Below are 72,089 nucleotides of genomic sequence, written 5' to 3' on the forward strand. Positions count from 1 at the left end.
TACTTGGATATCAATTTACAAGATATCAAGTTCTCCTTATAACTTTTGCCCAAAAATGCTTCTCCAAACCAAAATTGGACAACATACTTCTCACATTTTTCATAATGGTGTGATTCATCCTTTCTATGACACCATTCTATTGAGGAGTACCATGCACGATCTTCTAATGCTTTATGCCAAACCTGTTACAATGTTCCTTGAATGCATTTGAGCAATATTCTCCACTATTATCTGTTCTCAAACACTTGAGAAATTTGTTAATCTCTCTTTCAACAATAACATGGAATTTTTGAAATATTTCAAATACTTCACTTTTACTTTTCATAGGGTAGACCCAAACCTTCCTGGATGCATTATCTATAAATGTTACAAAATATGATGCTTCTCCTTATGACTTGATGTTAATATGCCCAAACACATCTGAGTGTATCAGTTCTAACACATTTTTCCTTTTGTCATGGCCACCTCTAAGGAATGAAATCCTTCTTTTTATACCATATATACAATTCTCACAAAGATCCAGATTATAGGATTTCAAACCTCGTAATAAATTTTTACCAACAATGGTTTTTAAGCCTTTCTCGCTCACATGACTCAAGCGCTTATGCCACAAATCTGCGAAATTTTCTTCTTTTGTGACAACAGCCAAATCTGATTTCCCTAACATTGCATTCAATGTATATAATGTTCTTGTCTTGGGTCCTCTGGCCACGACCAATGCTCCTTTGCTAATTTTTCAGTCTCCTTTTCCAAATCTTTTGGAATAGACTTCATCTTCCAGCTATCCCATAGAGATTAAGCTCATGCACATTTATGGTACATGCCTAACCTGTTTCAACAATATATCCTAGTCATCCTTCACCTTGATCTAGACATCTCACACTCCAACAATACTGCAGAAGTGATAATTCCCCAAATGCACTCTACCATAATCACCAAGATTATATGCAACAAAATTATCTTTGCATGGGGTTACATGATGAGATGACCCAAAGTCAATGATCTAATAAAAGCTACTGCTAGATGTATATAAACATGCATCTTCTACTAAAACAATAAATAACACATCACCATCTGTGACTACAACAGTAGTCTCACATTCATTTGTGCTGGATGACTTGTGAATTGTATTGGCTGGTATCTGATCCTTTTGTCCTTTCTTCCAGATTCAACATTCTTTCTTCATGTGCCCGGGTTTTCCACAATGAAAGAAAATGAGTTTGCCCCTCCTTGATTTTGCTTGACCTCTTGATCTTGATCGCCCTTGTCAGCCCCAATCAATTCCCCTATCATGATCAACTAGAGCTATAGCTTCTCCTCCCTGGTTTTCCATAAGTGACTTGCGTCGCAGCTCCTCATTCATTAAATTGTTGCTCACATCATCAAACTTCAAGGTCCCTGTAGGTGTTGAAGTACTCATATCTATAATTAAATTTTCCAAGTTGTCTAGCATATAACACATTAACAAAATGGCTCTAATTTCATCATCTAGTATGATTTTAATAGAGGCAAGCTAACTAGTAATAATATTGAATTCATTCAAGTGCTCTGCAACTGAAGTACCCTCCTTCATCTTGAGATTGTAAAGATTCTTTATTAAGAACACTTTGTTTGATTTCATGTTCTTCTCATATAGATCATGGAGCTTCTTCCATAATCCTTTTGGTGTCTTTTCTCTGGACACATTAAAATACACATTCTTTGCTAGATATTGGTGGATTATTGCAATTTCCTTTCCATCTAGCTTATTCCATTACTCATCTGTAATTGATGAGGGTTTCTTTGTTACACCCTCAATCAGAAAATACTAATCTTTCAAAATCAGTATATCCTCTATCTATGATTTCTATAGGGAAAAATTAGCCTCTCTCACGTTCTCCATGTCAGTTATTGTTGTCTCCATTCTCAATAAAATTCACACCCACAAAAATCAAGTTACCCCTTACAAAATAAAACTTTTGATCTCCTTTAAAAATTATTATTTTTAACATATAATACATAAACCAATAATATCCTTCCTTTTTTTTTTTTTTATAATTAAAAAAAGGAAGGATATTATTGGTTTATGTATTATATATGTAAAATAATAATTTTGCAAGGAGATCAAAAGTTTTATTTTGTAAGCCGTAACTTGATTTTTGTGGGTGTGAATTTTATTGAGAATGGATACAGCAGTAACTGACATGGAGAAGCTTTATTTTTTGTTTTTTTTTTATAATTAAAAAAGGAAGGATATTATTGGTTTATGTATTATATATGTAAAATAATAATTTTGCAAGGAGATCAAAAGTTTTATTTTGTAAGCAGTAACTTGATTTTTGTGGGGGTGAATTTTATTTAGAATGGATACAGCAGTAACTGACATGGAGAAGTTGAGCAGGGCTAATTTTGCCCTATGGAAATCACAGATGGAGGATATATTAATTTTGAAGGATCAATGTTTGTCCATTGAGGGTGTTTCAAAGAAACCTTGCATATTTTAATGTGTTCGAAAATAAGCCAAAAAGAGCATAGACAACACAAGACAAGAGATTACAGATCACAAACCAAAATGAAAAACATAAAACAAAAGCTTTTCATCACTGTAAGGCCTTGCCTTGGCTTGAATTCTAAAGCTCACGCAAATACAAATTTATAAATGAGCACAGAGCTTATAAAAATTCGCTACATGCTAAATTCATGTGTGTTAGGTTCGGCTGCAGACGACATCATTGGTCGTGGACGGCGGCAGTCAGTGCTAGATGGTGTTGTCAGCAGTCCGCGCCGACGTCTTCATTGTGGCTTCATGTTTAACATGATAATTACAACTCTATGATTGTTGGAACCAGGAAATGGGTTATATGAGTCAAATAATTAAAGGCCTAGCTATTAATATTTTCATCCCCTCTTAAAAAGACTCGAATAATTAAAATTCCCAAATGAATAAGACAAGTACAATCAGTGTATCCTTCCGGAGGTAAAACAAAATGCCACTACAAAGTCTTCCTCTACCCATAGATGGGCCTCCTCTTCATAATCTATGAAAGACTCCACATAAACGGTTGAGCGTTGTCAGGCCAGGGTAACTCCACATTGAACGAGAGACAAAACTGATTGATATTATTCATTAGGTAACTCATGTTTATATACAAAAATAAAAACGGATCAGTTCATCTTCTAGATGACTGTCCAGTTCACCCATCCGTTTCGGATTAGGTGTCAACATTCCCCCCCTTAATCTGAAGGGATGTTGGTGAGTCCAAGCATCGTTCTGAATCTTTCAAGCTTTTCTCTTCCAAGCGCTTTGGTGAAGATGTCTGCAATTTGCTCGTTTGTGGAACAATGACGGAGATGGATTGTTTTGGCGGCAACATGATGTCGGATCAGATGATATTTAGTATTGATGTGCTTAGTACGATCATGGAACTTTGGATTCTTGGCCAACTTTATTGCAGATGTGTTATCAATCATGAGTGGAGTTGATTGTATTTGTTTTACCTGCAAATCTTCAAGAATTTTCCTGAGCCACACAATTTCTTTCGTTGCTTCAGCTGCTGCCACATATTCTGCTTCTGTTGTGGAATCTGCTGGTACTGATTGTTTGCGTGATCTCCAGGAGACAGCTCCTGATCCAAGACTCATAGCATATCCTGAAGTAGATACCCCAGTTTCTTTGTCTCCATCGAAGTCTGAATCAGAGTATCCAATCAAGTTGAAGTCGTCCACCTGTGTATACTTGATTCCAAGGTCTTGAGTTCCCTTCAAGTACCTTAGAACTCTTTTTGCAGCAGACCAATGTCCCTCACAAGGCTTTTGCATAAACCTGGAGAGGATTCCAACAGCAAATGAAATGTCTGGTCTGGTAGTAGTGAGGTAGATGAGACTTCCTACAAGCTGTCTATACTTTGTTGCATCCTCAAATTCCTTTCCTTCAATAGATGTGAGCTTCAAGTTTTGTTCCATTGGAGTAGAAAGGGGATTGCACTCTGTCATGCCAAATCTGTTTAACAAATCTCCAATGTATTTCTTTTGAGAAAGAAATATGGACTTTGGATGTTGGGTTACTTCAATGCCAAGATAGTAATGAACATAGCCCAAATCAGTCATTTCAAAATTTTTTCCTAATTCTTTCTTTATGGATGCAATATAGCTTTCATTGTTCCCTGTCATTAAAAGATCATCTACATATACCACAAGATATACAACTGTTTTGCCAACTTTCTTGACAAATAAAGTTGCATCATCAAGATCAAAATGTTTGAAGTTGAGTTTCAGAAGATGCTCAGTTAGTTTTTCATACTAGGCTCGTGGTGCTTGTTTGAGGCCATACAAGGACTTCACAAGTTTGCATACTTTGTGTTCATGTCCTTTCACAGCAAATCCTTCAGGCTGGGACATAAAAACATTCTCTTTTAGATCTCCATTCAAGAATGCAGTTTTTACATCCATTTGATGGACTTTCCAACCGTTCTGAGCAGCTAGTGCAAAGAGTGTCCGGATGGTGGCCCATTTTGCTATGGGAGCAAAAGTTTCCTCATAATCGACCCCTTCCTTCTGTGCAAAACCTTTTGCCACAAGCCTAGCTTTGTGCTTGTTAAGTGAGCCATCAGCTTTGTACTTGTTCTTGTAGACCCACTTGCAGCCAATTGGTTTGGTTCCAAATGGAGGATCAACCAGCTTCCAAGTGCCATTCTTTATGAGGGCATCATACTCCTTCTGCATCGCTTCTTTCCATTCATCATGAGAAGCAGCTTCTTTGAAGGAAGTTGGTTCAAAATTTGTAGACAAGTTCAATTCACAATCATAAGTAACATCCATATCAACAGGTGAATTAGAGTTATCTACATCACCTCCATCTTGTCGGTTTGTATTTCTGGTTCCTGTTTTTCCAATTTCATCAGGATGAACACTTTCAAGTGTCTTTGTCAGCCACTTTGGGGGACCTTTCTGAGATGGTCCAGGCTGTTCTGTTGATTGAGTTGGGTCTGAATCAAGATTGAGTCTCCCAATTCTATCAATTACATCACTTAAAGCATCATCCGTTGTTGGAGTGTCATGCAGGGGAGATTGTTCTTCAGAAGAAGATTCCACATGTTGATCTAGTATAGGAATCCCCCCTTCAAGATGTGGAATCTGATTATCAAACTCTTGGAATGATTTCGGTTTTGTGAATCTATCCAAGCGATCAAGTTGCCGCTCAACAACACTGTCAGATTTGGATGATTCAAGAAAAATGACATCTCTAGATAAAACAAACTTTTTATTTACTTCATCATAAAGGCAGTATGCTTTAGATGTGTTTGAATACCCCAGGAAGATACACTTATGACTTCTAGCACCAAGTTTGTTTCTATGTACCTTTGGTATTAAAGCATAACAGGTGGAACCAAATATCCTGAGATGTTTTACCGAAGGAACATGTCCATACCACAATTCATAAGGAGTCTTGTTTCTTATAGCACTAGATGGACATCTATTCTTTATATATGCAGCACATAGAACAGCATCAGCCCAAAACATTGTCTTTACATTTTTGAAGAAAAGCATGGATCGTACCATATTCAAAATTGTTCTGTTCATTCTTTCAGCTACACCATTCTGTTGAGGATTATAAGGCACAATTGTTTGATGTTTAATCCCATGTTGGCGAAGATAGTGTTCAAATTCATTTGATGTATATTCTTTTCCATTACCAGTGCGAATAGACCCAATATGAGATTGTGCATCATTTTCAATCCATTTATGAAAATTCTTGAATGTTTGAAAAGCATCAGATTTGTTCTTCAATAAGTAAACCCAACACATTCTGGTGTAATCATCAATAAATGTCATGATATACTTATTTCCATTTGCAGAAGGAACAGGCATTGGACCACATAAATCTGAATGAATAAGTTCAAGCTTCCTATGTGCTCTTGAATGTGAATCATGAAAAGACTGTTTGCTATGCTTTCCTAGAATGCAAGCATCACATTGTTTATGTTTTCTAGGAATTGTAGGCAAACCAACAACACCATTTTTCTTCAACAAGCGGAGACTATCATAGTTTAAATGTCCAAATCTAGCATGCCATAATAAACTTGATGGAAGTGTACCTTCATCATGATGAGAAATATATGAAAAATGTTGTGTATGAGCAGAGGTTCCTTGCAGTTTAAGAAGTCTTTCTTCTTCTATACCCCTCATGACAAGTGAATGGTCAGATGCCTTTCTTACCTCAAGCTTTCCATCAAACATATGAATGGAGTGACCTTGCTGGCGGATGTGGACCAGGGACAACAAGTTTCTCTTGAGCTGTGGGAGATATAGAACATGATCCAGAAGAAAGTCTGGAAGACCAGGCAGTTTAAGCCTGACTGTGCCAAGCCCTGATGGCTTGATTTTTGACTGATCTGCAAAGTATACTACTCCATCAACATTATCAGTGAAATCTTCAAAAAAATCTTTCCTATGAGTCATATGACAGGTTGCTCCTGAATCAAGCACCCAGTCATTTTTCGAAGAAGTAAGTGAAGCATTAAACAGATCTTCATTTACTCCAATGTTACATTGTGCCTCAATATAGTGAGTGGATTCAGGTGCTTGACCTTTGTCTGTGTCATCAATTTTACCTTTCTGCTGATTTCTTCTCTGCTCAATCTTTTCCCATGGTAGCTTGCATGTAGAAGCATCATGAGATCCATTTTGTTTGCAGCGAATGCAATGTAAGTCTGCCTTTTCTGCTTGAGAATGTCTGCCCCCCCTGCCTCTGAAATATCTTTCTCTTTCTTTTGAATGCATACTGTAACAAAAATTATTTCTGCTGATAGAAAAATAATTTTGCTGATAAAAAGAACTTCTGTTGATAAAAAAATCCTTACGCCACAGCCTTATGCATTTTATTTTCTTCTAATAGTTAATAGAAGCATCAGCATTTCTTATATCAGCATTTAGTATGTTTTGAGAAAAAAATACTCTCAAGGGATCACTTCAATATATATCAATATATCAAATATATATGTAATGCTGAAAACACCGCAATATTTTGAAGGCTTTGAATCATATAAACTGTGTAATATTATGAAGTCAACAAACTGCTCAAAAACTGCTATCATAAATATACAGTGAAGAACGGCTCAACACTCAACCAAGTCGATGGCCTGAGGTGTCCATTCTACGCATTCAACTTGGAAACCATTCAATATACTCTATGCATGCACAGCGTTAATACCCTCAGCGCTTTCCCGGGTCTGTTGCACCACGTTAATACTTAAACAGCGTGAATATTATTTACACCACCATTCAATAAATGTTGATAGTCGCATTCAAATATTAATTCAACAGCCTTTAAAAACGTTGTGTTTAAGAAATGGGACAGCGTTATTACCATATACGACAGCCACCGGAACTAAAATCTCCGTCAGGGTTTCAGAAAGAAGAGCGCCCCTCTGATACCATGTCCTTCAATAAAACGCAGTCATCATACCATTCAAACACAAGCAGTTTAAATGCACCAGGTCACGACCTTAAAAAGACATTCAACGCATAATTCATAACACAACACAATTCAAAACGCCCACAGTCACTGTTTTCCACTGTAATTGCTGAATTCAACGAACTTCAGGCCAGCGCTCCAATTGAAGGTTCCAAAAGCATTACATGATCTCCAAAAAAGGAGCTCAACGCACCACATAAGCCACCAACAACACATTACCCATTTACGGCCAACAACATTTGAACATGGCCATCGTAGATGGACTTCAATGCACCATTCAAAGATATGTATATAATGCAGGTTCCAACAGATTCAAAGATATGTATATAATGCAGGTTCTACCAGCATACGGCATTCAAAATTATTCAATGCACAAAGCCTTCACAGTATTCACAGCATATACAACCTTCAAAAAAACATAAACGGTCTTCAAAACACGTCTTGAATGAGCTGCAGAAGTTATGCATCACCAGTCATGATTTGCAGAGATTCCATTCAACAGTGGTTCAAAGCATGTTTCAATGACCAGCCTTTGATAACATAGCAATGACCCATTCAATGCAGCGACATTCCACACATAGAATGAACCATACGCTGCTCCTTTCAACGCATACAAATCAGAGAGAACATTCTATTGCTCCATAATAAAGCACCCATTTAGAAAAAAATGACCGTGATAAAAAAAAAAACAACGGCAACAAAAATTGCAACAAATTTCAAATGATGGCAACAACGCATTTCAGCCGAGCCTTCGAATAATCTTCAGTGGAGACGGGTTCTAAGCATCATTGGAGCATCACAACACTCTGGCTACTGCGGAAGCTTACGATGTGGAGGAAGACAGATAGCAAATATGACCTAAAATGGCGAAAACCCTGTGGGTGTTTACCTAGAGCGGAAATTCATGGTAATAAGTGGAAACAGTCATAATTTCTTGAAGCGTAGAGGGTTTTGATGAGGAGACGGGCATTTGGAACATGCTGAGTACAACGTTTCTGATGCACCGGATCTTTCAAAGGAAACCGACGCTCAGGTGTGGACAGAGGCAATCAGTGCGCAAAGAATCAGTGTCAGGCAGAGGCAGAGCAGCGCAGGACAGAGCAGCGCAGTGCTCAGGGCAGAGGCAGGAGTTACAACTAATTTGGGACCTGTGCTCTGATACCATGTCAGGCCAGGGTAACTCCACATTGAACGAGAGACAAAACTGATTGATATTATTCATTAGGTAACTCATGTTTATATACAAAAATAAAAACGGATCAGTTCATCTTCTAGATGACTGTCCAGTTCACCCATCCGTTTCGGATTAGGTGTCAACAAGTGTGTAATCCACCATTCCTGAAGAAATGGATTGATTCCGCATAAACAATTAAGCGAGTAATCCACCATTCCTGAATAATTGGATGGAATGCATCACTCAAAATTATAAAAGGTTTGTCCTCTCCATGTTCCTTTCCATGCCCTTAACAGTTTGGAATTCACCTCAATCAAGGATGGAGCACCTCACTATCTCATCTCTTATCTCTTGAATTCGAAACATTTTCTCTCTTGTACTCTTTCGTTGTGTTTACAACACCATTGTCAATATATGGAAGTGACTGATATTGATATTTTGTTACTGTGCAAGCAACAACATAAACAACTTCAAGACCATCAAATATTGAAATATTGGACCCACAACTCTTTTAGTGAACGAAGAGCGCCCATTGCAGAGAGCAATGAAAAATGTCAATTGAAGAGAGCATCCATAATCAAGAACCCGAAAGTAAAGTGTGGATGCTAAATAATAATATGACAACCTCATTAACTTGTGAGATGAATACAACATTGAGATTGCTGAAAATTGATAACGATTCATGGTGACTTCTAATTTTGAAACCATATAAACTTTTAATGTGTTTTAGAGAAAAGACTAATTATTGGAAGCTCGAGGGACTGACTTGAAATAAGAGCTCCATTTTTAAACTTGAAAAAATCTGTAGAGTATCAAAAATTGAGTAATACATACAGGGAATATATATAATCTTAAGAGGTCGAAAAAATTGTATAATACGTAGAAACTTCATAACATAAATCTTCACAAATTATATAATAGGTAGAAACTTCATAACATAGATCTTCACGCTTCTCAATGTAAGCTAAAGCCCAAATTGATATAGTTGAAAAGTGCGACTGGCATCACTTGTACTCAATCCAATTTTCATAAAATTTAAAATATCACATATAAAATTGAAATTCAATACAATATAGATTAATTAGTCAAACTCCAACATGGTCCGTGAAATCAATTCATTTGTTCTTAATTCATGGGTAAATCTTTATAGTAATTCTTCCACCTGTGACTCTAAACATAATGCAATTAATTTCTTGTCAGTTTTTGTTAAGCAAGCTTGATTAAACATAATGCAATTAATTTCTTGTCAGTTTTTGTCAAGCAAGCTTGATTCAGGGATCCCACCTCTGGATAATAAATTAAAACCAAACATAAATCTACAATCCACTCAATCCAGTGTTGAAAAAGGATCTAAATTTCATATTAATAGTATTCATAAAAGTAATAGTTATCACAAGAAGATAATAAATTAAACCAATCCTAAATCTACAATCGAAGCAATCAATTGTTGAAAAACCATCAAATATTCATATCAAGAGTATGAGTAATCACAAATAGATAATATATGCTAACCGAAATATGTTTAAAGATTTCAAAGTTGGAAAAAAAATCGGGTGAGTGTAATAAGGAGAACATTGAAAGTTAATTTAAAAAAAATCCATATCTTGAGCAATGTAACTCATAGACCCTTTCAAAGTAAGTATTGAAGTACGTGAATCACCAAAGTATGCAACGATCAATCTTGTAAGACCAAAATATGTCACATGGCCTATCATGTCTTCATCCAACAACACATTGCTAGGTTTTATATCACAATGCACTACTTCCACATGAGAATAATGATGTAGACATTCCATGGCATGGGTCACATGAATGACAATCTTTAGTCATGTTTTTGAGCCCAAGCCACACGCGTCCTCACTATGTTTTCATCTCTATCACGACAAAAATTCTTCTTTAGGCTTCTATTAGACATAAATTGGAATGCTCATCCTTTGAAATGGAGGTTGGAACATGAGGTTATGCTTCTCACCAAATTTCGATGTCAACACTACACTCTGCTTCGAAACTCTTCTCACCTTGGTTATTTTCCAATTGGAAAACTTTCATAGCAACAATTGTGCCATCACTGAAAATTCTTTTATAAACTAATCCAAAAATACTTGATCCCAACAAGTTGGTCTTGGCGAATCCCCTAATTTTTATGTGAAGTTGTTGAAATGAGATCCTTTTGTGCTCTAACTTTTGAAAAATAACTTTGCACATGTATATTTTGCCTCCAAAAAAACCCCAAAAATAAACAACATAATATAAAAACAATATCTCCACTCATTGGAAATAGCATTTTTTTCACACATGCAAAACGATTTATTGGAAAATCTTGGACAAGCACAATAACATGAATACTTGTGGTCCACAAAGGCTTGGATTTGTAATAAAGAACATGATAATTGTTTGATTTGCAAAAATTCATGTTCGTGTGGATGACAACCACAACACGTAACAACAATATAGTTGCAATGGGGGACTGTGGAACTCAATCAACACTAGTAAGTTTTGACTCATCGCCTTGACATCCTGCCAATCATTAATGTGCTACTCCTCTCCCTCTTGGGAATCTCTACTTATGTTGACATAACAACCAACTACTCTTGATGGATGTTTCCATTTCAGCATCATGCCATTTGACTCAAAAGGCCATAACCCATCACTATACAAGATTATATAATTTAGAGAAGGTGAATATGACAATATATGCATGTTATTTCTCACACCACTTATACCAATGCCAATTCTATGGATAGTGAACAAGGTGTAATCATTCATCCAATAATCTATATGAACATAAAAATCACTCAAAATTCAAACTCTATCTATTGAATTCAATTTATTTGCTTTAGCTAATTCCCTTTCCTCAATATATTACTTAAATAATGAATGATGACATAAAAATAACCAAATTTGGATATTATAAATTTTCATATAAGTTTTTAAATACGTAGCTTTCTCTTTAGTAGAAGTTTTCTAGAAAACCTTGTGAATCATTATGTGAGGATGGTAAATGAGGTAAATCAAGTGTTAAATTTTGAAGTATCTAATGTTTAGAAATTGGGGATGGTAAATGGGGTAAATCAAGTGTTTAAATTTAAAGCACCTAAAGTTGAAGGGATCAAGAAAGTTGAACTTGTGAACTCTTCAATTTAAAAAAAGAGATTTCATGTTTAACTCATAACCACTTAAACTAACTTTACATACTTACAAATGGTCAACTATTTAATATATAAATGTTAATAAAATATTAAATTAATTTTTTTATTAACTAACTATATATATATATATATATATATATATTCTACTTTTGAGTTATCTAATTTTACAAATCTAATATCATTTTACATCTAGTTGTTTCTTAGTTCTCTCACACATTTGTTTTAGTGTTAATAAAAAAAATGTTAATACAATATTAAATTTATTATCACATAGGTTAATCTCTGTCAATGTAATTATATTTACTAATTTTCCATATTTCTACTATTTTAATATCTTTTTGCATGTTGATAAAAAAAATCTACAAAAATTTGAATTACCTTGATATTTAATTCAACAAATAGTTTTTAATTTTAGGATTCATAAATATGATAATATTATTGTTAATTTAATATTTTAATGAGATATATACTATATCATGTTTTTTTAAAATAGTGAGAAATTTTATCATAGCTCAGTTGTAAAATCAATTGTGAAGACATCTATCTCTATTCAAGAAAATTATAATCACTATTTAAAAAACACTTCACAGATTGGTAAAGGGACACTCTTTCACTCTAGCCATATGTCTTTAATACTTATCTTTAGTTACATCTAAAAAAGAAAAAAACTCCTGACCAAACCAAATAAAATAAATAAATAAATAAATAAATAAATAAATAAATATATATCTATATATATCTATATATATCTATACATATATATATATATACATATATATATACATATATATATATACATATATATATACATACATATATATATATATATATATATATATATATATATATATATATATATATATATATATATATATATTATAAATAAAATTTATAATAATTTGTTTTTAAGTTTGTTAGAGTCATTTCCGTTTCGACTTTAACAATCATTCATAATTGTATCTCAAGCGTAGTTATGAGCGTAGTTATGAACTCACAACTAACTTCCAATTACCAAGATTCTAGGCATGAGAGTATAGTTTTTGATTGGATAAAAATAAAAAGAGATTACCTTAAGATATCGGATAAACACAGTAATTATGGAAAAGTTTCGTATGCAGAAATGAATCGTGGTAAGATAAGTTGAATAACTAACAAAGTAAGTCAATAACAATTAAGGGAAAGGTAACTTGAGATTACCTTAAGATATCGGATAAACACAATAATTATGGTAAAGTTTCGTATGCAGAAATGAATTGTGGTAAGATAAGTTGAATAATTAACAAAGTAAGTCAATAACAATTAAGGGAAAGGTAACTTTGTCGTTGTTGATATATTATCAAAAGAGGGGCTTCCAATGCTCTGAAAGAAAATTAGGATAAGCCATTGCATGGAGCTAATGGACAGACCATGTGGCCATTTAGGCCAAGAGAGTGGGCCTTTTTCCAAATGGGAATTGGACCTTGCCAATCAGTTATAGCTTGACCCCAAAAATAAATGCCCTGTCCATTTAGGTGAATTTTGATGTTCTCGGGGATGGAGCATTCCTCCCCAGCACCAAGGATTGGGTCAACAACAATGAGAATACAATTTCCATTTTGAAATTTCCATGTAAGTTGCTGAAAGAAATATTTTTCCATTTTTCGGAAGCTTTTCCAAATGGCAGATCCCTACTTGATGCCTATGGTGCCTTTTCTGTACCAATACCTGAAATCTTTATTTTTTAGGTATTTGTGCTCGATTATTTTGCTCCAGGGGCTGTTCTGAAATAAGCCTCTCCATAAGGATTTCATCAATAGTGTTCCGCCAAATTTGCAAAGGTCCATAATCCCCCATCCACCTAATTCGTTCGGGAGAGTGATGCTGGCAAGTTTGGTGAGATGGTATTTTTTCCTTTTGTGGCTCCCTCCCATATGAAGTTTGTTGTTAGGTAGTTTATATCCTTGACAATGGATGTAGGGATGTGGTATAGATTAGCCCAGTAAACCTCCAACTGTGCCAAAACTTCTTGGGTGAGGACAACTCTCCCACCCAGTGAAAGGCATCTAAACTCCCACCTAGATATCATTTTGAAAAAAGGGTCAATAATCCATTGCCAGTTAACAAATTTGTAACAACAAGGTTTTAAACGATATCTAAGATATTTTATTCCCTTTTGAATAAGCATTGCCTTGATACCAAATAGATCTTCAATAAATGTAATAATCTCCATGTCACAATTTCCGTGGTATATAACAGATTTTCCATTATTTATGTGCAATCCTATAGCATTTACAAATTTGTTAAAAATATTAAAGAGACATAACCAGGAAAAGCGATAGAGCATACCCAAGATCAAAATATCATCTACAAAAAGACTGTGTGAAATGCTGTTGTTGTTGCCTATCATCAGTGGGTGGAACTGTTCCACCATTACCGCTCTTTTTATGTGCAGACTTAGGTAATCCATTACCAGAATGAAGATTAGTGGGGAAAGTGAGCATCCATGCCACAAACCTCGAGCAACCTAAAAAAATTTAGTTGGATAACCATTTATTAAAACAACGTAATTTACATTGACTACACATGCCATTATCCAATTTATACATCTAGGAATTAGTCCAATTTTGATAAGAACGCATCTGAGGAAGCCCCAATCCAGGCAGTTGTATGCCTTCCTCAGGTCGATCTGGAGGATAACCACATTTAGCTTCTTGATGTGTATCGAATAAATACTCTCCTGCGTGTTTGCAACAACATCATGGATGAACCTGTTCTAGAGAAACCCATGTTGTTCAGGAGAGATGTATCGTGAAAGAGTATTTCACATTCTGCCGGCAATTGCCTTTGAAAGGATTTTGTAAATAATGTTGCACAGGGAGATCGGCCTGAATTCTGAGAAATTTTTTGCATTGCTATTCTTTGGAATGAGGGCAATAAATGTAGAAGTGATGTGTTGATGTATTTTTCCCATGGATCTGGATTCCTCAACCATGCTTAAAAGATCATTCTTAACAAGATCAAAAAAATGAGTAAAGAGTTCAATCGTCCATCAATCAGGACCTGGACATTTATCCCTCTTGAAGGATTTTAGTACATTCAGGAGTTCTTCCTCTGTGACTATCTTGTAGAACTCTTCATTTTGCTCATCTTCGTAGATAGTGGGATAAGGCTCTATTCCCCAAATTAGATCCTCCGCCATTATATTTTCATTTCTATCATATGCACTCTGAAATTAATGAACAACCACATTGCAGATACCTTCCCGTGTTTGGTGAATTTGGCCTTCCTCATCCATAATCTCCTAGATGGAATTTATGTTGCGGCGATGGTTAGAAAATCGGTGAAATTTTTTGTATTGCGGTCACCCTCCTTTATCCAAGTTGCCCTACTTTTTAATCTCCAGGTAGATTCCTCAAATGACAGTACGTTTTTCTTTATAATTTCAAGTGCGTGTATTTGGAGCCGGATCTTCATAGGAAGGAAATGGGAGGACATTTTGGGAAGAATCTGATCAAATTCTTTCTAAATGTCATCAAGTTCTTTCTTGTGGACCTTTTGCTTTTGTTTTTTCCAGATCTTAACTTTCCCACGAAGGGAGTCCAACTTGTCAAGGAGATTAATCATGGGGAAGGTACTAGGAAGAGTTTGTCGCTCCTTGGTCTCCTGAACAAGATTATTGAAATTTGGATCTTCCAACCAAGATCTGTTGAATTTAAAAGGAATGCCCATACGGATGTTAGTTTTCCTCCATTGCAACGAGATGGGCCTGTGGTCAGAAATGAAATTGTTGATGGTTTCCGCGTGAACATCCCCAAGTCGCTCTAACAACTGTTCATGGACGAAAAAGTGGTCCAGCCTTTTGGCCACATAAGCTGTTCCAAAGCGACCATTATCCTAAGTTGGAGCAATTTTGACACCACATACCTCCACAATGGTATGATATTGTCCACTTTGGGCCTAAGCCCTCATGGATTTGTTTTTGGGCTTTACCCCAAAAGGCCTCATACCAATGGAGATATTTGTCCATCCTTATATACCCATGATCCTACCCACTTCTAGTCAGTATAGGACTTTGGTCGTATACCCAACAATCCTCCCCTCGAACAAAGTACCATCAAGCCTCCCCCTCAAACGATTATCCATCCGTCTACTCTCTACCAACCAGGATTCTCCGCTCCAATGCATTGGAAGCACATGCCTTACATGGAGCACCACTTGTCTCGAGAGCTTGCTCTATCCCAGGTCAACTCCTCTTCACACGTCCATGAATAGGACCACACCGCCTGTTTAACCGAGCTCATCCACGGATCACATCGTGATATTACCGGGGCCCACCACCTTCGTTCTGCATTATGAGGATTCATCCACTTGGCTAACTTTGAACGTGGCTCTGATACCACTTGTAAGGACTCTGGACACCACATATCTCCACAATGGTATGATATTGTCCACTTTGGGCCTAAGCCCTCATGTATTTGTTTTTGGGCTTTACCCCAAAAGGCCTCATACCAATGGAGATATTTGTCCATCCTTATATACCCATGATCTTCCCCACTTCTAGTCAATGTGGGACTTTGTTTGTATACCCAACGATCCTCCCCTCGAACGAAGGACCATCGAGCCTCCCCTCGAATGATTATCCATCCGTCCACTCTCTACCAACCAGGATTCTCTGCTCCAATGCGTTGGAAGCACACGCCTTACATGGAACACCACCTGCCTCGAGAGCTTGCTCTAACCGAGCTCATCCACGGATCCCATCGTGATATTATGAGGGCTCACCACCTCCGTTTGGCGTTTCGAGGATTCATCCATTTGGCTAACTTCGAACCTTGGCTCTGAGGATTCATCCACTTGGCTAACTTCAAATCTGGCTCTGATACCACTTGTAAGGACTCTTGGACACCACATATCTCCACAATGGTATGATATTGTCCACTTTGGGCCTAAGCCCTCATGGATTTGTTTTTGGGCTTTACCCCAAAAGGCCTCATACCAATGGAGATATTTGTCCATCCTTATATACCCATGATCCTCCCCACTTCTAGTCAATGTGGGACTTTGGTCGTATACCCAACAATATGTCCACAAAGTTATGCAAGAGAATAGCATCTTGAATTAGACCGGCCAGAGGGTCTGTTTTCCTGCAACACCCCCATACTTCATCAAAAGTTATGGTGTAGTTCAGGTCCCCCACAATGATAAGGGACACTAGTTCCATCATTCCAGAGGAGAAAACTTGATCCCAGAAAATGAATCGGTCCTTGTAGGGGGCATATATATTGAGGATGTGAATGTTGCCAGGTATTCTGCGAAAACTAGCTTCCAGTAGAATACCTACAAAACACCGAAAAGCCTTAATAGAGACCCAATAAGGATCCCATAAGGCCACCAAACCCCTAGAGAGACCAGATGAAGTAGTTGCAGAAATGTACCAATTCGGAAACATTTTCCGAAAGTATAGAACAACCTCTGTAACATTATGCATAGATTCCTGTATGAGAATGATAAATGGGTGAAGAGAGTAGAGAAAGTTTTTGAGAGCTAAGAATTTTGGGCTAGCCCCCAGACCCCGAATGTTTAGGGATATGATGCGGGTCATGGGAGGAGATCATTGGGCTGCCATGCTCTAAGGGCCCCAGAGGAAGAAAAACCTGCGATTGGTACATCAACAAGGAAGCGATCCATTGGGGAGGCGTATGAGATATTTTTGTTTCTTCCTCGAAAATGTCAGCTACCTCGGTTTTTCTTTCGACAGATAATAATATTGCCAGCTGAGGTAGGGCTGATGTGTGGGGAGGCAAATGACCTAGGCTTATGGATGGTGAGGGAGTGTAGGTCTAGGGTCTTTCTTTGTAAAAGGAAGTCCAGGTCACTTCCGACAGAGTTCGTAGGAGATGCTGTAGGTGAGTTAGGAGGAGTGACACTGAGGCAGGGACCTTTGTCCTTGGATTGACGACGGGGTAGAATAGGAGTAGGGGAGGGTACATATGTGATATGCGAAGTGGATGGAATGTTGTGATAGGGATGTGTAGATGGAAAAGGAGCAGGTATTTCCTGACAGGGGGTAGGTTCCAAAGGTGGAGGATAATTAAAGTGAGCTGGACCTCCAGGTAATGGAAAAACCGACTTTTCAGATATATTTGGGGAGGATGGAACGGAAATTGGAGATGTTGCCAGAGAACTGAAAGTGAGAGGGTGGCGAGAATTTTTCTTTCGAGGCATACCTGGATGAGTCGTTTTCTGATACTGTGACGCAAGCCTTTGACCCTTTATGCTTGGATGATCCCTATTAGAATTGGACAATGTGGAGGCATTGTAACATTTCCGTCCATGTAGGCGACCTCCAGGACGAAGAGGACATTGTTCGCACAGGTGTCCTGTTCAGCGAAAGGGCACCCCCCAGTAATCCAGTCTCTGATGGAGATTAATATCCTCCCAATGTAGTGTGATGTGATCACGGAACCCGCCATGATATTCCTTCTCAATGAGGATCCAAGCTACTCTCTTGTCTTGTGGACCAAGGCATCTTAGGTCCACATAGACAGATTTTCCAATAGCATTTCCTATGTTCGTTAGATCCTGTTTAGTCCACAATTTAGTCGAAAAACCGAGCAATTTAACCCATATCAGTTTGTTGGTGGGCGTATTATGTAGAGGGTTATATCCAATGTATCAATTATGTAGGGCTAGAAAGCTTTTTTCCATGGACCCATGGAATGAATCTGATTTTCTCAAGATCCTCTTGACTAAGGAAGTGGAAATTGTACCAGCCTTTCGTTAGTCTAACTATCGTAGGAAGGTAACCAAGCATAGTTTTCCACTTCTTTCCTAACCAATTTCTCATCTCAGAGTCCTCCATTGCCGGGAAATACCATCGGCCAACAAGAGCACGCTTCTGCAGGCTTTTTATGCGATCAACCAGGGTGGCGCTGTCAAGAGCTATAAGCGGGGATGGTGGAATGGTTTTCATAGAACGATGTTTATGATGTCGTTCATGGAAGGCATGTTCGCCACCCTGCGGTGAATGCGGAGATAAGTCGACAACCGACGCATGTATATGTCCAAGAGTAGTACGCCATCTATCCAATGATCATGGTCCCATGTGGAGCGATTCTGCTTCCATGGTGGCACAGATTAAAGCTGAGTTGGCAGACACGTCGGAGTCTGTATCCATCCGAAGTGTAGAAAGTGAGGGAGTGACGGTTTATGAGGTGTCAGTCTGACAGGGAGGAAATGGGTGTTAGGTCAATATATTAATGAGAGCAGGTGTGAAAGATCCAAGTGAGATCATATTGTCTTGGGAAAGTCAATCCCCATGAATGAGGCGATAGAGTGTGTGTGCGAGATTAAATTTCGCATGCCAGGGGGGGGGGAACACTGTCATTTGGACAATCCAGAATAGGATGCAAAACAAATGTACTGATAGAGGGAATATTGGCCTGATTTGGAATGTTGTGAGGTCAGAGAGTGTATGGGGAGGCGTACTAGTGATGCGAGGGCAATTATGAGGTGCGGTGCCCGTAGAAGCGCGTTCCACCTACCTTTCCGGGAAAGAGCTTATGATCCCCTGAGTTTGCTATTCCGACCACCGAAAAAACCAGGGCCAGACCAGAGCGAAACCAAAGAGGCAAACAAAAATTATCTGTAAATTCACTAAATTATACCTCAGATTAACAATAATTAGATCATGAGACAGATATAATTGGAAAAACCTAAATGTGGCTTGCATTAAACCCTTCAAAGAAATAGGAACTAGAACACTGAGCAATTTTGTGAATATCTTAATTTCCAAAACTAAATGCAAGCACTGGAGTTTAGAAAACAATGCAGCAGCAGAAACATCCCTTACATTGACACTAGAATCTACTTATACGAAATCTCAACTCAATTTAGGGTCGAGAGATGACAATAATATCTGAAATTTGAGGCCAAAATGGATGAGGGATGGATAGCCACCAGGTAGAAATAACAGAGAGTAAATTTTTAATGGCATAAGTACAAGATGGCATGAGGAAAATGCAAAACAAAAGGTATATAACAGAGCTAGAAGAAATTCATTTTCATGTATGTTCACCCATTTTGCAGAAATAGAGAGGAGATTTAGGCATACCTATTAGATGTCCCGAGTCCAATTGTGGTAGCAGCGTTCATATCCCAAAAGGAGGAGACATATCGGAACCACTCATACACCACCGAAAAATAAAAATAAAAACTGAAACTGTCTTTCAGGGCATTAGTGAGAAAGAAAAACAAATCTAGGGTCACCGTCTGTCGAGGAGGCAATTTAAAAAACCAAGCCCTCGCAGAGGACACTGTAAGCCCAGTGGCCAGGCAGAATTCAAAAACACCCTGTGTTACCTTTCACTTTCTCACGACATCCTATGTTCACCACCATGATTGTAACCTTCAACCTCCAACAGACCATTTTTTTCTTCGTGACTTCAGAAACTGGTTGTTGTTTTTTGCAAAAGTGAAGTCTTAATTTTGTTTTCTAGCTAGCTTCTATACTTATACTTTTTTCAGTGTGTGATAATCATTTATTGTGAGCTATGATTTTCATCTAGGAAGCTGGTAGACTCTCAACATAGTGATAATTTACTAGTCGCAATGTTATAGGTTTATTACTCTAAAAACATCTCTGTGTAAATCCTGGTAAATTCTAATCAAATATATTGATTTTTTTTCTTGAAAAAAAATTAAGCCAATAATAAGTTTTAAATATTTAATATTTATTAAATCAATAATAAATTTTTAAATATTTAATATTTATTAAATCAATAATAAATTTTTAAATATTTAATTAAAAAATTGAAGTCAATAAATTTTTTTAAATATTTAATATTTTTTTAAATTTATGATTTATTAAATCAATAATAAGTTTTAAATATTTGATTCTTCTGAATCTAAATCGATGCATTATCGGGGGTGACGAGTGAACAATGAATAGCAGATGAATAGCTAGGGTTTCAGGTTTCTGAGCTCCATGGAGGCACGCAAAGGAGGGAGCTCCACTCCCTCCTATAAGCAAGCAGTGGCCAGCCGCGGTAAGAAGCCTTTAGAATATGTCAAAGGGCCTTTAGGAGAAAGGAAAATGAATCTGGAAGAGGATTAAGATTTTACCAAACCAAGGGAGGTCAATAGCATGAAAGACAATGAGGAAGAAGACAAGAAACAGGGAGCATAAAACAAGGCATAGAAGGGGCCATGTAAACCCAAGACTGAGGTCACTCCCAGAGTAGTTTTAAATGATCTTACTCTGCAGGCGCATAGGGACCACATGCGGACCTATGCTATCATTTGTAAATTCATGGGATTATGGTTCACTGAAAAGACATTACAAACGTGGATTAAATACCATTGGAAACCGAAAGGAAGCATAGACCTACACCTTGGGTCAAAGGGATTCTTCACTGTGGTCTTTACAAATATTGAGGACAAAGATAGGGTGTTTGAAGGAGGACCCTACTTCTATGTGGCAGCAGGCCTCTACATGCGGCCATGGATGATGAATTTTGTCCCGGAGCGAGAAACTTTTACTTCAGTCCCGGTCTGGGTAAGATTCTACTCCCTACCTCTTGATTACTGGCAAACGGAATCGTTACCTACCATAGGTAATAAACTAGGGTGTTTTTCTAAAGCCTCTGGGGCCACCAGAAGGGGAAAATATACTTCCTTCGCACGAATATGTGTGGAGATGGACCTATCGGGAGCCCTACCAGATGAGGTTATCTTGGAAGTTTTTGATGAAGAATGGGTGCAAACATTAGATTATGAACATATTCCTTTCAGATGTCGTAGATGCCATGATCATGGGCACCTATTTAGAGACTGCCCTCTCAGTAAAATAGAGAACAGAAGTAAATCAACCACAATGAAAGACACTAAAATCTTTCACAAAGTGGGACATAGAGGAAAACGGGGCAAAAAGAGGCCAAAGCAACAGCAAACAGAAGGACAATAGGCCAGTCTGAACAGGTTCCAATTTCTTGAATAAGAGGAAGAAATACCAAAAGTAGATCAGGTAATGGAAGGAAGCTCAGTGGAGAAGGAGAAAGAAGAAGACAAGGATCAAGCACAGGACGTTACTAAACAAAAAGAAACAATGCTGAGCGATGGAGAACTTGAGATGGATCAAGAAATGACTCAGAGTGAGATGGAAATAGAGGATAATGAACTGCAAGAGATTCTCGAAATACAAAACCTCGATCTGGAAGGATTCTTAAAACAGGGCACCATGGGAGGGGTAGACTCAGTACCTCAAGAAGAGTTCAACTGAGTACAACAGCTGTTTCTATGGAAAACTAAGGCCAAAGAGCTGGAAAGGCAAAGAAACAATGAAAGGCAGGGCAACGAAGGAGTGAAAACCATGAAAACCACACCATGATTAGCTCCCAGAAACCCAGGAAAGAAAAGAGGCCGGAAAAAGCAGAACGAGCTATTGATGGAATGTGGAAAGCTAATGATAGATTCAGGTAATATGAAAGACCTATCCAGTTACTCCTTTACAAATATTTAATAATGAAGTTAAAAACTTGGAATATCAGAGGTTTAGGTAGTAAAATAAAACAAAGAATACTTAGCAATAGAACGAAACAAGAAGCTCCGGATATGATCTTTATCCAGGAAACTAAATGTTCCATTCAAAAAATCAAAGAAATTGGCTAGAAGTTAAAGCAGATAATATAGCAGGAGACATACTCACTCTTGGGAACCTCCAAAAGATTGGCATAATAGATGCTGAGGCATCTAGGAATTATTTATCAGTGATTATTCAGCCTGTGGGAGACATCGCGGCTTATTTGGTCACGAATGTTTATGGCCCACAAAGACTGGATGACAAACTCAAATTTATAGATTCTCTTGGAACTAAGAGATAGACATGCATGAGTTTCATGGATCACGGGCGGGGACTTCAACATGATCAAATCACTTTCGGAAAAAATGGGGGAACAAGAACTTTAAGCAAAGATTCTACAGCATTTCAAGCTCTCATAGATAATATGAAGCTAGTTGACACTGAAATGGATAATGGCCTCTTTACTTGGAACAACAAGAGAGGAGGGGAGTCTCAAGTAGCCTCAAAGTTAGATAGATTCATAATTTCAAAGGACCTTATGCTCACAGACAAGGAAATGATAGTGAGAATTCTCCCTTTTGGTGGCTCGGACCATTGGCCTATTCAAATGGAGGTACAGGGTATTGGTACCCCCAAGAATAGACCTTTCAGATTTGAGAATATCTGGCTTACCCACCCAGATTTTATCAGCAATATAGTAAGATGGTGAAAAGAAGATCTACATATTCAGGGAACGAGAATGTTTCTGCTCCACAAAAGACTAAAATACATCAAGCTCAGACTCAAAGACTGGAACAAGAATGAATTTGGCAATATTTTTGCAGTGAAAAAAGAGGTTGAAGATGAAATGCAAACACTCAATCAAACACTTATTACAGAGGGCTTTGATAGAGGCAGAGATGAACAAGTCACCAAGCTTCATCAAGACTGAGAGAACTTATGTAAACAAGAGGAAATATATTGGAGACAAAAATCTAGAGTGCAATGGCTAAAAGAAAGAGAACGAAACACCAGTTTTTTCCACAGATCCATGATGGCGAACAGATCCCACAATAGGATCTCTTCAATCAAGGACGAGGGAGGTCATCTTTGCAATTCCCATGAAGAGATTGAAATTGTGCTAGTCCAGCACTTTCAAGGTATAGCAAAGGAGACCAATGCAGACAGAGATCATTATATCAGAGACTTAACAAGGCATATACCTAGACTGGTATCAAGAGAGGATAATTTCAATCTCAACAGGCCAATGACTGAAGAGGAGGTCAGTGAGGCAGTTAAGGAGATGTAGAATGGCAAATCGCCAGGCCCTGATGGTTTCAATGTTGATTTCTTTAAATCTTGTTGGAGCATTGCTAAACAAAATATTATGAATGTAGTGGAGGATTCCATGTTGAATAGAACCATTCTGAAGGCGCTCAATACTTCTTTCATCTCCTTGATCCCCAAACAGGATAATGCTCAGACTCCAGCCAGGTTCAAACCCATAGCTTTGTGCAATGTGGTGTATAAACTAATATCCAAAGTGGTTGCCAATAGACTTAAACCCCTTCTTCCTACTCTAGTTTCTGTGGAGAAATCAGGTTATGTGGAGGGTAGACAAATTCTCAACAACATCATTCAAGTGCATGAAGTGGTACATTCATTGTTAAGCAATAGGAAGGCAGGAATGATTATGCAATTGGACCTTGCCAAAGCTTATGATACATTTAATTGGAACTATATTAGGAAGGTCCTTCTAGCCTTTGGCTTTGATCATAACTGGGTAAGATGGGTTATGGCACTGGTCACTTCTTCTAGCTTTTCAATTTTGGTCAATGGTTCTCCTTCCAAGACCTTTACTCTTTCAAGAGGTCTCAGACAGGGAGATCCGCTCTCTCCCTTTCTCTTTATCCTCATGATGGAAGGACTTGGGCGATCTATAAAGCATGTGAAATAAGGGGGTAACATCAAGGGTATCCAACTTTTTGAAACTGGAAAGGCTTTGTCCCATCAACAATTTGTTGATGACACTATGTTGAAGGGAGTCCCCATGGTAAAAGAAGCTCCTGCTTATAAAAAAATCCTGAGTGACTTTGCCATGGCCACAGGTATGGAGGTAAATATGTCCAAATATAATATTTTTTTTCTTTAATACTAATATTTCTATTCAGAGAAATATCTCCAGAATTCTGGGCTTTCAAAGGGAGGTCCTTCCTTCCAAGTACCTGGGAGTTCCTCTAACGGATAAACCTTTGCATAAAAGCATCTGTGAGCTGGTAAATAATAAGATGCAGGATAAAATCAGAAAATGGACTATTAGATCATTAAACTTAGCGGGTCGGTTGGTGCTTACAAAAGCTATTTTGCAATCAATCCCCATCTTCATGCTTTCAACACTTCCAGCTCCAAAGGGAGTTTTACATCAATTTAGAACCATTCAAAGAGACTTTCTTTGGGGTAAGGGGGAGGAGAAAAAGAAATGGGCCTTAGTAGCCTGGGATAAGATATGAAAACCAAAAACCCATGGGGGTCTTGGTCTGGATGATCCATATGTACTCAGCAAAGTTTTAGGAGCAAAATTATGGTGGCGTTGGGTGAAAGAACCAAAGGCTCAGTGGGCTAGGGTTTGGAAAGAAAAATATGCCAGCACTTGGCAAGATAATGATCACATAAGGATGACGGGATTCATAAAAGGATCCCACATTTGGAATAAGGCCTGGGAGAATAGAGGCTTAGCGCAGAAAAAAATTTCAGGGAAATCAGAGAAGGAGACTTGGCTCTGTTTTGGGAGGATAAATGGCAACAAGAACCTACACTGTTAAGAGAGGACCTTCTGGACCTCAAGAAAGAAATGAATACCAAAGGGATTTTCAGGGTTAGAGATTTTTGGGAACAAACTAGTATAGAAGACAAATGGAGAACCTGGAAGAATATAGAATTTGGGGATGAAAACCCCTTGAAAGCAAAAGCAGATGCACTACTCACTATTTTGGACCAAAGGAAGATTCTTGTTTCAAAGGGGCATGACCAACTTAGATGGGGCAACAATAAATAAGGTACCTTCAATATTAAGGAAGCCAATAAAATATTTCTTGAGTTGGAATCCAATGTACCGAAAAGGGTTTGGCAGAACCTTTGGAGGCATCAAGGTTGGATGAAAATTAAACTCTTCATGTGGTTGGCACATCATTAAAAAATTCTGACTTGGGATAGTATTAGAGAGAGGGGTGTTCTGGGACCTTCTAGATGCCAACTCTGTGAAGCCCAAGAGGAAACAATGGAGTGCCTTCTCAATGACTGCATCTTTACCTCTAGGTTGTGGGACTTCTTTGCCACAATTTTGCAACAGACGGACAGGGACAAAGCAAGCATTATCAACACCCTAAATAACTGGAGATGAAACTTCTCTGAGTATGAGTTTCTTCGTCTGGCTTGGGTTTTAATACCAGGCTTCATAATTTGGAATGTTTGGAAAGAAAGGAATAATAGAATCTTCAAAAATGTTCACAGCATCACCCAACACATTTTTGAGCAGATCCTAAGACAGCTAAAGGAGACGGTTGGCACTATTGTGCAAAACTCCCCAAAAAATCCACCTTCAGAAAAAGAGATGCAGATACTTCGTCGACTGGGTATGCAGGGGCTTATACCATAGGAGATGGTTAGGAAGGTTATGAATCTAGCAAATAAGCCAAATTATTGGCATCCTCCCCCTTAGGGTTTTCTGAAATTCAACATTAATGGGGCCTCAAAAGGCAACCCAGATCTTGGTGGTTTTGGAGGATTGCTACGAGATGATAATGGCTATATTCTCTTTATTTTCCATTGCCATCTGGGAAGAGCTACAAACAATATGGCCAAATTAATGGCTCTTGAACAGTGTTTAGATCTCCTGAAGCAGGATAATCTCCAGAATATTATTATTGAAGCCGATTCTGAGTTGATCATTAACTCGGTTAAAAGAGTATGTTGTGGAACAGAGCCAGAAAAAGTCTCAAGTCATTGGAGGCTGATCCAGGTCTTTCAAAAGATCCAAATTCACCTCCTAGACTTACGCACAGTCAACTTCACTCATGCGCGAAGGACGGCCAATAAAATGGCAGACATTCTAGCCAATCAAGGAGTGGTATGCACTAAAGACAGGGTCAAGTTGATATGGCAAGAGATGTCTCAGAACAGATTAAGGGAGAAATGTTGTAGTCAGGCGGAAGAGGACAATAAGATATTCTAAAACAGGGCTACAGAGATAGGATCTGGTTGACTTTTATGCAGAGTTATGACACAAGTAAGATCACTTTTGGAATGCAGGTCTATGATTGGCAATAGCAAACCAGAAGTTTCAAGGGGTTGGCTGGAAGAAGCAATCTTCTTCTTCCTTTGGCCCAGGCACCGGAATCCAGTCTTTCACGGTAGTCGCAAAACCCATTTTTTTTGTCTGCGGTAGCTTTACGCCCTTGAAGTGGTTTCCGATGTATCGCACCGCCTTCAAGTCGGAAGCGATTTTTTTCATTTGGAAACGATTCCATTCACCATGCAACACGTGGCTCAGAGTGGGGAGGAAATACCGCCCTCATCGCGCGGTAATCATCGGTGGGTTAAGGTCACACAATATGATTCGTAACCGTTGGATCAATCGCGGTCAACCTACGGCTAGGATTTATCGTGCTTGTTGGTGGGTCTGATAAGGAGGTTAAAGCTCGAGCTATTAGCACGACCCATCTAGAATCGCGCGCATATGACGGATTTCGGGAGGAGAAATTAAACGATGGTTATGTGAAATATGGACCCAATAGAATTATCAATTTCGGTCTACTGAGTCCATCGGGTCTGATTTGCTTTTTAAATGGTGTGCTTGTTAGCCACCTAAAATGTCTCTTAGCTGCTAGATCTTTAGCTCATGATCTAACGACTAGTTGTGGGTTAAGCCTTTTGTACAATATTTCTTTATTTTAAATTGAATAGAAGGATCCGCTCTTGCCTTAGCAAAAAAAAAGTTTTAAATATTTAGTTCAGTTTAGGATTTATTTTATAATGTAACGATTTCTAAATTTCCAGTAATCAAAACAACCTATGAAATATTTTTATTAAATTTACTTTATTTTATTTCATTATATACATAATTATTTAATAATAAGTTGATTAATAAATTTAAATATTAAAATAAATTTATAATTTAAGCTGTGAGACCTGAAAAAATATTAAGCCAATAACAAGTTTTAAATATTTAATATTTACTTAAATTTATGATTTATTAAGTCAATAATAAGTTTTAAATATTTAATTAAAAAAAAATAATAATAAATTTAAATATTTAATATTTATTTAAATTTATGATTTATTAAATCAATAATAAGTTTTGAATATTTAATATTTAGTTAAATTTATGATTTGTTTTATAATGTAACGATTTCTAAATTTTTTGTAATCAAAATAACTATGAAATATTTTTATTAAATTTACTTGATTTTATTTCATTATATACATAATTATTTAATAATAAGTGCATTAATAAATTTAAATATTAAAATAAATTTATGATTTAAGTTGTGAGATTTATATAATCTTTCCTTGTCTCCATTATTGGACCAACACAATGTATATCAATCTATGTTGGAATTTTGAAGATAATTACGTCGTAAGGTGTTACCCTATGAAATGAACTTAGTTCTTGTCCACATGTCACCGTACCCATTAGATTATATTTACCCCACGCTATAAGGCGTTATCCTATGAAATGAACTTAGTTCTTGTCCACCTGTCATCACCATACCCATTAGATTATATGTTAGACGATTAGATGATTTTTAGCCATTTGATCAAAGATAGTTTCAATAATTGGTTAGATCAGTGGTTTATTTTTATTGACCTACTTTGAAAAACTATCCTACATTCACCTGCAAACAAAAATGTGACCATGCCTCTCTTTTCTTGGGATCTGTCAAGCATACTCACAATGCACAGATTTTATACTTTTGAGATTGTTTCATCCAGTAGAAATAAGGAGGAATCTGTAAATTTACAGGTTGTTGACTAGCCATTGGCCTAGAAAATTTATAGGTTTTTGAGTAGCCATCCACCTAATGTGAAGGAATTTGTAGTGGATTATTGAAATTAAAGATCGGAAGAAGAAAACATTCAAAATCGAATTAAAAGTGAAAGACATTTCACGACGATATTCAGAGGTATCGACTTTTAGCTCTCATTTTAATGTCCTTAGTATACTGCATTTGATTGAAATCATGCTTTACCTGAGGTATCGACTTTCGACTCTCATTTTAATCTCTTTAGTACACTGCATTTAATTGAAATCATAATTTACTTTATAAGTGTGCTTTTACCATTTTAGCGTGGGAACACGTTTTAAATTTCCACGCACTACTAAACTTTCCTCGATTGGAGGAATGAAAATTAAACAATATACATCATATTGGGGATTCTGAATAAGTCAATGCTTTCAAATTCATTGTTTAAATGGTAAGAATTTATTGGTATGGTAAAGTTTTGGTTGTATGGGTAAAGCCCAAAACATTGTTTATTCTATAGATTCTATTATAAATTATGTTTATTGAGGAATAGAGCTTTCTGACATTCATGTGAATTTATCTTTTGTTGGGATTTTTTAGTGTATTATTTTTGAAGTAATTGGTAAAACAAAACAAGTCTTTTTTCACTTTAATGTTTTTTTTACCTAAAAAGAGTTACAATGGAGAAGAGTTCTTACAAAATAACCACAACACTATTACAAAAAAATAGACATCACCATTTCCAACTATTGTGTTGATGAGAGCTGCTAAATTCTCACCTAAAATTAAGATGTGAAACATTGAAAGAGTCCTTACTTTTATATGTTTTTCCCGAGGATGATGAATTTGAGGCTATGAAATACTATGGCCTCACATTGAAATTAGTAGCGGTTAGGATGTCTTACCTCAAATTGAAATTAGTAGTGGTTAGGATGTCTTACTTGCTGCAAAATAGCATGTAATTTATAGTATGACCATCAACAATTTAACACTACTGTGAGCTAAAATAATAAAATATATTAAAAAAAGAAAAACCATAATTTATTAAAATTTATATATTTCAATTTTTTTTAATAAAGCATTAAAATTTTTGAACTACTTAGCACATCCAAAGATGCAGTAAGTGTCATTGACAATTTCAGAAGAGAACTCTCCACTGTTGAAAATATAGAAGTGTTCATATTCCATTTACTAGCAATTTTAATTAATAAATATCTTTTTGATTGGAATTTAACAATATAATTTTTGTGAAATTGTAACTTTTGATTATTTAAAATGTGTTTTCAAATGTATAAATAAATTTACCAGCTTAAAATTTCTTTAGAACACTTAAATTTTGAAATTTCTGCAACTTAAATTTACAATTTAAAAAAATATTTGAACAAACTTTAACCAAATCCAACAAAACAATTTTTTTTTTGAAACACTTAAATTTTGAAATTTCCATAACTGAAATTTACAATTTTAAAAAATATCTTAACAAAATTTAAACAAATCCAACAAAAGCAAACACTACTTAGAAAATTATTACTATTATTTGTGAAAAAATTGTGGCTTTGTTTTAGTGAGTCTTTCCATTTAATTCACATAGAGCACATATATGAGTAACACATTTGTCGCACATATTTGAGTGACACATTTGTATTTTATTACTATTGATTCTGTTAGGCCCCTATACTACTAGTGTAACCCCTTATTGTTATTAGTACAACCCCCTTATTATATTGTTGTACTCATGTAGTCCCCATATTGTTACTATTGTGCCCCATAGAAGCCCACTATTGTTATTATTGTGACCTTACATTATTATTGTTATGTTGACTCTGATTATATTATGACCCCTTAGACTCCTATATATAGAAAGGAGGTCTTGTCATTTGTATCATCCAAGAATTGTTCATTTGTGTAATGTAAAGGAGGTTGCCCCCTCGAAGAGGCTTATTTCTAAGGCATTCATCTATCTTTTCTATATTTTTGTGAGCTGGTTTCATAACATTTGGTATTAGAGCTTTGGATTCTAGGGTTTTCGCTACTCCAAATAGGTCATCATGGAATTTTTGCTATAACTTTTGTTTTGCGATTTTTCAGAATCTAAAAAGAAAACCCATTTGAGAAGAAATCTCGCTGAACCACATTGAGGACTTTCAAAAATTGAATATAAGGGAAAATGATATTCTAGAGAAGCAGAGGATTGATGTCTCCATAGGGACTTTAAAGGATAGCATTCAACATGAGGTTCATCTTTGGGAACCTAATTCATTGGAGAAGGCATTCAGGTTGGCAAGAAAAGTGGAAAGCAAAATTATGGAAACAAGGAATTCTACCCCTCACAACTATAAACATGGAAGTGTTGTTTCTCCTAGCCTTCCACAACCTACAAGGGTGACACCACAAGAATTGGAAGAAAAAAGAGAAAATGGGCTTTGTTACAATTGTGATAGCAAATGCACTAAAGCTCATAAGTGTGTTGAGAAGAAATTATTTTACATAGATTATGAAGAGGAGGAAGAAAAGGTTCAAGAAGTGAAAGATCACATTAAGAAAGAAGAAATGAATCCAACCATATCTTGTAATGCATTGGCCAAAATTACCACTCCTCAAACTATCAAGATAGAAGTACATATTAAGAAGAAATTGGTTCAAGAAGTGAAAGATCACATCGAGCATCAAGAAATGAATTTGACCATATCTTGTAAAGCATTGGAAGAAATTACCACTCCTCAAACTCTAAAGATAGAAGGACATATCAAGAAGAAAAAGGTTCAAGCAGTGAAAGTTCACATCGAGCATCAACAACAAATTCTCCAACTTTTAAAGGATAACACCACTTTGGTACAGAATCGAATGAAACAACAAGTAGATCAACATCGCAATGAAAAATGTTTTGATGTAGGTGATTGGGTATTTTTACAGCTAAATCTCAAGCAAGCTATTTATGAGAAGGAAATGTTGGCAATACTGCATGCACTTACGAAAGGGAAACTTCACCCAATGGGAAGACACTTCAAGGTAAAAATGCATCATGATAGTCTTAAATACTTTTTATAACAAATATTATCTTTAGAAGAACATAAAAAATGGGTCACAAATATGTTGGGTTGTGACTTTGACATCATCTATAGAAAAGGGAAGCAAAATTATGTTGTAGATGCACTCTCAAGAAAGGATGAGGATGTGGAAACATTGTTTTGTGCTATTTCTATTATCCAACCAGATTGGATAAACAAAGCAAGGGATGAATGGAAGAAGGACGAAGAAGTATGGCCACTCATTCAAAAGTTGCAGAAGATCCCAATTCAAACAATATTGCCAGAACTTGAAAAGGAAGGAAAAATCATATTGGAACCTGGAGCAGTCACAAAAACAAGAACCCGACAGCTATGAAATCGATCAATTTCATAGTATCTCATCAAGTGGAAGAACTTACCCGCTGAAGATTCCACATGGGAGGACACGAATTTTATACAGAAGCATCAAGAAATACTCAAGCATTGAGGACAACACTTTTTGAAGGAGAGGGACATGTTAGGCCCCTATACTACTAATGTAACCCCTTATTGTTATTAGTACAACCCCCTTATTATATTGTTGTACCCATGTAGTTCCCATATTGTTACTATTGTGCTCCATAGAAGCCCATTATTGTTATTATTGTGACCTTACATTATTATTGTTATGTCGGCTCTGATTATATTATGACCCCTTAGACTCCTATATATAGAAATGAGGTCTTGTCATTTGTATCATCCAAGAATTGTTCATTTGTGTAATGTAGAGGAGGTTGCCCCCTTGAAGAGGCTTATTTATAAGGCGTTCATCTATCTTTTCTATCTTTTTGTGCGCTAGTTTCATAACAGATTCAAATTTTCCTCTATTTCCTTCACTTTAGTGGCACATTTGTTTTTTATGATTATTGATGCAAATTTTCCTATGTTTCCCTCACTCTAGTGACACATTTGTCTTTTATGATTATTGATGCAAATTTTCCTCTATTTACTTCACTTTCTTGAGTGTTTTAAACATAAAGGTTGTGGCCATAAGGTGTCTTTATGCATTATTACTATTATTTGTAAAAAAAATGTCGCTTTGTTTTAGGGATTCTTTGCATTTAATTCACATAGAGCACATATTTGAGTAACACATTTGTCGCACATATTTGAGTGACACATTTGTCTTTTATGGTTATTGATGTAAATTTTCCTCTATTTCCCTCACTTTAGTGACACATTTGTCTTTTATGATTATTGATGCAAATTTTCCTCTATGTCCCTCACTTTAGTGAGACATTTGTCTTTTATGGTTATTGATGCAAATTTTCCTCTATTTCCCTCAACATGTCTTAAGTGCTGAAAAATAGCATGTAATTTAACACTATTGTGAGCTAAAATAATAAAACTTATTAAAAAAAGAAAAACCATAATTTATTAAAATTTACATATTTCAATTTTTTTAACAAAGCATTAAAATTTTTGAAGACACATTTGTCTTTTATGATTATTGATGCAAATTTTCCTCTATTTCCCTCACTTTAGTGACACATTTGTCTTTTATGATTATTGATGCAAATTTTCCTCTATTTCCCTCACTTTAGTGACACATTTGTCTTTTATGATTATTGATACAATTTTTCCTCTATTTCCCTCAGGATGTCTTACGTGCTAAAAAATAGCATGCAAATTATAGTATGACCATAAGCAATTTAACACTACTGTGAGCTAAAATAATAAAACTTATTAAAAAAAGAAAAACCATAATTTATTAAAATTTACATATTTCAATTTTTTTAACAAAGCATTAAAATTTTTGAACTACTTAGCACATCCAAAGATGCAGTAGATGCAATAAGTGTCATTGACAGTTTCAAAAAAGAACTCTCCATTGTTGAAAATATAGAAGTGTTCATATTCCATTTACTAGCAATTTTAATTAATAAATATCTTTTTGATTGGAATTTAACAATATAATTTTTGTGAAATTGTAATTTTTGATTATTTAAAATGTGTTTTCAAATCTATGAAGAGAATTCTCCATTGTTGAAAATATAGAGGTATTCATACTCCATTTACTAGCAATTTTAATCAATAAATATATTTTTGATTGGAATTTAACAATATAATTTTTGTGAAATTGTAATTTTTGATTATTTAAAATGTGTTTTCAGATCTATAAATAAATTTAACAGCTTAAAATTTCTTTAAAACACTTAAATTTTGAAATTTTAATTTACAATTTTAAAAAACACTTAAATTTTGAGATTTCCACAACTTAAATTTACAATTTTAAAAAATATATGAACAAACTTTAACCAAATCCAACCAAACAAAATTTCTTTAAAACACTTAAATTTTGAAATTTCCACAACTTAAATTTACAATTTAAAAAAATATCTGAACAAACTTCAACCAAATCCAACAAAACCAAACACTACTTAAAATACAACATTTGACCCATATTTTCATTGTAAATCTCGTGATCCAATAATGTTTTAAACATAAAAGTTGTGGCCATAAGGTGTCTTTACGCATTATTACTATTATTTGTCAAAAAATTATTACTATTATTTGTGAAAAATTTGTTGCTTTGTTTTAGTGAGTCTTTGCATTTAATTCACATAGAGCACATATTTGAGTAACACATTTGTGGCACATATTTGAGTGACACATTTGTATTTTATGATTATTGATGCAATTTTTCCTCTATTTCCCTCACTTTAGTGACACATTTGTCTTTTATGATTATTGTTGCAAATTTTCCCCTATTTCCCTCACTTTTTTGAGTGTTTTAAACATAAAAGTTATGGCCATAAGGTGTTTTTACGCATTATTACTATTATTTGTGAAAAAATTGTCGATTTGTTTTAGTGAGTCTTTGCATTTACTTCAAATAGAGCACATATTTGAGTAACACATTTGTCGCACATATTTGAGTGACACATTTGTCTTTTATGATTATTGATGCAAATTTTCCTCTATTTCCCTTACTTTAGTGACACATTTGTCTTTTATGATTATTGATGTAAATTTTCCTCTATTTCCCTCACTTTAGTGACACATTTGTCTTTTATGATTATTGATGTAAATTTCCTCTATTTCCCTCTCTTTCTTGAGTGGGGTTGTGCATTTGGGTGTTAGGAAGTACATGTTTTAATGAAAAAATTGTCCAGTGATATGAAGTACATATTTTAATGAAAAAATTGTCCATATTCTTCGAGATTACCTATTACTTTCTTTCATGAATGGTGATACGAAGCACATATTTTAATGAAAAATTTGTCCATATTCTTCAAGATTACTTATGCTTCATGATCACTTTCTTTCATGAATGGGGCCTCGCATTTTGAGTGATATAACATTTGGTTGACATAGAGCACATACTTTAATGAAATTTTGTTTTGTTTTTTGTTTTTTGTTTTGTTTTGTTTTTTTTTTGTTTTTTGTTTTCTTTTTTTTTTTTAAAGTTTGAGGAGTATCTTTTAATAATTCTATATTTGTATTTTTAAATTATAAAAAAAAAAAGAAAAAAAAAGAAAATTAAAGTATATGTATGCTAAGATATCTTTCCTATTTGTAAGCGTACATTTGGATTGTGTGAGATATTTATAGGTAGAAAAATTTTAGGGGCTAATACTAGTAAATAGACTCATTTTCAATTTTTTTTTTCCAAAAAAAAAAAATGTAAATTCTTTTTTTCTTGAAAAAAGAAACACTCAAATTTCTTAAGATAATGGAAATTTGAAATTTTATGTATAATCAAGGTAAATTTAATGTGTAGTTAAAGTAAAATAAATTTTGTGAAAATAATTGTGACAAATATTGTTTCAATATGCAAATCAATCATGATCAACCATGGTGTCATGATCAACCATGGTGAATAATGAATGTCGAGAAAGATTGTCTCAATATGTAAATTACTATTCCAAAACTTCAAAACTTTTATTTTTGCAACCAAATTTAATTGTTTTTGTAAATAAATTCTTTGTTAACTTACAAAGTCCTAATTAAAAAATTAATGTGTGTTTCAAGTATCTTCTACAAGAACAAAGTGTCATTGGTTAAGATTGGATCTAAAATTTATTTTAATTTGATTTTATACGTGCAGTCAAACTAAAAGAAATTTGAAATTTTATGTATAATTAGGTAAATTTAATGCGTAGTTAAAGTAAAATAAATTTTGTGAAACTAATTTTCATATTTTGTGACAAATATTGTTTCAATATGCAAATCAATCATGATCAACCATGGTGAATAATGGAAATTTGAAATTTTATGCATAATCAAGGTACATTTAATGTGTAGTTAAAGTAAAATAAATTTTGTGAAACTAATTTTCATATTTTGTGAAAATAATTGTGACAAATATTGTCTCGATATGCAAATCAATCATGATTAACCATGGTGTCATGATCAACCATGGTGAATAATGAATGTTGAGAAAGATTGTCTCAATATGTAAATCAACCATGGTCAACCATCTCTATTTTAGTGTTTATAATATTTATCATGGGGTTTGTATAACATTATCTCAATATGTAAATCAACCATGGTCAACCATCTCTATTTTAGTGTTTATAATATTTATCATAGGGTTTATATAACTTAAAATATTTATTTCAGGATTTATCATAGGATTTTCTCAATATGGAAATAAATCATGGTAATGTAAATCAACCATGGTCAACCATCTCTATTTTAGTGTTTATAATATTTATCATGGGGTTTATATAACTTGGTTCACAATATTTATTTCAGGATTTATAATAGGATTTTCTCAATATGGAAATAAATCATGGTTGTTGTGAGAAATATTGTCTCAATATGTAAATCAACCATGATCAACCATCTCTATTTTAGTGTTTATAATATTTATCACAAGGTTTATATAACTTGGTTTACAATATTTATTTTATGATTTATCACGGGATTTTCTCAATATGGAAATAAATCATGGTCAACCATGGTCCAACATCGCATTGTGACAAATATTGTCTCAATATGAAAAACAACCATGGTCAAACATGGTTTATATAACTTGGTTTACAATATTTATCTTAGGACTTATCATAGGATTTTCTCAATATGGAAATAAATCATGGCCAACCATGGTCCAACATCGCATTGTGACAACTATTATCTCAATATGAAAAACACCATGGTCAACAATGATCAAACTTGGTCCAGCATCACATTTTCACAAAGATTGTCTCGATATGAAAATCAATCATTGTCAACAATGGTCCAGACAAAGATTGTCTCAATAAGAAAATCAACCATGGTCAACCTTGTTCATTTTAGCATTTATAATATTCATCATAAGGTTTATATACCTTCGGTTTATAATATTAATCCATTGGGTTTAATATTGATTCCTTGGATTTACAGTCCCTTAGGTTTATTAATCTAAGGGTTCATTTTCCTAACAAAGATTATCTCAATAAGAAAAACAACCATGGTCAACCATGTTTATTTTAGCGTTTATAATATTCATCTTAGGGTTTATATACCTTCAGTTTATAATATTAATCCATTGGCTTTAATATTGATCCCTTGGATTTATAATCCCTTGGGTTTATTAATCTAAGGGTTCATTTTCCTAGGGTATAATATTGTTCAAAGGGTTTATCATATTAATCCTTAATATAAATCCCTTGGGTTTATAATCATGGTCAACCATGGTCCAACATCACATTATGACAAAGATTGTCTCAATATGAAAATCAACCATGGTCAGCCATTCCCAACCATCGTCAAACATGGTCAATCATGGTCAGCTATGGTCCAATGTGACAATGTGACAAAGATTGTCTCAATATGAAATCAACCATGCTCAAATATGGTCTAAGTCCATCCTCAAACATGGTCAATCATGGTCAACTATGGTCCAATGTGACAATGTGACAAAGATTATCTCAATATGAAATCAACCACGGCCAACCATGGTCCAATGTTGCATTGTTGCAAATATTGTCTCAATATGAAAAACATCCATGGTAAACCATGCTCAACCATGTTTATTTTAGGGTTTATAATATTTATCTTAAGGTTTATATCTTGGGCTTATAATATTAATGCTTTCATTTAATATTAATCAATGTTTATTTTAGGGTTTATAATATTTATCTTAGGGTTTATACGTTGGGTTTATAATGTTAATCACTTTGGTTTAATATTATTCCATTGGGTTTATAATCCCTTGGGTTTTTAGTATTAATCCCTTGGGTTTAAAATATCAATCCCTTGAGCTTATTAATCCAAGGGTTCCTATTCCTAGGGTATAATATTATTCATAGGGTTTATAATATAAATCCTTAGCTTTATAATTATGGTCAACCATGGTCAACCATGGTACAACATCACATTCTAACAAATATTTTATCAATATGAAAATCAACCATGGTCCAATGTTACATTGTGACAAAGATTGTCTCGATATGAAAATCAATCATGTTCAATCATGGTCAACCATGGTCCAATGTCACATTGTGAGAAGAATTGTCTCAATATGGAAATCAACCATGGTCAACCATGTTTATTTTAGGGTTTATAATATTTATCTTATCGTTTATATACCTTGGGTTATTAATATAAGGGTTCATATTCTTAGGCTCTAGTATTATTCCCTGAGGTTTATAGTCCCTTGGTTTTTTAGTATCAATTCCTATGGTTTATTATTCCATTGGGTTTATAATATCAAGCATGGTCAAGCATCGTTAAGCACGGTCAACCATTATTGACCATGGTCCAACATTGCATTATGACAAAGATTGTCTCAATTTGAAAATCAATCATTGCCTAAACTATGGTCCAATGCCACATTATGACAAATATTGTCTCAATATGATAATACTGGTCAACCATGGTCAATCATGGTAAACCTTGGTTAACTATGGTCTAGTGTTGCATTGTTACAAAGATTGTCTCAATATGATAATACTAGTCAACCATGGTCAATCATGGTCAACCATGGTCCAGTGTCTCATTGTGACAAATATTGTCTCAATATGAAAGTCAATCATTGTATCAACTATGGTCCAATGTCTCATTATGACAAATATTGTCTCGATATGATAATCATGGTCAACCTTGGACAACCATGGTCCAACATCACATGTGACAAATATTGTATCAACATGAAAATCAACCATTGTCTCAACCATGGTCTAACGTTGTATTATGGAAATATTGTCTCACTATGATAATCCTGGTCAACCTTGGTCAACCATGGCCATCCATGGTCAAGCATGGTTGAGCATGATTGAACATCACATTGTGACAAAGATTGTCTTGATATGAAAATCAACCATGGTTAAGCATGGTCAAACATGGCCCAACCTCATTTTGTAACAAGGATTGTCTCAATATGAAAATCAACCATAGTCAACCATGTTTATATTAGTGTTTATAATATTTATCTTAGGGTTTATATACCTTGGGTTTATAATATTAGTCTCTTGGGTTTTATATTATTCAACCTTGGTCAACCACGGTCAACCATGTTTTATAAAATAAATCATGATAAACCATGGTTAATCATGGTCAACCATGGTTAATCATGGTAAACCATGGTCTAACGTTGCATTGTGACAAAGATTGTCCTAATATGAAAATCAACCATTCTCTCAACTATGGTCCAACATCACATTGTGACAAATATTGTCTCAATATCATAATCATGGTCAACCATGATCAACCATGTTCAATCATGGTCAACCTTGGACAAAGATTATCTCAATATGAAAATCAATCATTATCTAAACCATTGTCCAACATTGTATTATGACAAATATTGTCTCAATAACACAATCATGTTCAACCATGTCAATCATGGCCACCTATGGTCAACCATGGCCACCTATGGTCAATCATGGTCAACTATGGTTGAATGTCACATTGTGACAAACATTGTTTTGATATGAAAATCAACCATGGTTAAGTATGGTCAACCATGGTCCAACGTCATATTGTAGCAAGTATTGTCTCAATATTATAATATTGGGTTTGATATTATGGTTTATAATATTAAGTTTAAAATATAACATATATTAACTTAACGGCTACGACGTATATTAACCACATTTATTAATGTGGTTGTGCTAGTTATGATTATTGGAGTTGGGAATGATATATTAGTTACATACACATTAATTTATATAAAAAAATATATATTATAAAAACATAAAAACAAATTGTAGAATTTTTTTAAAATCACAAGTTTGGGTTGAAAGTTCTTTCTATTCTCATTGCCCCCGGGGATTTTTGGGGTGTTGTTAGGGTGTTGAATCCATATATCCAGTCAAAAATTAATTTTAAACAAAAATAATTCCAAAATTAATATGTTTAGACAATGTTGTTTCCATAGAATTATAAGAGTCCTGAATTTATTAAAAAAAAAAAAATCAAAATCTTATTAGACCTGCTGAAGAGTATAATGTAATGAGTTTGTCAAATTTATCTTTGATTTTCAATTATTTTTTCTAAATAAATACAAAATTTTTACAATAGTTGTGAAATATTTAAATATTAAACTAAATATTTTTTAATTATAAAAATAATTTTCAATTTTTATAAAAAATATATTCTTATTTTATGATTGGTTAAGGACATTGATATGACTAATTACACCAAAGGCATTCTCTCTATGGCATTTGATGTGCAAACAATATTCATTTCAGCGAATCAGTGAGCTTACATTTCTTCCTCCTTCGTCCTATTACAATATGAAATGTGGACCAATGTCTTTCCCTCATGTGACTGACATCGTTGGGCTTGTACATGCTGTTAATCCGACATGGACAACAACCTCTTCATTGGCCGATTCACCAACAGTGACCTTTCTCCTTACGCCTTGTCAGAATACGCCTTTCTTTGTGTGAGTGGACACGCTCCGTCTAGCCGAGAGAATAGAATAGAACAATGTAAATGATAACAACCACCTGGTTTTCATTATGGGGTTACAAAACGTGTGAATCAAATTACTAACTCAAAGGCTCTGATCTTTCTCCCTGCATTTCGAACTTGCGACATGATTTGATCCACTGCTTGACGCAAGAACCCCTTTCAAAAGAATATTCTAGTTCAACATGATTCAGTTTGCTACTCTTCGCTAAACGCCCCCGCTATTTTAAAGAATCCAGATGCCTGCCCCACCGCAATGATTAGGAGCCATGCTAGAATTTTTCTCTCATATTTTATGCAATGGGGGACTGCACCATGGAAGGATGGTTGTACACGATACATCCCAAGTGCTTGAGATTGCATTCTTCAAGAAAGAAGTACTTTATGCTGCATGAGAATACTCTCATCTACTTCAAGTCCCCACCCATAGACAATAGAAAGGAACTTGTAGAAACAATGCAGACAACGATGAAAATATAATTTAATTTTAGTTGAAACAAAAAATTTAGTTGAAATAAATATATAAATGGTTACAAAAACATCGAAATTGATTGTCGCGGAGAAAAGAAGAGAAGTGAACACAAGGAAGCAACTGGACTCCATCCATCCTCAGCATTCGATAAGCCACCACATAGGGAAAACCAAATTTTTCTATCAGTTTGGCCAAATGGAAGTAATGGGCGAATATTTTGGACCCATTCACTAGAATTTGGAAAATGTCATTCTGCAACATCAAAGGTCTAGATTTATTTTATTCAAAATAATTTTTAAAAGCAGTGTTTAGGAGTGGAAGAGGAAGATGACAAACAGTTTCATGATCCGAAATATTACATGTTATTATTTTCTTGGTATCCAAGATTGCGCGATTTTTACACGTTAATATTTACTTAGTATCTAAGATTCCAATGTTGGATATATAATCAACGCCTCTATTGCTTCCCCCCTCTTATCTCATCTGCGAAGCTTTAAACTATTGCAAGCTTGTAGAAAGTATTCTATGCATTTCTTTCTCTTCAATTGTGATCGAATCCATGATTGTTTGTAATCATTGGAAAAGATGACTCAGAAGAAACATGATCACCACCACCACCATGAGAAACATTCGCAAACCCATTAGAGAGAAGCGGAAAGCAAGAACTTCGCCTTCAGAATTGTTTACCTTGTGACAAATACTACATACAAGTTTCATCAATTAGAGTATGACAAGGTAAAGAAAGAGGAGAAGCATCATAAGCATATGGATCATTTGGGAGAAATGGGAGCAGTCATTACTGGGGCCTTTGCAATGGTACTTTATATATGTTTTATTTATTAAATCTAAATTAGAGCCATATATCAATTAAATTATATTTTCATCCGCCGCGATGCTAATCTTATAATTGTAACAACCCTAGTGAAAATTCCATGTAACAATGTAAAGTAAGGAAAAAATATGACCACAGGTAAGGGACACATATTCCAAGCTGAAAGTTGGGCAAAGATATTCTAGTGGGAATCACTGGATGTGTGTTTTGGCTAAGTAAAATTGGAAAAGGCTAAGGCAAAGGCATTAAAAGGAAAAAATACATTTTTGGCATGTTTATCTATGAAAATAAAGGAAATTAGGAGAAAAGTAAGGTGAAAAGTTGCAGGTTGCATGTGAGGAGGAAATTGAAGGAAAATAATAGAAAATGAAGAAATTAGAGGAATCATTAATAAAAAGGTTTATGAGGATCAGTTGGCAGGCTTTTGGCTCAAGCTTAGTCAATGTCAACCTTTTGTCAGTTCAAGTTTGGAGCTCTCTCATTATTATCTCTCTCTCTCACTCTTGGTCACTTAGAGTTTTCTTGGAGCACTCTAGCTTTGGAGCACAGAAGAAAAAGCAAGGAAAGGAAAGGAAAGCAAGGATCAAGGAAGGAAAAGAAGGATTAGGCAACCTCAACATGAATACTTGCAGGTAACATTTTGCATGTGTGATTTCCTAGTTTGTTTGGACATGCATGGACTTTCATGTTGGTGTATGGTTCTCTTATTGTCGGTGGCATGGTTTTCTTGTGTTATGACCATGATTTTTAGCCTAGCCTTGCCTTTTTTTGGATGCCATGTTGTTGGGATGTTTATTTCAATTTTTGAGCTTTGGTTTGCTGGATGGATTTTAGAATCTAAGGTAGAGGTGGTCTCGAGTTTCATTCTAAAAGGTCTAGAAATCCATTGAGTAATTTTGGAGGGATACTCGGTAAAGCCCGAGGGAGGAGTCTCAGTTTAGGGCCTAGTTATCTGGGCTTGGAATGCGGTAAAGCCTGAGAGACTGGTCTCGATTGGAGCATAGTGATCTGGGATTGGATTGTGGTAAAGCCTGAGAGACAATGAGATGAAAAATTCCTCAAGGATAGTGATGGATTATGGATGGAATTCTAGGTTCGGTTCGGTTGTGATCAAAGCATCGGTTTTCATGTGATCGCGGTTTGATGAGGGTGGAGGTGGTTTAACCTCTAGATTCCCTTGATTCTTATTGGATTGGTTGTTCTATGAGATCCCAAATTCATGCTTAGAATATGGCACGGGGGTGACTGGTTGAAAGAAATATTTGGTTCAGCCATGTCTATGGTCAGTTGGTACGTGGAAGTCCCAAACTTGGTTAGATTTTCCTATGATTAATAAAAGCTAAGTTTTATTACTTTTTCACTTGTTTATATATGGATTCAATGGCTATAATATCTCTGATATTTATATGGTTTTATGCTAATTATAAGCATGGTTAAATGATTGGTTCATTTCATGGTTATTTCATGTATTTACTTGTAATTTTTAACTGGATGGATGCAAGACCTAATTGATGATATAATATTTCAATGGAGAAGGATGTGATCCTTTTGGTTATGTTTCATAAGTTCTTTCACTCATTTATTCTTTGTCTTGCATCCTATACATGTAGGTTGCATTGATGCCAAGTGTTTGACAAAATGTCAGTCTCAGTTGGGGATGCTCATGCCTATTCCTAAGGTTTATTTTTGATTTGTTTATATTGTCATCATGTCTTTGATGGATTCTAAAGATTATAAAAAGTTCTCGACAGAGGTCAGGATTCTGGGATACAAAATTGGATCAAATCCTAGGGACGATGGCGAAGGTCTACTAAAAAAAGTCCAGGCACGCTGGCACATAGGCATGTAAGAGTGACTTTCGCTTCTGGTCGATGTCTTTCTTATAACATGCGAGCGGCCAGGGGTTAAAAGGCTTAAATCATTAGTGGGACTCAGGGACATGATGTCTGAGTGGCTGACATGTATCCTGAGGGTGTTGTTGCTGATGTGGATGGGTTTGTTTGATATGTTTTGTCGGTTCCATTTCCTTAAGGTCACCAAGGAAGTTGAATCCCTTATAGTAGCCTCTCTCGTCGCATGTTTACCCTGACTGTCTGGTTGTTTGGATGGACGTGGGAGGAGGGGGTGTTAAAGATTGGTATCAGAACATGGTTGCACTCTCCTTGGGTGAATGTGTTGGTCATGCATGCATGTCAGTTTCTTGTGTGTCTCTTACACTTCCATTCCATGTGCTTGTTGGATTGCATAATGATTGATCATGGTCGTAATAAGGTTGTCATGATGAACTTGATGTTGATTTTATGGAATGCATCATTAGAAGTATATGACTGGTTACATGATTATATGCAACTTTATTACACCCATGTAAGTTAGGTTGCATTCTTGATTCTTTGATTACATGTATTATTCTTGTAGGCTAGTTACAAGAATTGATCGTTTATGCTTGACTACATTTGTCCATGTGTATGTGTAGTCGATTAGGCATTGCTTATGCATGTTGATGGTTTCATGTGGAAATGTGTACAATGGAGTAATGGTTGTTGTCATGCATGAGGCCATGGTTTGTGAAGTTGATATGGTCATGCATTGATGACTAGACTCTAGCCAGAATGATGTGAATATGGTTTGGTACTCATGTGTTATATGTCTATATGTAGTTGTCATGCATGAATGGTCTTGGTTATAGTTATGCATGAATAGTAGGTCAAACATGACTTGTGAAGTCATGGTATGCAATTTAGGTCATCAGGGTGATATTGGTATGTTATGATGCTAATGTGTTGACTGAGATAGAATAGGAGATGCAGATCATCATAATGAGGTTACAACATTGGACTTTGGGATAAGTTCAGATTGTCATAAATGTATTGTATGTTGACATGCAGGAATTTAAGTTAAGGATTATTATATGCATTAGGTTTATGTACATGTCTTTTTATGGTATGATTATATTCACGATAAATGTTAGTTGATTAGTGTAGTTATATGAACATGTGTTAGAAAGTCAAGAATGATAGTAACCTATAGTTGTATGCATTTCTATTGTTGTTTTACATTAGATAACATGATGATTAGGTTATATGTTGTTGATGATCATGATATATAGCTTATTGTTGTTACATACTATTAGCTTGATGATTAGAGTTATCTCATTGAGATCTTGATGTTGTAATTTGGATTAGCCATATGTGCGATGGTTATGTGAATCATTGCATTGAAGATCTTGATGTTATACATCTTTTGTTAACCTGGCTTTGCCTATGCAGATGGTTATGGTTGTGATATTTTCGTATGAGCTGAAATATTTTTGATTTGGTGTCGTACTAATCTAAACCAATCGTACATATGTAATTTCTATGCATAAATGATAATTTCTTATGAGTTAGGATGTGAACATGTTAGTTAGTGATTTTTATGGATAACATGATATTATTTATATCTAAGTTTATGTGTTGAGAAGTTATATCGTGCAGACAAGATAGCCTCCCTTGAGATACAATAAGGTACGAGTTTGCTTATGTCATATATTTGGTACTTGACTATTTGATTATCGTCTAGTTAATTTATTTAACATGGTATGCTGCAAGTTGGTTGAATGTTTAATGAATTGCATAATAAGTGTATGTGTTCAAATGATTTTGTTTTAAGATGATTTTACTAACACATATATGTTGAGATAGTTGATATGTACTTGAGTATAGTAGGTGATAGTTGTATCATTGTGTGTAAGGACTATGAGTTGACAATGGATTATGACATGATTGTTAGTCTTGGTAAAGGTTGATTTCAAATTGATAGATATATTGTCTTGATCTTTGAAATGTGAGACTGGAATGTGTGACAAGTGCAAGAAACATGCTTGGTAGTAGCGTGACAAGGTAATAGTTGATGTGTTTATATAACTAATAGTTGGGTGATGTGACAACGTATAGTAAGCCTTGATTGCAAGAAGGTAAAATGGTAAAAGGAAGGAATTGTACAAGAATTCATTTGGCTATGTTTGGAAACCCTAATTCAAAACGAATGAGTGATTTTCATACATGAAGTCTTCTTAACCTTGATTTGTCTAAAATTATATGGATATGTGCTATATTCTTGGACATGTAATTGATAGGTATATTATCTAGTCTGTAGTTATAGGTGGATTTGTCAAGGGAATTGGAGTCCCTTGAGAGATGGCATGGACATGTTTAGCTACAAAGAAACGTGTTTGGCACAACAAGATAACGTATCTAGTGTATTTTTATATTTATTTATGCACTGAGAATTATGTGTTTATGACAATATGATGCATGGGTTGCATGGAAAAGAGACTGCCATGAAATCTTGAAGAAGGCTCAGGTTGAGCTTCCCTTGGGAACCACGGGGATTGAGTCATGGTGTCTGATGTTGATCTTGTGCTTTGGTATTTTGCGATTGTTTTCCTTGATTTTTTATTTTGCGGGTCTCTCGTGCACAACAATGCCACTTTGTTGCGGTGTCGTATCGTTATTGGTTTTCATGGTTTTCTTCTTGTTTGTTTCTTGGCTTGCCTTTTATGTTTTGAGTCTTGGGAATTGGTTTGGGGAAGATGAAGAGTTGATGGAGCTTGGGAAAAGTTGTGTGGTACCCGACAGGTGATGTAAGACTTAGATGAATCTTTTTTCATGAGTAAGCACAACGGAAGGTAAGACTATGATAGTCGATTGGATTGGTTGGGTCCATTATGGTAAATGGACGGTGGTAGCATAGACATGAGAAAGGCAACCAAAAAATGTAAACTAAATGGATCTAAGGTGTTGGATGCCTTGGCTATGTTGGGAATCATTTTTCTCAATGTCATGCATGTTGTGCATGAATAAATGAAGTTCTCTTAACCTTGACCTTGATATCGGGTAATTATGTTATGATCATGATTATGCTGATGTTTATATATATACATGTAGGTGTTTATCTATGTCATGTTTGACAAGGTCGTCATGGATCATGATTATTAACACTAACATTTATATGTATATATATGTGTGTATTTATGTCCTTGTCTAACAAGACCATGATTGTTTTATACTAATATATATCTATATCTATATCTATATATATATATATATATATATATATATATATATATATATATATATATATATATATATATATATATATATATATATATATATATATATATATATATATATATATATATATATATATATATATATATAGATATATAGATATAGATATATATGTATGTATGTGTCCATGTATCTATGTCACTATCTGACAGGGTCATTAGGAATCGTTCTTGTAGAGGAATGATTTCTTCTGTAGACGAATGACATGAAGAGGTTCATGGGCTTACGAGGAATCAATGGGGAGGAGTAACCCTGGAAAATATAGGAGGTCGATATCATGTGTTTATGAGTTGATATTACGTCTATGTTATGGACATGTTATACCAAGGGATACAAAAACGAAATTAAAGTAATGTGGTTTGCGACATGCTGGGACAAGCATGCATAAGACACTGGAACTAAGGTTGCTTGGTAAAGACAGTATGGTTTTGGATGTGTGGTGCTATTGTTGTGCGAATGTTACATATGTAATGGTATGTGCATCTAGTGTTGAATGTATATTGCATATGCAGTGCTAAGTATAGATGGAGACTTGTAGATGTTGGATATGTAGTAATTTTTTATAGACGATGCTATGTACAGGTGGTGTTGCATGCATGTTGTACATGTGGCGCTATGTACATATGGTGTTGTTTGCATGGTTGTACAAGTGGTGTTATGTGCATGTGGTGTTGGAAAAGCATGCATAAGACACTAGAACTAAGGTTACTTGGTAAAGAAAATATGGTTTTGGATGTGTGGTACTATTGTTGTGTGAATGTTGCATATGTAATGGTATGTGCATCTAGTGTTGTTTGGATATTTCATATGCAGTGCTACGGGTAGATGGAGCCTTGTAGATGTTGGATATGCAGTGGCTTTTACAAATGATGCTATGTACAAGTGGTGTTGCATGCATTTTGTACATGTGGTGCTATGTACATATGGTTTTGTGTGCATGGTTGTACAAGTGGTGTTATGTGCATGTCGTGTTGGTTACATGTTGTACAAGTGGCGAGGTGTGTAGGTGGTTCTGTGTACATGTCATGCATGTGGCATTGTGTACATATGGTGTCGTGCTCATGTTGCCCATGTGGTACTGTGTACATGTAGTATTGTGTACATGTTGTACAGTGGTGTAGTGTACATGTGGCGTTGTGTACAGTGATGTTGTGCACAAGTTGTGCAGGTGGCTATAATATACAGGTGGTACTATGTACATGTGGTACATATGGTACTGGTGTATATGCATGTATTGCATGGTGTTTTATGATGTGTGTAATTGTATGTGTGTGATGCACACTATGTGTATGTGCACATGGTTTAGGAGAAGGCACAGGGTGTTTGTCTAGTGTGGCAACCAATCCAGAGTGCATACAAAATAAAGACAAAGGTAGAAACTAAGGATTAATGAAAGGATAAGTATCAATATTTTACTTCAGTTTTATTATGCATATGATTTATGACTATGGTATATGATTATTATATGTGATCTATGATTCTGGTTTATGATGGTTACATCTTATTTATGATCTTGATCTATGATGGTTGTGTTTTTTTCTAACCAGATGTGATATGTTTATACATGATGTTTTCATCAAACAATTATTTTGACTTTTTGAGACAGGAAATGAACACGTTTGCAAGTGTACCTTATTGATGAACTATCAATGAGGTATGATTTGAGGTTATTTCGATTTATTTGAATCTAATGGAAATTATGTGCTTGGAACATGAATGAATGAACTTGATCGGTTAGGTGGTTGAAATCGACTACAAGAATTGGTAGAAGTAGTAAAAGAAATTGGAACATGCAACAATATGCTAGTAAAGTACTTCAGGAGCAGAGCCATTGTGGGACACTGGTACCCAGTAGTGTCCATTGATTCCCATGAGAATGCTATGACTGATAAGATGGTTTTGAGGAATGTATATGCCTTGTTTGTTGATCTTTCAATGTGAGGAAGCCTTGCCAAGGGATGGATTTCCTGGGACAGGGGATTCCAGGGAACTTGGAAGGTGAGTGACTGGACAGAAGGGGGTGACCGGAATTTTCGAGGGACTGTGTAGCAAAGAAGGGAAGGTCGCATATGTATTTTTTTTGGTCATTATCATTGCAAGAGGGAATCAGATGCACATTGGGAGTGCACCCTGGAAGAATGAGCTGGCAACTATTCACTGAGGTGACAAGTGGCGCAGGATTATAACACTCGACATTGGATGCAGCTTTGACTGTGGTAGAGCATTCAGGACTTCCTGACAAGGCAGTGAATCTTGGTATTACTTTTGAGGGTGGAGTTGTGATCCTCTGGATTCCCTTGTTGATTGATATGGGAATCGTATCGTTTTACTTGCTGGTTCAGTAAATGTGCATATGTGGTTATTGTAAATATTGTAATGAGGTGTGCTATAAAGCTCCAGTATGTGGTATGGTTATTATATTGTCATGTTGTCATGATGTTTTTATTTTTAGCAGGTCTTTCATCTTAAATACTGCAATGAGCTAAGTTATAAGGCTCCATGGGCACTGTGTTTGTGTTTCAGCGGTTTTGCTGAGGTCATGGTGTGGTTTAACACAAAGGACGATGTTCCCCAAGGGGGTCGGGGGGGGGGGGGGATTCTGTAACAACCCTGGTGAAAATTCCATGTAATAATGTAAATAAAGGAAAAAATAAGACCACGGGTAAGTGTTACACAACATTTTGTCACTGTCCCTGTACTCCCCGTTCCTTGATCCCAGACGAACTCTACAGTGAACCCCACATACTTTGCCTTCATGAAGAAACTCCCATTATGTCCCTCTTCATGAGCAAATCATTTCCTTTTTGCACCATTTCCCCTGAAACTTCTGTTTTGCCCAATTTACAAGACCAACGCTAATGGCCTTTGTCTCCCCTGCGCCGATGTGCAGTGATTAACACTATTCCTTGCACCAATTGGTGCGACTGAGCTATGTTTCAATCGCGCTGGTCCTGTTCTGGAAAGTTTTTTAAATTAGAGCCGAAGCTTCCAGATCTAGAAGCTCCATAACGAAAGTATGGGAAATGGTTTGGCTGGATGGGGTTGAGGATGATAGTTTGGGCTCCTTTCCCGTATAATGATGGAACTAACTCAAGGGATAAGTCCTTCTCCCATGAGAAGAGGATCCATCTCCCATCCATATTTCCTATATAAACCTCCCTTCTTCCCAAGCACAATCTAGTTAGAGTTTTGGCTAGGTGTGAGTATACTATTTTGGATTAGACAAGAAAGCTATTACTAGTTGTAGCCATCTAGTTGTGTGAGGGAGAAGTGTGTTTGGTTTGGAGTGAATCCTAAAGGGAAGAGCCTTTAAAATATTGTTGTTTGAAGCCATCGTGGAGTGCTAGCAGAAGTGTGTGGGAAACCAGTCTTGTCAGAGGAAGACTGCAGCATCAAGACAAATGGTTGTAATCTCTCTTTGATATTAATATATGCAACTATCGATTGATTTACTACATGTTTTGTAATATTACATATCCATGTCTTAATTCTTCTTAACTCATTAAGTAGGTTGAATTTTAATTTGTCTATTATTATGTTTGTGTGTTGTTGTTGTTTACTTGTTTCAGGAGCTTGAAGAAGGAAGCGAGAGATTGTTGGAGCGAGCAAGCGAGGACATAATTAAGTAGGATAAGCGACCAAGAGGTAGGTCCTCTTGATTGATTCTAACCTAAGGAAATATTCCATAGAATGTATCTGTTGTGGCTAGATCCATTATCGGGCTAGAGGAATTCGTTCGTGTCTGCACTTATAATTTTACCTCACCACAAATTGGCGACTCTGCTAGGGAGATCCCATCTTTTGTTTGTTTTGGATTTCATGACTTCATGAGAAATTTATAGTTTCACGTTTTCCCTTTGGTTTTGTTTCTTTTCTCCTGCTTACTGGCCTAGGTCTAAAATTCATAGTAGCAGATTTGGTCCCTGTTTTGATTTTTTTTTAATTTTTCCTTAGTTACCTTAGCCAACGCATTTAATTTGCTGACAATCGCGCTGACCAACATGAATTATGGAGGAATAGTCACGCTGACAAGCCTCTGGCGCTTGTTATCAGTTAGGTAGTCGCGTCGATGCCTGTAAGTGAAGATTAGGGCTTGACCCCAATCTTGGCTAGTGTGTTCTGCTCTTGTGTTTTTGACCCCGTGAGCCTTTTTGAATGTTTTCTCCTTGATTAGAAAGCTACTTTTCATTTGGTTTTTGCTTGCTTGTTGGCTTGTCATCTTGCTATTTGATCGATCAAGTCATTGAGTTCCCAGCGACACTAGGGCATCTAGTTAGTCGCCCATTCAGTAGCTTGTGGACTCATTAAGTTAGGTTGTGGGTGTGTTTTCTCCTTGCATTTGTTTTTGGGTCCTTTTATGACTTTGACCTCTTTTTTCACAAGTTTGAAAAAGTTTCGTTTACTAGATTGAACGTCTTTTTCCAGCATGGATTACATTTTTGATCTTGTGTTTGGTAGAGTCGGTGTTTCATTGATCTGAATGAACTTCTCTTTTCATGTTTTCATCTGCTTGAAGAGCTCATAGTCTCGAAAACTTTTTCACTGAAAGATTGTATGCGAAAAGTTGTTTCATTGTTTCATGAGAAAGTATGAAATTCTAGCTTGTTGCATCATTATGATTTGCATCTCTTAAAAACTAGAATTGCATCAGCATTTGATAAAGGAAGAGAAATTTTTTCATTTTGGAAGGACTGATAGATAAGTGCTTGTCAGAAAATTAGGAATTAGAATGCATTTTTCATTACTTTAATTTTTGAAAAAGTGAAGTAGTGAAATATCATTTCATTTAAGTTGCTTGATTGTTTGCATTTTATTGAGTAGTTTCTACCATCTCTAGTGTAGGCATTTCATCGAATTGAAAGGATCTTGTCCCATTTTGCATTTTAGGTTTTTCGAGTAGCATTGCTAAGACCTAGAAATTGAAACTTAACTCAATATCAACTCTAAAATGGGTTCAATTAACCTAAGGTGCATTTGACATTAACGATCATATCTAGAAGGTCTAGGCTAGAGACGTGTTCCTACATCTTTAAACCTAGCAGTTGTCATTATCTTTGGCATTAGACAACGCTAACATGGATTTGTGCTCCCCGTACCATCGAGTATATAACGGAATACCCCACTAGGCTGTAATCCTTTTATCCTTAGGAAGCCGAGTCGGCCACCTTGCAAACGTGATACACCAAACACAACATTCGGGGAGATTGCTTGCTTATACTTCTTGGTTCTCTAGGAGGTATTATGTAGTTCACGGTTGCCTGGTAATCCTATTTACCTAGATCATCCAGAGTAGTCATTTGATATTTTTGACTCATTAAACTTAAAAGATCATTCAAGCACTTGTCCTTTCGATCTCATTTCCAAATCTTTTTTTCTTTCTCGACTCTTAAAAAATGAAAGAACATCAATATTTTATGCATCTTAATAATTGATTGCCCATGATCCAAAACATCTTGTTAGTATTTTTTACCAAATCGTGAATTCCCTTAAAATGACATTTTTAAATCCTTGAAGTTATTTGTTCTGTCGACTAAGACAAGGTCATCGTGGCTGAACCATTTGGTTCACCCAATTCCTCTTCCTCTCCTCCATCTAAAAGATTGTCTGAGGAGCCGTTTCCTGAGTTATCAGGGTCACTTGAGCACCAAAATGTTGAACTCATAATTGTTTTGAGTGTTCAACCATTGTCATCTCGTCTTCTGCCTACTTTTGATTTAGGGTCATCTGCTGATCTTGGTCCGGAATCTCAGGATAATCCCATTCGAACTCCAGATAACTCACCAACCATTGATGGTCAACTTGGACTGGTTATCTTTCCTCTGAAACCTCTGTTTTATATTGTTGAGATATCACCGCAACTTCCTTACAGTCCGTACGACCAGCCGGGTGTTCCTTTGGAATTATCCCCCAGTACACCTTCGGCCATTCGTCGTCATCTGTTTTCAAACATGGAACTCGAAGGCGATTCTATAGTCACTTCTCCGGATGAGTTCAAAGTCTCTCCTCCACACACTGTTGAGGGGGGAGAATTGCAATTGCAGTTTCCTCCCGAGGGTTTCCCTTATTCGAAAGGTATTCCCGTCAGCTTGCCACCCAATTATGTGTCTTTGGGGCACTTAGTTTTAGGCACACCTAGTGCCTCATCACTCTACCATAATCATGTTTGGGCATCAAGCATCAGGCCTACTTCAAGTCCGTTCGTCATGAACGCGACATCCAAAATAGTTGTTACTTCAGTCCCGGTGCAACCCACCATCCCGAATACTCTTGTATCATCGATCCCAGTTACATGTTAGTCACAACTAGTAGTTTCAAAGATTGTCTCTGCCAGTTCTTCTGCCGCATTAGTCAGTGGCTAGATTGCACCGACTGGGGGCAGAATCTGAATGTATCTATGGTGTCAGGTGCCACTAATATGAATGGATCACAAGCTCACATGCTTGGTATAAACCAACCCTCTTCTGGTATTATTTATAAGTATGCTGACCCTACTGGATCAAGCAATGTCCAGTACCAACAGGTTAAAAATCCTGTTGGTCCATCTAGATTGAGAAATGTTTAGTATCAGCAGCCCTATGGGGCTGAGGTCCAATACCAAAATCCTTACGTTCCATATGGTTCTCAAGGATTGGTTAATCAACCTTGTACCCTCCAATCTGGGTATTACATCTAACCTGGCTACAGCCAGATTCAGTTCGGTAATTTCCCAGGCATTGTTCAAGTACCCTTGCAACAACAAGGACAACTTTTAGAACAACTAGGGTAGCCTTTGTTACCGCAAAGGAAACCTTTGTGGCAGCAAGGGATTTCTGCACAATAGCAAGGGCAAATTATCCCGCAGTAAGGTCACCTACAACAACTACAAGGTCAATCCTTCCAACAATTGCAGTAGGGCACGCAACAACAGATGCAATATGCTCCACATACCTCTCAACCCATACCCTTGCAGGGGAAACCTATGCAAACCCAGGGACAAATTTTTCAACCGTAAGGTCAACCCTTGCAACAACAAAACCAACCAGGGTAGCAACAACCCTTGTATACATATCAACAAGGTCAACCCTTGTAGGGACAGGGTCAAGGTCAAGTCCTACAGTAGTAGGCATAGAATCCTCTTGTCCTAGGTCAATAGGTTCAGAATCCTGCCGGCCAAGGGCACTAGGTACAAAACCCCTACGTCCAAGGGAAACAAGTGTATCAACCTTATGGCCAAGGACTGCAGGTCCAGAACCCTCTTGTTCAGGGAAAATATTCTCAACAACCCTATATTCCAGGACAACAGGTCCCATATCCATATGTCCAAGGTCAACGGGCTCAACAGCTTTTTAACCCATACGTTGCTTATCAGCAACCTATGCCTGGACAGTTTCAAGGTATTCAAGGTCAAAATCCTCCCTACGGTCAAGGTAATCTGCAATGGGGGTAGGCTCAGATGCCATATGGCCAAAATCCCCCACTGTGGGGCCAAAATCCTTATTGGCAAGGATGGGCTCCCTTATTGACCTCCCATGCCTTTTAACACTCAATTATCTTTCTTGGCCACACTTGAGTTTCTAGATGTATCGCACCTTGTGAATGATCTGATCCTTCATTCGTTGGACTGGCCTTTGGTGCCATCCAAGATACCAAGTGATTGCCCAAAGTTCGATGGAAAATATAAAGAAGATCCTCAGGCCCATGTGATGACATATCACCTTTGGTGCTCATCGAACTCATACGTGGACGATTCCATTCGTCTTCATCTTTTCCAATGAACCCTCACGGGTGTCGTAGCCAAAAGGAACATCGAGCTACCTTGAAGTACTTTCCATGACTTCAATTCGTTAGCCATGGCTTTCCTCATGCATTTTCAGTTGTTGGTTCGTTATGAAGCTGGAAACTATTTTCTTACATCGCTTAAGAAAGACACTGCGACGCACATCTCTGATCATATCCATGAATGGAGACATAGACGTCACCTGATCAAATTTGAGATAGTTGATCAGTTGCTCACTGAAAGGTTTACCAAATCATTCATATCCCCAATTGCTCACGATATAGCTATGCGTAGATGCATCACTGAAGCGCAAGCCATCGCTCGTGCCCAGTATTTGGACCTGGTTTACTCTTAGTCTGGAACTTTATACGAGTTGTTACCCAATGCTTCGGGACCATCATTCGATCCCGCAGCATCAAAGTCACCAGTTGTTCCTCCCGTTGATGGAGTTATTGGTTCAGTATCTTAGACCCCTGCTAAAACTTCTTCCAAACATAAGTCGGTCTCGAATGCTACCCCTAATAGTTCATCTCAAAATCTGTTAGGCCCTGGTAAAACCTCAAAGGTCCACACTATCCAGTCTACCACAACAGACAAATCCTTGAAAGGGAAAAAGAAAGGCAAAGGCAAAGCTAAACCTGATGCCCAGAAAGAGGGTCCTCCCAAATCTTCTGCTGGCAAATCTTCACAACGGAAACCTAAGTATCCCTACCTCATTTGCGAGGAAGATCACTACACTAAGGATTTTCCTCGACGATCTGAAGTTAGTCGCCTGCTCAAAGGGACCCTTGTTGTCCTTAAAGGGACATTTCCATCTTAGCAAACTCAAATGGTAGACCAACCTCGATCTTCTTCCTCTGGATCTCAAGTGTTCGTGATGAGCATGGCCATTAATGTAGCTACCCGATCGAAAGATTATCAAACTCCAGCTTTGACAGATGGGAAAGAAAAATAATCTGCACCTTCTTATTTTACCTCGAGTTTTGGCCCTCTACAAATCGAGCACCCTAACCCTGATTCTGCTACGCAACCACCCTCTCGAGGTGTGCTGCGGAAATCCTAGTATAATCCCAACGCCCGAGCCGCTCAGCACTACAATATTGTTGAAGATTTGGCTCAGGTGCTGTTAGCCATGTTGGCTCTCGAGGTACTCCAAAGCTGCCCATCGCAGTGGAAATATTTGCTCTCAGCTATTGGGGGCATCGATCCCACCAATTCTAATTTGATATGTTTTGATCTAGAGAACCATGTTCCATGAATCCCTCATCATATTGCCTTTCTTATTTAGGTAATCATTAACGAGAAGACCATCCACCACACTGTCATTGATGAAGGTGCTTCCACCTGCATCATGTCAACTACATGTTGGAAGGCTAATGGTTCCCCTGCACTGAACCAGTCTCCGAACACATTGGAAGATTTCGATGGGTGTGATTCGCGACCCTTCGGTGTCTTACCTAACCTTGCCATCACCCTGGAAGGAAAGACAGTGCAAGTCGAAGTAGAGATTGTTGATGCCAATCTCAATTATAATCTTCTACTCGGTCGAAGTTGGACTCATGCCATGCATGCCGTGGCCTCCTCTTTTTTTCGCGTGATTTGTTTTCCCCATCAAGGGAAGATTGTCACCTTTGATCATCTGTTTTTCTTCACCTCTTCCTCCTCAGATGGCAATGTTTCGTACATCAAGCACTCTGGTGCTCCCTATGCGAGTGTGGGGGAAGGTCTCTTCAAAAATTCTTCCTTAATGGGAATTTTTCCACTCCCACCTCCTCATATTGCCTCTATCAACGACTTGGTCAAATCTATTCCCTGGGTCATACCTGCACCAGATCTTGTTGATGCTTGGGGTGAGGTCATGCCACTTAGTCCCACTGAAGTCAATTACATGGTAATTGTTTCAGCTTCGAACTCTACATCCTCTGATTCTCATATGTCGAAGACCTCTCTCGATATGTATTCTCAATCCCTCTGGCTTGGCACTTTGGAGTCATCTGATCCCTTAGCTGAGACCTTCCTCACTGATGACGATCTCATGGAAATCATGTCTCTGGAGGAACCACCATGGATCGATACTTATCATCGCTCCTCGTTCCTGCATCGCTCGGTGGTCATGTCTACTGCTTTCGAAGAGTCCTAAGGAAATTTCCACCCCCAACTGTTACTCATGAAGTATGGTCGGAAGGAAATTTTGGTAATATTACCCAAACGATGCCGATTGACATTTCTATCAAACTTGGTGTCATTGAACATGTTCATATTGGGGTATCTTGTTCTCCAGATGAGATCAAAACATATACTCGTCTATTTCAGGAATCCTATGATGTGTTTGCATTGCCTTATGAAGAAATGCCTGGCATCGATCCTAGCATTGTGGTGCATGAAATACCAACGTATCCACATGCAAAGCCCGTTCGCCAATGGCTTCACCCGGTGCACCCTAGGAAGGCCACTGTTATTAAGGGTGAAGTCGAAAAGCTTCTCAAAGCTGGGTTCATTTATCCCATCCCCCTTACAGACTGGGTGTCCAATATTGTTCTGGTCACTAAAAAACAAGGCACAATCCGTGCTTGTGTGGATTATCGAGATCTTAATCGTGCATGACCTAAAGACAACTATACTACTCCCTTCATTGATCAAATCATTGATGAATGTGTTGGGAGTGAGATTTTTTACTTTATGGATGGTTTTCCTGGTTATAACCAGATTAATATCACATTGGCCGACCAAGAAAAGAAAACCTTTATCTACCCATGGGGTACATTCACGTACAAGAAGCTCCCTTTCGGCCTCAAAAATGTTGGAGCCACGTTTCAACGGGAAATGTCCTATGTGTTTCATTATATTCGCAACATTGTCCAACCTTACTTGGATGACCTTCCTGCCCATTCTCGTAAGCACTAAGATCACCCAGACCATCTTCGACAGATTTTTCTACATTGTAGACACTATAACTGTTGAAAAGCGTGCAACAAGAAATGCTAAATTTAGAAGGTGCTATAAATAGTAGTCCTAAAAATAGCATTTATAAAAATAGAAGTTTGGCCAGTGAAGTCATTGACCACCTTGGGTGTGAGGTGAAACTGCTAAAAATATAAAGTTCTAAAAATAGCATTTCTAGGTCCCTTCCTATTTTTAGCAGTCCCTAGTCTAACTATAGGAAGTAAAAACAAATTTGGTCTTAACAGCAGTTTAAAATATTAATTAATTAATCTCCATGAGTTAATTAGTTATGGAAAATTAAACTAGAAGTCTTTGTGAGATCATGCAATTATTTTCTCTCTTGATTTAGGAATTTATCCCTTGATTAAAGGAGATAAGGTTTAGTTCTATAATGAGAGGATCAATTGACTTAGTTTTACTTAGTCAAGTCTAGTTAGATTAATTTAACAAGTTGTTAAATTAATGAAATATAGTTTGTTAATGCTTCAATGCATGTGACAACTATTATTTCAGATAATTGTGTATTCACTCATGGATAACTAATGCATGTCAATTCTGTTAGAGACCCAGTTGAGATCAGATGAGGGATAGTGTACTATCAGATGCTTGGATATTTCTAGTAAGTATTCCTTGCATGGAGAAGGATGTGTTTCCAAGAGAAATTCGAATTATAGGAGATTGGAGGACTTGTGGTCTATATATTGAGGCCTAGTGAGTCTATGATCTTAATCCTTTGATTGCAGGAAGTACATGATAGCTCTTGAGCTGATTCTTTTTGTAGACAGAAGAGGATTTCCACTTGATTGATAATACAGTGTTGGGGTTTTATGATGGTGCTTTCCCTAGTGATATATCTTGTGTTATGTGTGATTATTTCTCTTGATCAGTTATATGTGTTTATGCTTGATGTTGCTCATGAAATCAATTTTGTTTCCGCTTAATGTTTTGTAGAACTAGATCAAGTATTATGCTTTAGGACATTGCATATATCAATTTGATCTATAGGTGAGAATTTCTACATGGTATCAGAGCTATCTGATTTGTAGAAAAATTCTACATGGTATCAGAGCACTGGTAATCAAGCAAGGAACAATATACAAGCAAGAGAAAGAAAGTCGAAGTTTATTATTCGGGATATAGATATCTATTTCTCATCACAGTTCAGATTTCATCCGGATGGCCTTCATTGGTTTGAGGCTTGAGTATGCCCTTGATGGCAGCTCAAACTATATAGCTTGGAAGGATCGCATGGAAGCAGTATTGGAAGATAATGGCATTAAGGACTACATTGATCAAGATGTCCCTAAGCCTACTGATGCTACTCAGGTTGCAGACTGGAAGAAGAATGTGGCTAGAGCTAAGAGAATCATCCTGGAGGCAATTCGAGATCACATAGTCTCGAGCCTCCATGGGAAGGAGACTCCATTTGCAATGTGGAAAACATTGAAATATTTATATCAGAATAGCAGTGATCAGAGGAAGCTGGCACTGAAGGACAAGCTTCGAAAGATCAAGTGTGAGAAGGGCGATATGATCACTACATTCCTGAACAAGCTCACCAACTGCAGAGATGAGCTTTCAAGCATAGGGATCACTACCGTGAGTCTAGCACTTCTTGGCCTTCCTAAGAGCTGGCATAGTTACCAAGACTCGGTTAATGGAAGGGACAAACTACCAGATTGGGAACGACTATGGTCGGATTTGATGCAGGAGGAGATCAGACGGAACACCAGAGATGGAGCTTCTTCATCAAAGCATGATGAGGAAGAGAACTTGGCTTTAGCATCTAAAGCTAAGAAGGGGAAAGGGAAGTCATCCCAATCCAAGTCTTCTCAAGGAGGGAAGAAGTTTGACAAGTCGAAGGTGAGATGCTTTCATTGTCATGAGTTGGGTCACTATGCTACTAGTTGCCCAAAGAAGAAGTCCAAGAAGGGTTCCTCCAAGGAATCTGATGGTGATGCATTAGCTTCACAATTTGAGATGGATTTCTCACTGATTGCATGCATGGTTTCATCCAACATGGGATGTGTTTGGTACTTGGACAGTGGAGCTTCTTTCCACATGTCAGGTGACAAGACTATTTTCAGCACTTTGGAGGAGAAGGATCTCCAGATACGGATCGAGATGGGCGATGACGGAAAGTACCGTGTCTCAAGTTCAGGTACAGTTGTGTTTCAGAGGGAGCATGGTTCTCCCCTCTCTCTTTCTAATGTTATGTATGTACCAGGGCTGAAAAAGAATCTTGTGTCTATTGCTATGCTTGAGGATAAAGGCTATGATGTAGTCTTTAGTTTGGGAAAGGTTTTCCTAAGGCATATCGGCACTGGACAGACCAAACAGATAGGGATTCAAGTTAAGAATCTCTATAAGTTACAGGTAGAAGACTGTGCTGCTTTGAGTACCGAAGCAGAGGTGATGCATGGCCAAGATATTGGCGAGTTATGGCATAGGAGACTAGGCCACTTGCATCATGGGGCCTTGAAGATCATGCAGCAGATTTCTACCAGATCACCCAAGTGAAAGCTAGAGCAAACGAGCACATGCAAAGGTTGTACTTTGGGTAAGTATGCAAAATCTTCCTTTCATGATCAGGATGGTAGAGTAGAAGTAGTTCTAGAGTGAGTTCATTCAGATGTATGCGGGCCCTTCTCTACAGCCTCCCTCGCAAAGCAAAGGTATTATGTTATTTTTGTTGATTTTTCTCGTAGATGTTGGATCTACTTTATGCAAAATAAGGATCAAACCTTCTTGAAGTTTTGTGAGTTCAAAGCTTTGGTAGAGAAAGAATCAGGGATGAAATTAAAGGCCTTGTGGAGTGATAACGGTGGAGAGTATATTTCCCAGCGGTTTAAGGACTTCTATGCTTCAGAAGGAATTAGACGGGAACTCATGGCACCTCATAACCCACAACAGAATGGGGTGGCCGAAAGAAAGAACAGATCTATTGTGGGCACAGCTCGATCGATGTTGCATGACCAAGGCCTACCACTTCATCTGTGGGCTGAGGCATGCAATACAGTAGTATATCTTCAAAACAGAACTCCTCATCGTATTTTGGGGATGAAGACACCTATGGAGGCCTTTTTGGGAAAGAGACCAGATGTGAGTCACTTCCACATATTTGGATCACCAGTCTTCTATCATGTGACCAAAGATGCTTGGAGAAAGATAGACCCAACAGCTGAGTTGGGAATACTTGTGGGGTACACAGATACACCTCACAACTATCCTGTGTTTCTGCCTGCCAGTCAGAGGACCATAGTGCGCAGGGATCTGAAGTTCGATGAACAACGAGCCATGCGAGTGTCACTTGAGAGGGAGCTCAAGTTGCATGGTGATGATGAGGAACTATTAATTCCTAAGGAGGAGGAGCCTCCTGATGATGCGGATCAGCTGCATGCAGAGATTCCAGTAGTGGAGATCACCACTGCTGGAGAGTCTTCCAGAGATGGGCGGAAACGCTCACGAGAAGCTGAAAGATTGATGCAAGATACGAGAGAGAATGTGGGGCAGCCATCCTCTCAGCGCAGACAGAGGAGATCTCCCGAGAGATACACTGGCTACATGGCCCTGGTTGGGGAGTGTGTAGCGACCAAGCCTTCTTCTTTTGAGGAGGTAGTGCAGTAGCCAGTTTGGGTGGATGCGATGGTAGAGGAGTATGATTCTATCATGCAGAATAGTGTGTGGGATGTTGTCCCTAGACGGGGGGACAAGTCAGTGGTTACTTCCCGATGGCTTTACAAGGTAAAGCAGGCAGCTGATGGTAATATTGAGAAACACAAGGCAAGGCTTGTTGCCCGTGGTTTCTCACAGGTTGAGGGGATTGACTATGATGAGACCTTTGCTCCTGTTGCAAGGTACTCATCGATTAGATCGATTCTAGCACTATCAGTGCAGATGGGGGCAGATCCATCAGATGGATGTGAAGACATCATTCCTTAATGGGGAGATTGAGGAAGAGGTATACATAGAGCAGCCAGAGGGATTTGAGACCTTTGATCATGAGTCACATGTATGTCGTCTCAAGCAATCACTGTATGGGCTGAAGCAAGCACCCTGTGCTTGGTATACCAGCATCGACAACTATTTCACCGGGTTGGGCTTCACCAAGAGTTAAGCAGATGCGAACCTCTACCACATCATTGTAGAAGGTAAGCTATTGATTATTTTACTTTATGTCGATGATCTGATTTTGACAGGTGATGATCAGTTAATCAAGTCTTGCAAGGAGGACCTTGCAAGAGAGTTTGAGATGAAGGACATGGGCCTCATGCACTACTTTCTAGGCATGGAGGTGTGGCAGAGAGATGGGGAAGTATTTGTGTCTCAGGGCAAGTATGCCAACGAGATACTCAAGCGCTTCCACATGGAGATGTGCAAGCCCATGGAGACTCCTCTAGCAGGTAACTGGAGGAAGGAGGATGCTACTTTAGGTGAGGCAGTAGCTGCTACAGTTTATAAGCAACTTGTGGGTTCACTCATGTATTTGGTGAACACACGACCAGATTTGTGCTTTGCGGTGAACCAGCTGAGTCAAGCTATGGTTCAGCCAACCAAGTTATTTTGGAAGGTGGCAAAGCATGTGCTGAGATATCTCAGAGGCACTACACAGTATGGATTATGGTACAAGCAGACAGAGGGAGTGAAGCTCCAAGGCTTCACAGATGCAGATTGGGCAGGTAGTCCATCAGACATGAAGAGCAATTCTCGAGGAATCTTTAACCTTGGGTCAGCTGTAGTTTCTTGGTATAGCCGGAAACAGAGATCAATTTCACTTAGCACAGCGGAGGCGGAGTACATGGCAACTAGTCAGGCTACATGTGAGGCCATCTGGATGCGGAAAATTCTAGTGGGATTGTTTGGTCAGATGATGGATCCTACAGTGATATATTGTGAGAATTAGAGTTGCATTAAACTCTTTGAGAATCCAGTGTTTCATGACAGGTCCAAGCATATAGATATACGCTATCATCATCTACAGGATTGTGTGGTCAAGAGGATCATGATGTTGTAGCACATTTTGACCGAGGAACAGGTTGCAGATATTTTAACAAAGGCATTGTCAAAGGGCAAGTTTGAGTTCCACAGAGACATGATCGGGGTTACTGATAATCCCTTTCTTGTTGAGAGGGAGTGTTGAAAAGTGTGCAACAAGAAATGCTAAATTTAGAAGTTGCTATAAATAGAAGTCCTAAAAATAGCATGTCTAAAAATAGAAGTTTGGCCAGTGAAGTCATTGACCACCTTGGGTGTGAGGTGAAACTGCTAAAAATAGAAAGTTCTAAAAATAGAATTTCTGGGTCCCTTCCTATTTTTAGCAGTCCCTAGTCTAACTATAGGAAGTAAAAACGAATTTGGTCTTGACAACAGTGTAAAATATTAATTAATTAATCTCCATTAGTTAATTAGTTATGGAAAATTAAACTAGAAGTCTTTGTGAAATCATGCAATTATTTTCTCTCTTGATTTAGGAATTTATCCCTTGATTAAAGGAGATAAGGTTCAGTTCTATAATGAGAGGATCAGTTGACTTAGTTTTACTTAGTCAAGTCCAGTTAGATTAATTTAACAAGTTGTTAAATTAATGAAATATAGTTTGTTAATGCTTGCATGCATGTGACAACTATTATTTCAGATAACTGTGTATTCACTCATGGATAACTGATGCATGTCAGTTCTGTCAAAGACCCAGTTGAGATCAGATGAGGGATAATGTACTATCAGATGCTTGGATATTTCTAGTAAGTATTCCTTGCATGGAGAAGGATCTATTTCCAAGAGAAACTAGAATTATAGGAGATTTGAGGACTTTTGGCCTATATATTGAGGCCTAGTGAGTCTATGATCTTCATCTTTTGATTGCAGGAAGTACATGATAGCTCTTGAGCTGATTCTTTTTGTAGACAGAAGAGGATTTCCACTTGATTGATAATACAGTGTTGGGGTTTTATGCTGGTGCTTTCCCCAGTGATATATCTTGTGTTATGTGTGATTATTTCGCTTGATCAGTTACATGTGTTTATGCTTTATGTTGCTCATGAAATTGATTTTGCTTCCGCTTAATGTTTTGTAGAACTAGATCAAGTATTATGCTTTAATACATTGCATATATCAGTTTCATCTATAGGTGAGAATTTCTACAATAACATTCGGTTGAATCCACACAAATGTGTTTTCTATGTGGAATCAGGATGACTCCTTAGCTTCATCATTTCCAAGGATAGAGTTCACTTGGATCCACTAAAAGTTGAGGCCATTGTAAATTTACCCCCTCCATCCTTAGTGCACCAACTCTAGAGCCTGCAAGGAAAGGCTAACTTTCTCTGTCGTTTTATACCCAACTATGTCGGGCTAGCCACAGGATTTACCTGGTTACTCAAACAAGGAACACCCTTTGCATGGGACGAGGTGGCCCAAAAATATTTTGATGACTGTAAGGCCATCCTCATAAATGCTCCTCTGTTGCATCCACCGGACTATTATCGAGATTACTTCCTTTACCTAGCCACAGTCCCTAGCACCATTGCTATGGTTTTGGTCCAAGACAACGACGAAGGAAGCGAACATGCAATCTACTACCTTAGTCGAAATCTCCTCAACACTGAAATGAGTTATGCACATGTTGAGAAGTTGGCTTTGGCTGCTGTTCAGGTTGTTCAGTGCTTTTGACACTATATCCTTTTACGTATGACTACAATGATTTCTGAATGCAACCCTATGACCTATATCCTGACTCGTCAGTTGCTGGGGGGCAAGTATTCTAAATGGATCATTATCCTGTAAGAATTCGATTTGGTCTTCACTACGGCCAAATCTAAGAAGTCACTTGTTTTTGCTGAATTAATTTGTTTCCTTCCCTCTCCCTGCTGGTGTAGATGAACAATTTCTAGATGAGACCCTTTTCCTGATTAGCACCCTTGATCCATGGTACGGTGATATCATCGTGTATCTCCAAACCTCCATGTTCTGGTCTGCATTGACCAAGGATGATCGTCGAAGGATTCAGCATCATTCCCAACCCTACCGTATTATTGGCGATACTTTATACCGTGTCAGTGTTGATTATGTTCTTCGTTGATGCCTCACGATCAAGGAAGTCAAAAGAGCTCTTAATGATTGATACTCCGAGGCATGTGGTGGTCATATATCTAGTTATGCTACAACTCAAAAAATCCTTCGCGCTGGTTATTTATGGCCGTCTATCTTCAAAGACTGCATTCTTGCTATCAATAAGTATCACGAATGCCAAATTTACCAACGCAATATGTGCGCCCCACCTGCTCAACTACACCCCGTCATTACCATTGGACCCTTTTCCAAATGGGGCAATGATTATGACATGTAACCCTCATCACTGTGGATTATTTCACCAAAAGGGTTGAAGCGATGCCTACATATTCTGTAGATGGTAAGACGGCGACTCAATTCCTTTTTAACCATGTTATTTCTAGATTCGGCATACCCCAAGCCATTGTCATAGACCATGGCTCCCATTTCAGAGATTACATGATGGCAGAACTGACATCTGCATTGGGCTTGCGCCATGATGGCTGGACCCCATATTACCCTCAAGCCAACGGCCAAGTTGAAGTCGTGAACAAAATTTTGGTCACCATGCTTCAGCATAGTATTGGGATGCACAAGTCAAAATGGCATCTCATGTTTTTTTCAACTTTGTGGGCCTACCGAACTTCAACCAAAGAAGCAACTAGTTTCACACCTTTCCAGCTGGTCTATGGTCTGGAAGAAACATTTCCGATCGAATGCAAGATTCATTCACTCAAATTAGCTATTGAAATCCTCCCCAAAACATCACCTCAAGAGAAATGCCTCTTATATTTAGAACAACTGGACGAGACTCACTGTCTCGCTGCCTTGGTCATCAAAGCACAAAAGAAACGGGTCAAATCTCATTTCGATCAGTTGGTCTCCCCTCGCGCTTTCTCTGAGGGTGATTTGGTCCTACTATATGACCAAGCTAACGATAAATTGGGGGTAGGCAAGTTCGAACCTATGTGGCATGGGCCCTATATTGTAAAACACGTTTTGTTGAAAGGGGCCTATGAGCTTATTGATTATGAAGGAAATCCTCTCGATAAGCCCCAAAACAGGCTTTACCTCAAAAAGTACTATGTTTAGGTCATCTTGCATGGTTACTTATGTACATTAGTGTGTGATTCATTTTTGTACAACATGGTTTTGTGTGATAGTTTTCAAACAACTTTCCTGTTTACTATGCTTTTCTTCCTTCACAGATGTCTACAACTCCTCACGTTGGTTTCACCGATGGTGCTTGCTGAAGTACCCGGAACCTATCATCCATGACATGGGCTATCTATGACCCTAACGGTGAGTTGATTAACCTTCAAGGTATCTGCCTGGGTTGTACAACCAACAACATTGTTGAATACAGTGCGGTCATCGAACTGTTGTCAGAAGCCATCGCTTTGGGCATCAGAGAATTGGTTGTCAACCTAGATTCACAGCTTGTCGTCCTTCAACTCAACGGGAAATATTCCGTCAGGAACCCTCAAATATTACGAATTTATCTCCATATTCGTCTATTGGAAATAAATTTTGATTATATTACATATCATCATATTACTAGACGCATGAATACATTAATAGATGCATTAGCTAATTATGTATTGGATGGACATTTACGAAACATGTAAAAGATAAAACAAACCATTTTTACCATAATAGATAGGAAAATACAATATATATATATATATATATATATATATATATATATATATATGTGAGAATGTTTGATACATCAGAACCCAAAAAAATAATATGTGTGTCTATAATAACATTAGCGGCTCGTAGGCCTCGCACATCCGTGACACATAGGCCTCAAAAAATATGTAAGTGTTCGACCTAGGAACTACTCAGCATGGTGGTCATGGTAGCACGAGACAACTCATGCAACCTGACTTAGTAGTCGGTGGATCCGATCTAAGACTCCCACTGTGTGCATATGGTACCGTCGAGGCATGTCTCCTATTTGAGCATACTTTGGGATACCATGAGTCAACCCCTCGAGGTTAGGGAAAATTTTAAGACCCCCCCTAAATTTAAATGTATAATAAATGGGCGAATCTCCATGGTATATAGGAAAAATGGAAGGCGATTTTATCAATAATATGATATGTATATATAATTTTTTGGCGAATCTCTCACCAGGCATGGCGAATATTTTACTCAATTGTAAAATCTTGTGTTTATTGAATACACAAATGAAATCATTGCATTTCTTTAAAATATATTTTGAAATCAAAATTATGGAAATTACATATCGATAACCTGGTGGGTGTAGGATAAAATTCACCCGTGCCATTCACAGAAAGCATGAGAAAAAACCTAATACTATATATAAAACCAAGAAAAATTCAAATTCATCACTTCTAGGGGACCTCGTAACCACCCTACCAATACACAAGTATGTTCCTGTTTGCAATTAGAAAAATTACCAAAATTACAATCTGTTTACTCTAGCATATGTTGGAAAGTTATAGAAGGATGACTAGTGCAATCAATCCATTCCTTTTAGCCTTGGATTTGTTTTAGTTTAAAACAGAAGTATATAAATATACTTGTCCAATGTCTATGCTTTAACCATTCACCTTAAGATGTTTTTACAATATAATTTCCTAAGTCTATTTAATATCTTCATTATCATAAAAACCAACTTATATCCATCTTAACTCCACATCTACCACTCTTAGGGGGATGAAATCTATTTATCCCTCTGAGCACTTGGTAAACCCAGAATTAAGATGGATCTAAGATGATAGAATTTCCCCTTTAAATAGTCTATGCTCGCATGAATACCATGGTATTACCATGGGTCAATACCATGGGTTATCATAAACCTGGAGCTTAAAAATTACTATTAGTAATTTATAAAAATTAATAAAATTAATAGTTAATTTTTATTTTAACCAAGCTAAAATGTTTAACATACATTAAATTACAACATCCATTTTTACTCTTGATCGGATCAAATATTGTTTCACTCTATGCTAGTTTTCATATCACGATATTTGATACCTCTCGGGGGTTAGTAGATCCAGAGTAAAGATGGATCTATGCTAGTTTAATTCCCCCATTTAAATAGGCTACATTCTAGGTGAATACCATGGGTCAATACCATGTGCCATTTTGGTGAATACCATGGGTCACTATCATGTACCATTTTTATTTTTATTAATACTAATATTAGGGTTAATAATGTTATTTTCATCGTATTAATAACAATCTAGTCCATGGTATTTGTCCCATAGTATTTTGCCCATAGGTTTCACCTAAATATAATGCATTTTTTGAGTATTTGTAAATATAAGGTGACTTAAGGAGTAAATATAAAAAAACTGTTTTATTTGTTTACCATACCTCTTGTTTATTTATATTTTTATTAATTTACCATACCTCTTTTACAAATATGGTATTTGGCCCATAGGATTCACTTAAATAAAACCTCTTTCTTGAGCCTTCATAAATAGAACAAGGGTTACGGACTAAATATAAAAAGAGGTTTTATTTATTTACCACGTGTCTAGTTTATTTATATTTTTATTTATTTACCATACCTTTTGAGTAAGTATAAAAAGGCATTTTATTTATTTACCATACTTCCACTTTACTTATATTTTTATTTGTTTACACCCTTGCATGTTTATAAGGTGACTTATGGAGTAAATATAAAAAATGTTTTATTTATTTACCATACCTCTCATTTATTTATATTTTTATTAATTTGCCATACCTCTCTTATAAATATGGTATTTGGGCCTTTGGCCCATAGGATTCACTTAAATAAAACCTATTCTTGAAAATGGGCGAATGGATTCACTTAAATAAAACCTATTCTTGAAAATGGGCGAATGGAAGGTTGTAACTCCTAATTTCAAGGGCTAAATTTACCTTTTTTACCCTCTCCCTTAAAATAAAGTGGGCTATTTGAGGTGATTTGTAAAAATGTACTATGATACAAAATATTCGCCCACTAAAAATTTAAAACCCCTTAATTTCGCCAAAGGGCGAACATTCGCCCCTAAAATTTTCTATGCTCGAAGTTCCTCGTGATCTCCTCCTCATTATCACTCCCTTCCTAATAAGGGGTGACAGCATCAATAGGAGGGGGGACGTGCCTAGCTATCGGGGACATCCTGACTGGCCACTCTGGTCCAACATCTGCGTAAACAAGAGAAATGTTATAAGCATGCATATACCAGAAACAATTAAAAAACATCAAAATAAAAAATTTAATTTTTTACCTTCGTCATCAAAGTCCTCTCCATCTGGTAAGGGCATATATGGATCTCCATGGAAATCAATGTCGTTGTACGGCCAATCCTCCACGACAATCTTCTGTCGTCGTAGCCATGAGAAGAATTCCGGTCAGTATGACATATGCTAACCCCTAGTGATCTTGGGCATCAGACGACTCCAGCAAGCTATCTGCGGATCGCATGGCGTAGGAGGATTGACCTCAGTCAACTAATACTGGAACAATGGCACTCGTTCCAAGAAAAAGGTCACAAGTATTGCTCTGAAGCCAAATTGATTCAGATTCCCTGCCTTGGCCTTGGAAAACTAACGCTTGATGTTCATCTTCATGGCCTCTCCCCAGTTGAAGATCGTAGGAGCTATGTAGTCAATAGCATAAAGGAACTTCGACTTGTTAGTCTCATGTTCCGCCTAGGACCTCGTTACTCTATTGATAGTCAACAGAAGCATCCTTAGTGTCAAATCCCGCATGCTAGAAATCTCTATCTTCCCACTCTTGGATTTCAGGGCCTTAGGATAGTGTTCGGCAAGTAGGGAAGATATGCTTGCCCTGATCGAACATGACCCATACAAGTTCACTGGCTCAACTCTGTGAGATAGTCCAGTGATGAAGTCAATATCTGAAGTTGTCAACTCGAGCTCTTGGTTCCCAATGACAAAAATCTCATGATTGATGTCCCAAAGGCTTATCAAGTATCGAAGCAACTCGGGTCGAGCCCACATCCCTAGTGTAAGGAAAAATTTAAGGAGCCTGCAAGCCCTCAAAGCCTCCAGGCAAGCTGGATCATTCAATGCCTAGTTGTCAACATCTTCGTGTTCTTTTTCCTTCAAATCCATCATTTTCGGCAATTTCTCTCCTGCAAAATCCATTTATTTGAGTTAATTATCAATTTTGGCACATAATAACGGTCAAATTTTGAGGAAAAACGATTTTTCCCTATCCACGGTTTCGGCACGCCTATTTTAGAAAAAATTGCACCGGTTGGCGTGGACGGTTATGCAAATCACCCTCGACCAGCGCGATCCTGTGCCTGGAAATTGCATCGATCGAGGGCGATTTTTTTCTCAAAAACCTCCCTAAAAATCCAAAAGAATGGCTAAAAGCATAAATGAATGGCATGAAAATGGAGCTCAAGGCTTCTGCTATTACCTAGAACTGACGGCTTGTCGATTGACCTCGCAGATCTCCCGCAATATGCCCCAGAAAAACTAGGGCAAAAGTGGGTAAAAAGTCTTCACTGCAAAGGTAAAATGGTAAATGTTAAAAATATATTTACTTTTCCCCTTTGTATTCACTTTTTCATGAAAATAACAGGTTTTGTAAATATTGTTGACCTATTTTACCTCAAGGACTCAATAATACACTTTGCCTTACTTGTGCAGCAACAGGTGATGGATGTTCGACGATGACGATGAGTCACATTTCAGCTCTTTTCTCGACTCGTTAAACTCATATGAAAAGATTGCCGAGTATTTTTTCCCTTTTTGAATCGTTAAAGAGAATAAAAATGGGGGTTCCACTTTCAGCTCTTTTCTGACCCTTTAAAGGTGAAAAGATGGCTGAGCCCTTGTCGTTTCAAACTCGTTAATGGATGTGAAACATTGTGCACCCAGTATAAGTTTATCCCTTTTTCGGGTTGGGATGCACTTTTTACGAAAAGGGTACTCCTTGAATGAAATGGTCAAGCAGTTCTCTCAAGTATTGTTTTCTACCTCTTCGGGCTTCAGAGACACAAATGTACAAAAAGGGACTATGTGGAATTTTCTTTGACGTGTCTTTTTCAAACTCTCAAAACATTAAAAAGATACCGAGTTACACCTTTGTTGGACTCATTAAACTATTAAATGACATCGGATTAGTCACCATGATGAAAACAAGCTTCTCCTTCCTAGGGTTCATTAAACTTACTAGGTCAGATTCATCCGAAGGATGAACTTACAGTGCAAGCATATGCTATCCCCTTCAAGCTTGCAATTAAAAAATAATTGGGGTACTCGCCAAAAATGGTGGGGGAAAAATTTGGAAATCTATTAGTCGTGTCGGGAGCTCACTCTTGAACATGACACTCTTTGCTTTGTGTTGGGTTGGGACATTCTCCTTTGTATCATTGACCTTCCTGGGTTTGGACCGTTCATTTTTGCCTTCCATTTGACCTCTACCACGTCATCATGACCACCGATCCCATGGATCCAAAAGCTGCCAAACTTCTGATTGCATCACTGATATGTTCAAGAGTTGTCCTTCTGCAGTTACACTTACCTCTAATTTTCTGTATCATCCAAAATCATTTTTTTCATCCTCTTGTCTCACATCGATGATGTGGGATTTCGACACGGTCACTTTCCTTCGACTTCAACTCATTATCTAGGAAGTTGACCGAGAGAATCCCTTCCAGTACCTTAGAGCTTACATGCCCTAATGGCAAGTTCTTCGCACTCGACAAGAAGTTTACATCACTGGCTTTTGATCAAGTGATTTCACGAGTGTTCAACTCAAGTTCCTGTATTCACATTTCGTGAATTGTGATGATAGCACCTTGAGGGCCATTGTAATTATTGGTGGTTTCTCTCGTGCTTGTTGATAATTTACATCATTAACTGGTAATCAAGTGACTTTCTAGCATGTTTGACATCGACACATCTATTTGCATGCTAGGGTCTGTACATTGATCGGGTCGTGTTGGAGCGCAAGACCCCGGACTCTGATCACGCAAGTCCAGGTTGCGAACTAGTGTGACATAGTTTATGATGATATGCATGTCTATTTCAGATGGTTGGCTGCGACCAGACCATGAGTTATCATATGTGATCCTTCTCATTACAGAATGGATGCAACCATACCTTGGTTTCATTATGATCCTCTTTGATGGATGGTTGCGCCCATACCGGGATCCATTTACATGATCATTCTCTAGATGGCTGCATCCATGCCATGATTCATGTATCATTTGACAGATATCTCATTCTATGTATGTGTATCTGTACTTGCTTGTAGGTTTTTCGACAATGAACTGGTTCCCCACACTGATTTATAAAGCATCTCATCCCTCACTCCGGCTCAGCCTTCAAGCTTTAGGGGGCATCTATTAAACAAGATTTTGTCACTGTCCCTATACTCCCCATTCCTTGATCCTGTAGGACCTCTACAATGAACCCCGCATACTTTATATTCATGAAGAAACTCCCATTATGTCCCTCTACATGAGCAGATCATTTCCCTTTTGCACCATTTCCCCTGAAACTTCTATTTTTACCAGTTTACAAGACCGACGCTAATACCCTTTATTTCCACTGCACTGATGTTCAGATATTAGCACTATTCCCCGCGCTGACTGGTGTTATTGAGCTATGTTCTAGTTGCATAGGTCCTGTTATAGAAAGTATTTTAAATTAGAGCTGAAGCTTCCAACTATAGAAGCTTCGTAACAGAAGTCTGGTAAATGGTTTGGCCGGACG

Source organism: Pinus tabuliformis, chromosome 1_2 (assembly GCF_031772625.1).
Source record: "Pinus tabuliformis cultivar Carrire ecotype Pingquan chromosome 1_2, CPIR1, whole genome shotgun sequence".
In the NCBI taxonomy this organism is placed as follows: domain Eukaryota; kingdom Viridiplantae; phylum Streptophyta; class Pinopsida; order Pinales; family Pinaceae; genus Pinus; species Pinus tabuliformis.